At 54.8% G+C, this 68,167-nt stretch overlaps 3 protein-coding genes across 6 annotated transcripts; 1 reads left to right on the forward strand and 2 right to left on the reverse strand.

Annotated features, from left to right (window-relative positions):
* Positions 1–996: 996 nt before the first annotated feature.
* On the reverse strand, positions 997–17,907 carry HEATR6 (HEAT repeat containing 6). Its single transcript, XM_086475013.1, has 20 exons — positions 17,713–17,907; positions 16,643–16,750; positions 16,120–16,260; positions 15,036–15,151; positions 13,249–13,363; positions 12,863–12,964; positions 12,576–12,713; positions 11,157–11,449; positions 10,591–10,768; positions 10,074–10,280; positions 9,426–9,525; positions 8,822–9,180; positions 7,821–7,943; positions 7,159–7,245; positions 6,027–6,161; positions 4,742–4,864; positions 3,608–3,732; positions 2,834–2,930; positions 2,175–2,379; positions 997–1,714 (listed from the first exon to the last, which is right to left on the reverse strand). The coding sequence occupies exons 1-20, from the start codon at positions 17,905–17,907 to the stop codon at positions 1,164–1,166; spliced, it is 3,498 nt and encodes a 1,165-aa protein (XP_086331139.1). The 3' UTR covers positions 997–1,163.
* An 11,632-nt stretch (positions 17,908–29,539) lies between these two features.
* On the reverse strand, positions 29,540–36,732 carry DYNLL2 (dynein light chain LC8-type 2). Of its 3 annotated transcripts, none has more exons than XM_086475055.1 (3): positions 36,648–36,732; positions 33,117–33,255; positions 29,540–31,405 (listed from the first exon to the last, which is right to left on the reverse strand). In XM_086475055.1, the coding sequence occupies exons 2-3, from the start codon at positions 33,246–33,248 to the stop codon at positions 31,268–31,270; spliced, it is 270 nt and encodes an 89-aa protein (XP_086331181.1). In that variant the 5' UTR covers positions 33,249–33,255; positions 36,648–36,732; the 3' UTR covers positions 29,540–31,267. The 3 variants fall into 3 exon arrangements, with proteins under 3 accessions (XP_086331181.1, XP_086331182.1, XP_009956129.1); XM_086475056.1 differs by lacking the exon at positions 36,648–36,732 and adding an exon at positions 35,034–35,055; XM_009957827.2 differs by lacking the exon at positions 36,648–36,732 and having other exon boundaries at positions 33,117–33,269.
* Positions 36,733–55,178: 18,446 nt separating this feature from the next.
* Positions 55,179–58,858, forward strand: SRSF1 (serine and arginine rich splicing factor 1). Of its 2 annotated transcripts, XR_015183949.1 has the most exons (6): positions 55,179–55,453; positions 55,853–56,037; positions 56,291–56,463; positions 56,722–56,908; positions 57,318–57,437; positions 58,355–58,858. XR_015183949.1 is itself a non-coding variant. In XM_086475029.1 (5 exons), exons 1-5 carry the CDS (start codon positions 55,260–55,262, stop codon positions 57,338–57,340), a joined length of 762 nt encoding a protein of 253 aa, XP_086331155.1. In that variant the 5' UTR covers positions 55,179–55,259; the 3' UTR covers positions 57,341–58,858. The 2 variants fall into 2 exon arrangements, 1 of the variants encoding a protein (XP_086331155.1); XM_086475029.1 differs by having other exon boundaries at positions 57,318–58,858.
* Positions 58,859–68,167: the final 9,309 nt, after the last annotated feature.

Below are 68,167 nucleotides of genomic sequence, written 5' to 3' on the forward strand. Positions count from 1 at the left end.
GTAACGGGGCAGATTTCTTCCAGAGGCAGCCGCAGCTGTAAAACACAGACTTGTCTCAGGATGGGGGAAACTCGGAGGGATGCAGGTATCATTGGAGCAGCCAAAGAGAGAGAAAAGGAGCAAGTATCAGCTAAGTGCAGATCTGTAACTTGAAGCGCAGCCAGGGGTCCTCCTGAGGCAGGATAGGGCCCACCCAAAGGGCTTTTACGACAGGCAGGGCTTGCCCCGTGCCCTGTTCCAACATCCCCCCGAGGTCAGGAGCAGGCACTTCGCTCTAAGGGCCCCACAGACCGGCTCACTCCTTAGGGCGCCCATTTGTCCCCAGCAGCATCAGCGAGCTCCGTCCTGCCCAGCAAACAGAGCAAGTCCCACCCGGCTGAAGGAAGGGGCAGGGGACAGAACTCCAGAACCAGAAGCAAACCCAGGGGCGGTTTAGAGCCGCGCTGCCCTGCCCACAGAAGGGGGACAGGGCCCCAGGGCGGGGGCATCGCTTGACGAGGCAAAAGTCCAGCCTCGAAGGACCGGCGTGGGATTTTCTGGCTTACGCAGCACAGGACCATCCCCCTGGAGACAAGGAACGTCGAGTTTTTGGACTAGAGGATGCTGGAAGGCAGCAGCGAGGCAGAGGCCCGGTGGGAGACACCAGGAACGCAGACAGGCAAAGGCAAAGCGTGTTTGCTCCAAGCCAGCGCTCCAAGATTGGCATGTCGGGGTTTACTGCAGGAACACAAGAGTGACAACAGTTGCAGTGCCCAGAAAAACCAGAATTCTTCCAGACCCCTCCTTTGCAAAAACGATTTCAGCAGCAGTAGTAACAACGTGCTCTTGGATAGGCCGAGAGAACAGCCTGGCTGTGTAGAACACGCCAAGAAGGAAAAGCCATTTTGTTCCCCGAGTGGTATCACCGCCCCAGTTAAGCGCACAAACAAAACCAGGGGAGGACAACTTCAGAGTTCACTAAACACAAAAATAATAACAAAAAAAACGTTCTACATATTTTTCCCCCTCAGGCATGAATGACTTTAATAAGTTTAGAATAAATTGCTCGATACCAGCGCCAGGAAGCTTTTCTTCTGGGTGCCCTGTGCAAGGGGAAGCACCGCGTTCCTTCTCTGCGCCCGGGCAGAGGTTCAGTCCCTGGTCACCGAAAGAGGCGTTTCTTTCTAAGCCTCTGTCAACTGGGTGGCACTGGCATGGTCTGTCAAGATGCCTTCCAGGTAACCAGACACACTGCCCCTGGCTTTGCCCCCCAGCTGTTTCTCTACGCCCCCGAGATGGTCAATAGCTCCTTTCAAGGCTCTCTCCCTCTCGCGCCAGTCCGTGCGCAGCCCGGCTTCGCCCTCCTCGCTGCCAGACTTCAGGTACTGCAGGACGTAGGGTTTGAGGGCAGCCCCCGTTTCCCTGAGGGTTTCCCAAATGACTGGCAGGTCCGTGCTCTTGGCCAGGCCCAACAGATGCAGCAGAGCCTGGCAGATCTGCGTCCTGAGGCTGGCGCTGTACTTGAACTCCAGAAAGTCCTCGGTGTCTTCGCTCTTCTGCAGGGCCACCACCAAGGCGCTCCAGATCTGGCAGAACTGCTCAGTGGAGCCGTAGCACTCCCTCTTGCTAGGGATGGAGAGGGCCATGGCCGATTTGATGCGGACTTTAAAATTCTTGCAGGACTTCACTACTGAGGACAGGGCACTGTAGGCTTGCGTGGTCCAAGGAGCCTCTCCTGAAAAAGAAAAGAGCCCCAAACCCCCTTTTCAACCAGTCAACATGTACAAAACTGTAAATGCATCTCCTAAATACTTGATGGGTTTACTTTTACTGTATTTATTCTGGTCTGAATGAGAGCATCAGGAGTTATGAAATGAAAGACGAGTTAAAACCGGTTAATCTTCTGCAGTTTTCTAAGAGGAAAAGTGACGTTTCGCATCCGTTCACAGCTATAATCCCACCCTCACCCTCTTTTCTAACATGACAGATCCAGCTGAACACAGCACAGTAAAGCCCGTATCAGCATTCGCAGGGTCGGAGCCCATTTCACCGGCAAGAGTTTTGGGAAAGCTACGGCAGCAAGATTCAGCTCAGTTTGCTTTCTCCCTCTTCCCCAGCACGTTTGTAACAGAGACTTTATCATCGAAACCACAACCTGCTGTGCAAATCCAAAGCCAGGGGGACAAGTGACTCACCGAGTGGCAAGGCAGGGTTCTTAAACACATTCCCCAGCGCGTAACAAGCATTCCAGCGCACTTTCATAGTGGCCTCGCTCTGAACAGTAGAAATAAGGGCCTGAAGAGACTCCTCGATGGCTTCCCTAAACCTGGGGTTCGCTACGTGATACGGCTGGAGGAAGTGAAGCACATTCCCAAGGGTCCGGACCGCGTTACTCTTTACCTGGAACACACACAAAAACCCCACCAACTCTGGCTTTCAGCTTACAGGCAAAGCTTTCGTCAAGCCTGCTACGAAACCACGCTCAGAGCCAACATTTGGACCCATCTGGTGTCTTATCAGATGGCAACTTCCTAAATGCCACCAGCAAGACCATTCTGTGCCAGTGGTCCCCCTGAAAACAAAAAGCAGCCAACGAAAACACTCCTCCAGCGCTCTGGAAAAGCACGAGCAAACGCCCTGCAGGTCGAACGCCACGGGAAACCTCCAAACACCCGCCCCTCAAGAGAGGATGCTGAGCTGCAGCTCCCCATCCACTGGGGCAAAACACCCCCAACGGTAACTGGGGCCTTTTTCCCTTTTTTTTAAAGTAAAAATGCAAGAGGGTTTGTTTGTTTTGTTTTGTTTTTTAATAAAAACGCTGTGATAACTCCACCCTCCTTCCCCTCAGTCATACCTTGTCTCTGTCCTTGGACGCTTCAGTCGCAGCCTGTAACATTTTCAGCAGCAGCAGATCAGAAATTTCCTCCTGAAAACTTTGTCCCATCGTTTCCCTGGCGGAAGGATCGCACTGTGAACGGGCAGCTCGGCTGACCCATCCCCAAAGATGGGGCACAAGCCTTCACAAAGGCGTATGACCCACCTCCACTCTTGAGAGGGCTAATATGTAAGGCAGACCTTACTACATGTGACCGCTACGTTTATTAATTTAAAACCAAACTATCAATGCAAGAGAGCTGGTTAGCAAGGCATTAAGCCTGTAATAAAAAACAGAGGGCAACGAATTGCTCCGAGGCAATCCTGCAGCAGGGATATATGACAACTATTTCTCCTGTTAAAAGTGTAACAGTGGGTTAGACTTCCTTCTGTCTTGGGCTTGAGAAAGTGTTAAATATTTATTAATTTTACGTCTGTGACACGTTGAAAGTAAACCAGGGAACATGCAATTACACAAAGCAACACAGAAAAAATAGAAAAGTGAAAAGTAAACTTGGAATCTGCTCCAGACCTAATGATTAGAAAGGCCTAAACCCCAGCAGTGCAGCAGAACTCAGCCCCAGACGGATCCAGGACACTTCTAACACAGCGTCACACGCTGAAGAGCGGTTAAAAAGAAGCGTCCAAGCGACATTTGGGCTTTTTTGGTACCAAGCTGACCCAGTACCCGCTGTCTGACGCTACAGGAATCGGGGCAGAGGGGAGTTCTGCAGGCCAAGGCGTGCTTACGCACATGTTGATGATCAGAGTGTCTGTCAGGTTGCCCAGGGACCAAGCTGCTTTGGCACGGACGTTCGGAGACTTGTCACGCAGGGAATCCAGAATAGCGTTTGCCGTGTCTGCCACAAACATCACGTCCTGTAAGAGCAAAAACCGCCGCAAAGTTCGGAAGTTTTAAAACCCCAGGTGCTTTCCGTAGTAATTCCAGGTACATTCTGGCTTTTCTAAGGAAACCGATACCTGCACAGAGAGCAGCTCTGCTCACACACCCCTCTTTTTTAGGCGACAACTTTCAACGCGTCTGGGGTGCTCTCTGTACAGCTTTGTTTGAACTTTAATTAACAGCCTGAGCCTGCATGCTGACCAAGTTCACCACTCTTTTGGGTGGCTCCTGCTGAAAGGTTGCAATGTATTATTGCATTTCATTGGCGCTTTAATTACTTTGCATTTCAGCATAATTACCTGGACCGTCAGCCTTATACTCCACAAATCCCACTCTTAAGTAATTGCTTCTCCACCCTCCCTGTTGAGCTGCCTGGTCTGATCTTCCCTTCTGTGGCACATTACATTCCATTTTCGCTCCCTTGCCTATGGTAAAGGGTTTTCTTTCAAAATGTTTTGGAATCAAATCTCAATGTCAGCTACTGCATCTTTTTTTGTTTTGTTTTTTTTTGTTACAATCTCTCATTTAAGGCCACATTGCAAAACCCAGCATCTTCTGGCTCAGACAAGCCAAGTTCTGGGGTTCTTTTGTGGAAACAAACCTGCATTTTTCTCTAAATAAGGTTTAATTCTGAGTTTTAAGCAAAACTGAAGTCTTCACACCAAAAGCCTGTTAAACTCTACGGAGCGCTGTACAGTTGTTCCCACCTTCCCCGCTCTATCTCACCTCTTGCAGCTCCTTTGTGCCAACCTTCCCTCTCCCACTTCTGTCCCTGACAGCTCGGGGAAGATCCCGACCTCCCTCCTTTTGCTCTCACTTACAAGGCACTCCGGCTTCTGCTTCACCTCACCTAAAACTGCGCTGGTTCTGCTCACCACACAACCAAAAGCGAGAAGGAAGGCCAATTAATTCCAAAAGAACTCACGCCCCTTACGGCTCATCAAATTATAAAAATCACTCGAAATAAGACAGGCCAGTGCCGACCTGTCGAAGGCAAGAGAAGAGGATGTAGACTCCAAGCGCGCGGGCGGCAGCAGCTTTTACCAGGGGGTTCTCCCGGTGGTTCAGGCCAAGCAGCAGAGTGACGCACAGGATCTGCCGGTCATTCTGCAACGACAAGCAGCCACAGCCACCAGCTGAAGAGATCTCCGTCCCACCCAGCAAGACAGCTGACAGACACTCTGAAAGACCCCAATAGGTGGAAGCTACAGAAGCAACTGTTCAGAGCACACTCTTTTCTTTAGTTGACCGGCATTTCGGGATGCCACACAGGGAACGGGAATGCTCCCAGCAAATATGATCTTGCTGCTGTTAGAGAAGACCACCAAGGAAACCAAAATATTAACCATCACCCGAAGGCAGAAGGCACGGCCCATCAGAGGTAAACCACACTGGATGGGCTGCCTTTCCCTGTCCTGCTTCACTCTTTCCCCCTCATTAGCAAGGACAGCCAGGCAGGTTAAGTTCATCCTGCCCAGATTGTCAGTTTACCAGCCCATGACCAAAATCTTTGCTTCACCAGAGCGAAGGGTCAGAGCGGGCACCCACTTGACCCCACGTGGCCACGAGCGTACGGGATCAAAGTACAGGGTGATGAAGTACAGGCTGTACTTGGAGAAGCCAGACGGAGAATTCCAGAGATACTGCTGTACTAGCGATTCCCGGGCACATGAGATCTGGCAGAGCACTCCCCACCAAGAGGGGCACAGTGACACAGAAGGAGCTGCACAATGCAGCGGGGATACACTGCCAAGGCTTTCATGTCCACGAGCCTATTTCACGTTGCGAAAGGGGAGTAAGGCCAACCCATTTGTTTGCTTCTGCCAGGGCAATCAGTGGTTTAAAAGCCAGCCAAAAGAAAAAAAACCTGCATGCAAATCGGTGAACAACGTCAGTCCACGGCTGTTAGCTCAGCTGTCTGTTCAGAGACTTGACCAGCAAAATAACAACCCTTCACCCCTCCCTCCTGCAATGAAATTCTTGCCCTCCATCTCCTGTGCACCATTGCCAAGGCTGAGTATTCATGGCAGGGTCAAACAGCTTCTGTGACCCACAGTTTAATTGTTTTGACAGACTCATTACTCTCAACATTGCCTTCTCCAGCCTTCAATAGTCACAACTTGTTCAGAATGTTAAAAAAAAAGAAGTTCTGGAAGGTTTCTCTACCCTCTCCTTACAAGTTTTAAAAGGCTTTACACTACTGTAACCTGCAGACAAGACCAAAGCCTCAGCAGGTAAAAATGCCGCGCTTAAAGGAGTGTGCTCTCACCTGCAGGCTGCTGAAAGCTTCCGGCAAGATAGAGGACAGGGCATCGCAGGCGCTCGTCTGAAGAGTCGCGTGTGGCGAGCTCTGAAGAATGCCAGGTAAAGGGCCGTTTAACACCATCGTCCAAAAAGTGACAACCTGCAGGAGAAGCAGCCAGGTTTACACCCGAGTTCTACAACAGACTGCCTTTTCCTAGGACCATCTTTAACACACACTTACAGCAGGCAGCGTCATCATGCGTGAAAGCGATTACCACTGTTTGGAAGCCCAAAGTACTGAGCATTCAGAAACATTTTAAAGGTATTTTAGTGCCGCTATCAAGTACTTAGTCACTAAGTTCTGTTTGTTTCCTTCTCACGGCCACATACACTCAGATTAGATTGCACCAAGTAGAATTACGATTCCACTCTTGAATCCACACAGCTGGGTATTTTCATTTGCCTAAGAATTTACATTCATATCAAGTAACAGGAACTTGGTGCTGCTGGAGACGTTTCCCATCCTGCAGGGTCACTGGTGACCGGCTCGAAACTTAGCATATGCCAAAGACACTTTTAAACTCACCTTCTGTTCACAGAAGCAAAAAACTTAAACAGACCTACGTTACTGCTAGACTGCCAGTTGCTCAGCTTCTGCAAACTCATCCAACAGCCAGCCTCAAACCATGGGTTTTCCTGAAATCCCACGTATTATGGTTCTGGCCACTCTCTCTGCACTCGTGAGCAGCCAGAACAGGCAGGCTGGCTCTTGTAACCACACAAATTCATCAAAACTCTAAAAGCGTCTGTCTAGGTGTCATGCAGCGGTAATGACACGTGCAAAATCGGCGCTGCTCTTCCAGCTTTGGAAGCAGGCAGGAAGGGGAGGGGTGAGCAAAGGCAGAGAGGCAGGGTTAACAGCATGTAAGAGAAAACCAACGAAAAAAACCAACACACCTGCCTGCAGACAAAACCAAACACCAAAATAACGCAGGAAGTCCACAAAACCCGTACACATCAGCACCTACAAAGCTGCAGGGTACGGATTCCCTTTCTGCTTCCCTGCACTGGGTTTATCTGTATCCATGCCAGTGACTGCAGAGCTCAAGAAGAGCAGCTCAACGAAGAGGAATCTGCGAGGGAGCCCACACACTCACCACACTGACAGGTACCCTCTGATCAGGGGCAACAGCCGAGTCAGGTTTGTACTGCTGTAGCACTCCGGTGCCCAGCTCCTCCAGAAGCTGCAAGGAAACAAAAAGCAACTAGGGTCTTCACCAGGGATGACTCAAGTACCACGGAACTACAGCAACCTTTACCCAGGACTACACTTACTTACCCAGGGGACCAAAAATAAAAGATTCAGTATTGCCTTGGACTCTATTCCATCCCTGCTAGTGAAGAAATTAGAGGAAAAGCCTTTCTTACATGAAGTTTCCAGCTAGAACAGCATAACAAATTGCTGTGCAGAGAGGAAATCTTTCCTTTGGGTGCCAGGCTACAGTTCCTGCACCAGCTGATGCTGTCAGGGAAGGGACAGCGTTATCAGAGTCCTTGCATTTCCCAAGCTTCCCCGTGACTCAGCAGATCAACCAAATTCTGCTCAGAATTCAAGATTGGAAGCAGAAGGTGCCTTTCTCCAAGTGTCAGGGTACTGCCCTTCCCAAAGAGCTGCAGCAGGCACCAGCTCTTTACGGTGTGCTACACCACACGCACGCAGATGCTCTGACGCCCCTCAGGACTCATCTGTATTTGCAAAGCACACCGATAGATAAAATTGACTCGGTAAAACAACGCTGATGTTTCCTCATGCTCTTACTTTGGCTCCATGAAGCTGAACGGACGGATCCATTTCTTCCATGCACCTGCAAGCCACTTCTCCAAGTTCTAGGAAATAGCTCTGAGCCATGGAGAAATAGCCTTTTACAAGGAGAGCCAACACCTAAACACAAACAAAAGAAATCCCATTCAGTGTTTTGTTCTTCTATTAAACCAAAATACCCCAGATACACACACAGAGGATGTTAATGGGCCGATCAACACTGGGACCATATACTCAACTCTGAGGTAACAGATACACCTTGCAGCACAACTTCTAGAATACTAGAGCTAATTAAAAACCTCCCTGTTCCATTATCTTGTTCAAAGAAGGGCCACAAAAGCACTATCGGGTAGCAACAGAATGAATTATTTACTGTAAGTGAGGTCTCCTGTAGCTAAAAAACTAGGCAAGAGCGCCTGTAAGAGCAACACATTCTCCATCTCCTGTAACACTGCTGCTGCGCTCTGTGAAGCTGGATTTAACGAATATTTGTTGTTCCAGAAAAAGAGTGAGAGTCCTTGGGACGCAAGTTACAAAAACCTCACGATTTTCTGTGGTTACACGAAGAAAAACAAGGCCAAGTCTCACCACTCCCAGGTACTCCTTTAGTCACTCCGTAGTTCCTAGCAGACTGTTCTTTGACTGGTTTTTCCCCCACTGTTTTCTAGGAACACTTTAATTTACATTCTGTACGGAGGAGTTTGCGTGGGGAAGACTTAAAGCCTTCACCAGATGCCAGCACACACGACCAAAACCCACTTAAAACCAGCGAAGGGAACAAAAATCCCAGTCAGGTGAACTTGCTGCAGCAGGTTTACTATGGGACGGTTGGTTTTGCCGTGGCCACAGGCACGGAATCAAACGGTCACTGCTCTCCCAGTCACAGCAGCTCAGACACGCTGCGCTAGCAAAGGCTTTAGATCTCACGGAAAGGGCGAGGGGCGAAGGCAACCCACGACCGAGGCAACGTGACATTGTACCAAGCCGCTCGTCCCCACCTGCAGGGACTCCAGCCGCAGGGGACACGGTTCATACACGCTGGACAAGGACGGGAAGTTCGCGTCGCTGTCGGAACAGGAATCCTCTCTGGGCAGAACGATGATGGAAACGCAGAGACGGAGAAGCCAACACGGCTCTGAAGACGTCCATCCCGCCGGAGGATCTGGCGGCTGCCCTTCTGAGGGGAGGGCTTTCCTCCACTGCTCAGAGGAGTTCAAACGGTGAGGGCTTGCGCTACCACTGTTATTTAGCCCTGAAGAACTGGGCTGCTGCAAAAGTAACTGCACCTCTGGTAAAGGTGCTTGGACAGATACTATAGCCCCTAACAACGTGAGGCTAGACACTCGAACATTAACATCTGCAAGAAAGAAGAGGGCAGGGGAAGAAAAAGCCAGTCCGTTAGCATCTCGCTGACCCGCCAGCACCCTTCTTCAGCAGTTTTCAGACACGGCAGATCGTAACGTTTAATTTGACAGAAATACGTATGTTTATGTATTTAGGAAGCACAGGGCAGGGGGGGAAATCCACAACTATTTTGTAATAACCAATGTTGAATTAAGATACAACATAGACAAAGAGGCTCCAGCCAAACAGAGTGCAAACCTTTGTGACAAATGTATGGCTTGATCTGGTTCCAAACTCTTGTCAGCAACCCAGGTTTTAAACGGCTGTATGGTGCATTTGAAACCAAGTTTGCAAGGCACTGCAACACACAAGAGAACACACATGGAGCGGTGGTTACAGTGTCAGCCTGGCCTCCAACAGACTCGGTTTTACATTCCCAATTCAGGTCATTTAGACTGCTAATTACTCGAGGGCACCTGGAAACGACCGCCCCAATTATCTGCCGTTGGAAAACTGGTTACAAACTGCTCCCAAGAACAAGTATTTAACTACTGTGACCCACCATAAAGGAATTTCAATAGCCCATGGAAAGCTTTCTTTGCCAATTTGGATTCCAGTTTTAAAGCCAATGTGAATCTTCAGCATCATTTCATGGGTTTGTTCAGCTCCAAAAGGACTTCATGAATGAAATACAGGGACAAGAGAATTGTGCTGAAGAGAAAAGGAAACCTAGGGCTCTGCAGGAAGACTCAGTCAACGCAGCCTTGTGAGACAGCAACAGTCTATTTCCCACCACCACCCTAGTCCTCAACAGCTACAATAATTTCTGTGCAATCTGTCTTAGAGAGCTCGTCTAGAGACCAACACCATCTCTTGGGCAGCATCTGAAACATTTACAGCAGTTACCTTGACTATTTGTGTCAGTGTTTGAGAAGAGGACTCTGCCACCAGGGCCAGCAGCAGGCAGCGGTGCAGCTCCCGGATGCTAGAAGCAATAGTTACAGAGAAGGGGGTAAAAGCTCTCTTGTGATCAGTAGCGTCTTCAGCAACGGAAAGAAACTTCTTCGAACCTTCCAGGATGGCCGAGAGAACTTGAAGAGCACAGGTACGGGTCTGAAATGACAAAACGCTTCTCTTAGCCACTTTTAACATCTCCTTCGAGCTGATGGAGAATTTTAAAATTTAAGAAAGTCTCTTTCTCCAGCAAGGGAAAATTCAGCTCCAACTCGCTTTCCTCATAACTTTAAGCAGCACACAACCAATCCTTTGCTTCCTTAACCAGCCCATCCTCTTTCATTTCTCGTGGTACAGTGACCAAGCAAGGCAGGTGGCATAGCCAAAGTACTTACTGAAGGCCAGAGAAGACAACTCTTAGGATTAACATAGGAAAATACAATGTTTTTTCTACTCAGAACTGCCTCACCTTTGGAGACGGGTCCTTTAAAGCAATAGTCATCAAGGACACTGACTGGGGGCTGCCGATACCGGGTGCATCAGGAACAAACGCTGACCAGTAGCCATAAAGAACTCTCTTTTCTATCGATTTCACAGCAGAGAGGAAGCAGGCTAGAGCCCCTTGACGAACATTGGCTTGATAAGATCTTAAAGGCAAACAAAAAGATTAATGAAATAGCAGCACTGAAAAGTAATGGACTTAATCTCTTTCACGTACATTAGTGGCTAGCTGTGAGAAGGAATTTTTTAGGAGGACAGGAAGAGGAAGAACAAATTTACTCTCAAACCAACACCAATTACTGACTTCCAGTTTTCTTGTATCGCCACATCAAAAGGGAAAGTGATTTCCTCAACAGTTTTGATTAAGAACAAGGCACGAGGACCCTGTGGAAGCGTAAGAATCTGCACATGTGTAAAACTGGCGCTAGACCCACAGGAACGAAGGGCATGCTGCAGCACGACAGGCGAGCTGAAACGGTGCTGAACAACAGCACGCCTGCTGCCGCGCTTCGTGTTTACAGGAACAGCAATCACCTCACTTTGCTCTGTATTCCACCTTCAGCATCAGAATATTCCGACTCACTGCTGCTGATCCTTTTCCAGCCAGCACAAAGCGAAGACCAGGGATCCTTCCCGGCGGGCACGCGTGCAGCATCCGACCCTCGGGTCTGCGGGTCCGAACAAGGACTGGTCTGCACATCCCCCAGCTGTAATTTTGCCATCTCTGCCCCAAGGATCGATTCATTTCCTGCATCACCCAAATCTTCTCTTCCTTCTTCCCCAAACTCTGCCTTCCTTTGTTTCCCTTTGAACTTTTTTCTTCGGTTCTGTTTTAAGATAAAAAAAAATTTTTTTTAATCTTCTGAAATAGTCTCTAGAAAGATGAGCAAATATTTTATGGTTGCAAAGCTTTTACTAAGGGAAAAAGGTCTCATCTGAAAGCAAAACTAATTGCTAATCCACAATAAAAGCAGAGTTTAACATAACAAGCCATGCCCTCTGTACAGTGCATCAACATCAAATTATACACGTTTCCCAAGGAGATTTTAGTTGAGATTTCGTTTAACCAAGAGTTTCACAGCCTTCAGCATTAGTCTGAGGCAATGATACTGCACATAAGTGTGATTATTTGTACGTGCAATGCTGTACATATGGAAACAAGCACGCCTTTAGTGTCTGAGAGTTGGCAAATTCTGCTCATATGTAGCAACAGTGACACCAGTGCCATAATACCTTAGCGTAAGCAAGCAGTTTATATCTGAATAACCTCAAAAATTAAGCTTTGGCCTCTTCATTAGCAAGGCAAAAGGTTTCCAACAAAACATTAAAAATCATACTTCACACAACAGCAACTAAAGAACAGCAGTTCTTTTAGATTTACAGTAGGTATTTAACACCTAAAAAGAAACAAGTCAACATGACTACATCAATTTATTTTCTCTAATGTCTTTCAGATAATCGGTAACCCAAAATGTTTGCAGGGTTAAAAAATAACCTGTAGAAGGACTAAGCAGGACAGGCGGGCGAGGGGGGAGGAAATCAGACTGCGGATGGACTTGACTTCCCTAAGAAAGAGCCACAGTTGCGCAAGTGTTAGGAGAGAAAATGTAACCTACAAAATCAAACGCTTTGGCTAGTCTGCACACACCAGTCCCACGCCTGCCGGCCACGAATTCTTGGCTATAGAGGAGGAACGGATGCACGCAGCTTAGCTCAGAAAAACCCACCTCTGCAGAGCCGTTTGTTCTCCTCATCCCAGTTTACAAAGCAGTTTTACTCAGTGCAGAGATTTATACTCGATACCTTCAAAGCCAAGAAGGTGAAACGCACCACAGGCTGCGAGCACAAGCAGCCTGTCAGCCACTAACACCGCGCCAGGCGACGCACAACCGTGACAACCACGCACAGGATGAACCGCAGGCGCGCCGCAGGACCAGCACACCTTCAGCTTACCCCCGTCTGCTTCAGGGCGGCCGGTTCCGACGGCTCCTGTCGGACGGGCGAGCGTTCATCGTACTGCGGCAGCGGAGCCGGGTACAAGGCCGCGGGCATTTCTAGGCTCAGGCCTGGCAGTCCGTGAAACATACATTTCTACAACAGCAACGAACACGTGAGCATTCTGCCCCTTTCTGACGCACGAAGGTTTACGGTGTATTCACTCAGGTGTTCACCCATTTCCAGTCGGGCTTGTGACCTTCCAGGGTCTGCCTTTGTCTCCAGGGGGATTTTTAAGTACTTACCTTTAAGGCTGCAAGAAGAGATCCAATTTGGTCAGTCTGCATGAGTTTCATCTTCCCACCGTTGAGAAGCGACTGGATACCTTTCAGTGCATTTTGCAGTAGCTGAAAACCAAAACACAGAATTACTTACTTCTCCTGCCCAAACCACGGAAGGTTTACATCTTTCAAGTGATCTTCCAGGCAATTACGGTTTTGCTCAACAGAATTACTAGGACAGTTACTTAAGCGTGTTTATTTTAAAAAAAAAAAAATTGGACTAAAAAATTAGGCAAATTATATCACAAAAGTAGGCAAAATCTCTACTGACAATATTCCAAATTTCATATATTCCAGCAGCACAATCCCCTAATTAGTCCAGTATTCCACACAATTAGACTCCCACTGACCATGCAAAAAGTGATGTCGTCTACATCAGCGGTTTTTGAAGACTGCAGAACACTCAGGAAAGTTTGAAAACAGACACTTCGGTAGGACTCATCCAAGTACGGCTGCCCGGGCACGCTAAAATTGAAGCGGGAGACGACAAATGGCTGGTTTACAGACTGCCAATGGATCACACAAACTCAGATCCAAGCCCTCTGCCAGGCTGAGGAGCACAGCCCCAGCCGGGCAGGTGGCACTTCGAAAGGGATCAGCTCCACCACCGTGAAGACCCAAAGGAAACCTTCTGCACCAAGAGCTCCCGTCAGAGAGTGCCTTACACTTTCTGTGCCCACCTTCTCCATCACAATGACCCTCCAAGCACAGCTAAACAAGCTGTCACACTCATAAATGGTTTTTTTTAGGCAAAATTTGGCATTGAAAAGGGCCTAGAATGACTTTTGCCATTTCCCTAGTTTCGATGACGTCCGGGCAACCTTCATGTGCTGAAACATTTCAATATCCACTTGACTTAGCGCACAGAGAGAGGGCACTGCATCACCTCATCTCTGCTACCCTGAGTGCCATTTAGTAAGAGCTGGCCGTTGTTGCCGTGGATTTAGAGTCATTAAGCAAATTCTTTTGTAACGGATTCCCAAGCACCTGGTTCCAGCACATTTAATTACTTCAAGCCATCAACCCATGTTTGATAATACCCACAGGAAAACTAATAACGCAAGTGATTTTCCTAAAGTTAGAACTGGAGCACAGCCGAGGTTGGAAGGGACCTCTGGAGAGCATCTAGTCCAAGCCCTTGCCTGAAGGAGAGTCACCCAGAGCAGGCTGCCCATGACTCTGTCCTGTCAGGTTTTGACTGTCTCCAAGGACGGAGACTCCATGGCCTCTCTGGGCAACCAGTTCCAGTGTTTGACAATCCTTACTTTTTTCTTTTTTTTCTTATGTTTAATCAGAATTTCCTGTATTTCCGTTTGTGCCCATTGCCTCTTGTCCTTTCACTGGGCACCACTGGGACCCGTCTGGCTCTGTTTTTTTCATTCCCTGTCCTCATGTATTTATACACGGGAAGAGCCTCACTGAGCCTTCTCTTCTCCAGGCTAAACAATCCCAACTCTCCACACAGAAAAATCATCATGCCCCAAACTGCCAGGGGTTGAATTTATTTGCACTAATTAGTTCTTCAGACTTCATCTAGAAGTGCTGAAATTTCAAGCTTTTGTGTTTGTTTGGGTTTGTTTTGTTTGTTTGTTTTATAAAAAAAAAAAACAAGCCATCTGTTCAGGGGAACTACCAACCGAAAAAACTCTTTACAGCAAGTCCAAATATCTATTGCTTTTATCAAGTGCCTGCTTGCCCACAGTCTGGTTAGTCAAAATTCTTCCCACACAGCAGCTAATGAAGATTTGATGTTGCTGTGGCACCAGCATATTTACATGTGGAATGGAAAAATGGATGAACTGCAAAAGACTAACAGACAATCACTGTAAAGGCTTGTAGCTGACCATTTCTTACGCAAAATTAACCCAAAGAATGGCCACAGCCACCAGACAGCAAGCGCTCTTTCTGTTCTTCCCTAAACTAACCTCTGCAACGTTATTTCTGGAAGACTGAGAGTTTATGGTTTTATACAGATGATTCATCACCTTGGAGCACTAAAGTTTTACATTTCAAATTCACGCATGTACACCGTACTGGTCCCGAATTTGCTGTTCTAGCACAAACAGAGCAGAGCAGCGCTGTCAGATGTGCATCTTCTAAAGCATCCACTCCACCCTCCGGAAAGGCTCGTACGCACCCGAGACAGAGGTTTGCCATGCTGTGTACTGCTGCCCTCCTGAGTTCCACGTCTGGCTGAGAAGAATCACTGAACTGCACCAAGAGCCCAGTCTGGCCCAGCAAATCCGGGAGGTACTAAAACAAACCACCAAAAGGCATTAGGGGTCAGTGCTCGTCCCTCAGCTTCCTGGTTCTTCTGTTGGGCAGCTAAACGTTTCTATGCTACAAAAAGAGATTTGCCAGGTGCCACAGACAGATCACGTTTATAAAAAAATTACAGGAAAATCTTAATGTCCAAAGTTCTCTTATTTTGCATTAAAAAAGGTATCAATCATGAGCATAGTTCAGACTGGGTCCCAAGTCCATGCTTTCTTCCCAGACACAAAGTTAGCACCAAACTGCTGTGGTTACACAGGCTACAAACCCACGCAAGCTGGCAGCTCCCAAACCGTCAGCATCAGCACGCCGCGCTGCAGCCCGACAGCAGACCCTGCTCTGCAAGCTGCCAAGAGCTGGTGACAGCAGGAGAATCCAACGCACCAAACACCACCAGTCACGCTGCAGCAACGGGGAGCTTCGTGCAGACTTCAGGACTGGTACCTGAGAGCCTCCGCTTTGAAACGGCTTTGAGCCCACCGCACGCTCTAGATCTGGTTACAGGATAAATTCCAGGACCCTCAGCGGAGCCTGCTGAGTAACGTGCGATCTGAAGCTCCCCGTGTTCTTCCTGCCCGACACACGGACACACCAGGGCGGTCTGTCCGCAGACTGAGTCTGGTGCCCTTCTTTAATAGCGTGCCTTGGGCTCAAGCCAGGTAACGAGTGGTGCCTACAGCTACAGCCTGCAGGGAGAGAGGTGTTCGCCACGGCAAGAATCTGGTTTTCTCTTGATTATTAGTATAAGCACCTATGACACCTGAAATTCAGCTTTTCCATAACTATCAGTCACTACTTCAATGGGATCTAATCTTAGTGTGAAAGGTACGGCAATTTGAGAGTGTGATTCCCCCTCCCACCCCGAAAGAAAGAATAAAAAAGTAGTAGAAACAGCAAAAAGGGAACAAATATTTTTGTGTTTACTTTCTCTTCACTTGCAAACTCACCTTCTGGCATTTAGGCCCATTATTGTAAACAAGAGCTGCTAAGGCTTGCAGAATTTCAACGTGCGTCCACGAGTTGCACTGCTTAAGAGCAGAGATGCAGTAGGCGAGAAGGAAATCCAGGTTCTGCTCATCAACCGTCACCTGTTGTGACAGAAAAGGGCTGGGGTCAAGAAAACAGCACCATGTACCCCCAGACACAGCGGTTACAGACTCCGCTGTTGAAGTTGCACAGCACCAGCCACACTTAAGAACGGGATAAATCAACACCAGTGTCCCACAGCCAAGAGGGCTTCCAACGGTCTATCACTCCCAACCCAGAGCTGGTTTTACATGAGGAACTGTGCTAGAGCCACAGATCAGAACCTCAGCTAAGAACAGATAAGCAATACAGTGAAAATCCAAGAAGCTCTGCGTGAAGGTCGGCTCCATAGCCCCACAAAAAGACAGGAGGCCTCCCTGGCTTCGTGGGGGACCAGGGAGCCTGCACAGAGGGAAAGGAAGGACAAGGCCAAGCTTTTTGTACCTGAAATCTGTTAAGTAAGTGATGAATAAGCTGACAAACTTTGCTGACAAGATGTTCCTGATCAAGGTGAACCAGCTGACAGGCTTGGACAAGCAGAACACAAACATCCTGGAAAAGAAAGCCTCGGTTTATTATTTAGAGACTACAAAGCTAGGGTGGAAACCACATCGTCAGCTAAGACTTTGATGGCACAACCAGATCTGCATGTGGCTGCCACTAACATCAATACCCACGGATAACGTAACGAAACCAATGAAACTCCAGTGAGCTCCATCTCCCCACAGACCTTCACCCCGATGCAGGCATGTGCCAACACGGATTCAGACTGCAGGAGCGCTGCTCACACACCATTGAAACACTGGAGCAAAAGCAAAGCCAATTATAATGGCAAAAGAAAAATACAAAGGGAACAGAAGGGCAGGGGGGGAGCACTGTCCCAAAAAAATCAATTCATTCCAAAATGCAAAGTCTACTCTGGAAATAAAATGAAAAAAAATCGGTACTTCAGTGCTGTTTACAGCATGATAACAAAGTTTGGTGCGTTCCCAGCAAAGCAGTAGCAATGCCACATAACTACAGCGCTCAGCCATGAGGGGATTACTTTAAGACTTGAAAACTATTAATTGTTTGCACAGCAGACTACAAAAATTGCCGAGTCCCCCTGCCCGCTCGCTGCTGTCACCCACCACCTCCACCAGCACTCGCGGGCCACGCGTGCCGACCCCGGCGGGGTTGTGGCACAGGGCAGCAGAGCTCACCAGTCACCCAAAGCAGTGGGGAAGGGAGCCACGGGTGGGAGAAGGCAAGAGCGAACAGGGGTGCGGGGAGGAGAGGGGAAGACGTGCAGGAAAACCCTCGGCCTGCAGCGAGCCGGCCCGGGGGGGGCCGCAGGGTGGTCCCCACCGGGCGAGATGGCGGCGGGCCCTTCCATGCCAGCCTGCACCCACGCGTGGGTGTGCGCTCCTCGGGAAGGGCCTGCACACCCACCTTGAAGGCCACGCACACGCGTGTCCCCCACAGCAGCACTCACGCACGGGGGCGAGAGCCTCACGCCCCCCCCACCCCGGTACCTGCGGGCTGGGCCCGGCCGCCGGCGCCGGCCCGCAGCTCTCCGAGATGAGCTGGTCGAAGAGCAGGTGGAGCTCGGTGCGGCGGGCGCCGTCGGGCCGCTCCGCGCCGGGCTGAGGCCGCAGGGTGCCCAACCGCGCCAGGTAACGGCGGAAGGAGCCGCCCGGCTCCGGCTTCTCCGGTCCCGCCACCGCCATGGCCGCCATCTTCCGCCTTCCCGCCGGCGGCGCTATAGCAACGCGGAGCACTTCCGGGGCGGGGGGGGGCGGCTACGGAGGCCGGGCGGGGCCAGGGGACGCGGGACGCGGGCGGGGCTCGGGTAAAACCGGGCTGTGGGGGCGTGGGGCGAGCGGGGAGCCCCCGCCCCGCGGCCTCCAGCGCTCGGGCCTGCATTCGCCCCGCGGGCTCGTTCTTCACGGCGAAGGAGCCTGGGAGGGAGCGGCGGGGGAGCCCCGGGCCCGGCCCGCCCGCTGCAGCCAGGGCAGGGGCGCGGCCTGCCCCGGGGTGCGGGAAGCGGCGCTCCGCAGGGCCGCGGGGTGCGGGCGGGGGCGTGCGTCCGGCGGGCACGGGGCCGGCAGCGGGGACACCCTCACAGCTGTGTCGGTGTCGTACTCGCAGCCGTGTCACACTCAGAGCCATCACACGCTCACGGCCGTGTCGCGCTCACAGCCATGTCGTGCTCACCACCGTGTCACGCTCACAGCCTGTCACGCTCACAGCCATGTCATATAGCCGTGTCACACAGCCTGTCATGCTCAGAGCTGTCACGCTCACAACCATGTCACACAGCTGTTTCACACAGCCATGTCACGCTCACCACGTCACACTCACAGCCATGTCACACTCACAGCCATGTCACGCTCACCGCCGTGTCACGCTCACCGCCGTGTCACGCTCACCGCCGTGTCACGCTCACCGCCGTGTCATGCTCACAACCATGTCATGCTCACAGCCATGTCATGCTCACCATGTCACACTCACAGCCATGTCACGCTCACAGCCATGTCGTGCTCACCACCGTGTCACGCTCACGGCCGTGTCACGCTCACAATCATGTCACACTCACAGCCTGTCACGCTCACAGCCTTGTCATATAGCCATGTCACACAGCCTGTCATGCTCACAGCTATCATGCTCACAACCATGTCACACAGCTGTGTCACACAGCCATGTCATGCTCATCGCTGTGTCACACTCATCACCGTGTTGTGCCCATCACCGTGTCACGCTCACAGCCGTGTCACGCTCACAGCCATGTCACGCTCACAGCCGTGTCGTGCTCACCACCGTGTCAGGCTCACAGCCGTGTCACGCTCACCGCCGTGTCGTGCTCACTGCCATGTCACACTCACAGCCGTGACACACTCACAGCCGTGACGCTCCCGCACACTCACATCCCAGAAGGACACGGCCGTGCCCACAGGGCGGCGGGAGAAGCACGAACACCCGCCCCGCACAGTGACCGCTGCCCCGCGCAGCGACCACCGCCCCGGGTCCCGCCACCGCCCGCCCCGAGCCAGGCCCGGTGGGCCCGGTGGTGCTGAGCGCGGCCCGGGGCGGGAGCGGTGCCGGCGGCCGGGAGCACCGCGGTAGGTGGCACTGCCCGTCCGCGTTTGCGGCCACAGCGCCTGGAGCCATCCCGGCCGCTGGTCCCTGGCGGGGGCAGAGGCCTTACGGACGTTACTCCAGAGACCATCCGCACCTCACCCGGCATTAATGTCTTGCTGATGGGTAACAGCAAATGAACCGACGGCCTCCCGCCATTTCCTTGCGAATAGGATCCCGGGAGAGGGGCCAAGCACTGAAAGGCCCCACTTGACTGGGAAATCCGCTTGGAACGGGGACAGGCCGAGCGTTACTGCCCTGCTGCACAGGGACAGCTGCCAACGCGGGGACCGGCGTCGCCCAGGAAGGAGCGGGAGAGCCGCAGGGTCGGGGCGCGGTGTCCTCTCCTTCCGTGTCACAACCAGGCAAAGGAGCCAAGGCCTGGTACCTCACTCGAGACACTATCTCGCCTCCGGTTTGCCTCGCTTTACCTTCCTTTCATTTCCTTATCAGACTGAGCACCCCGAGTAAGACAAGTACGTGCTGTGCCACCGGCGCCATCGCCTTGGCTTTCTTCTTTGCCCCGGGCTGTCTGGTTGTGGCTAATTGCTCTGCTTCTTACCTTTATCGTTCCACTTATTCTTTATTATTTGTTCCCTAAAAGTCCCCAACAGGCTTCTGAGGCAGGCACAGTGAAACAAGTAGCACAGAGAGAGCCTCAAGCGTATTAATATCGCGCGAGGATGATTTTAGAGAGCTCTCTGCCACCCCAGCCCAGCCGCCGCTCTGGGGAGAGCAGCTGCTTGTTATCCTGCGAGTGCTCTGAGAGGAGGCGTAAAAAAGAGGAGCGTGTGGCCCCCTGCGCCACGGCAGAGCCTCTGTGTGAGGGTCTTCCTCACCGCCAGAAGGAACGCAGGCGTGGTTTTGGTGTGAAAGCTCATCAAGCGTAACGCAGCCACCACCCGGGGGCTGGTTGGGACCCTGCCACCACACCGGCCAGCTCCGGGGCCCGGGTTGGGATGGAGAGTGGGGAGACCCCCAGCACCCACCCTGCGGCAGCGCCTCCTGGCATATTGTGCCGTCCTGGAAAGCCTTTCCCGCACCCTCGGCGTCGGTGCGTTCGATGGGGTGGCCACATCGGAGCCGGGGTCTCGGCTGACCCCCGCTGCCGCCCTGCGACTCTGCAGCACCTGGGGAGCTGTGTTGGGTTTGAAATTCCAAAGCCAGGAATGTCCGTGTTGCCTTCCCAACTTCTCTGCTCGGCATAAATTTCTACGAAACCCCTACTCGAGGACCTTGTCTGGTTTTGTTCCTTTTGTCACCATTTTATTTTGTGATTTATTATTTTTAAAGCTTCTTAATACATATTTAAAGCTCTTCCTTTCTTCTTGTCCTCTGTTTTTAAAATGGTGCTGAAATGTGCGTTTTGACAGCAGCCCCCGCTTTTGTGAGGCCCTAATAAATCTGTGACTGAAAGCAGGCTGACGCTGCTGCAGGGGTTTATAAAGCAACAAAACCAGGCGAGAGCTGGGTAAAGATGCCGTGGGTTTAGGGAAGAATTCACTGAAGCCAGCAACATTACACTGAGACACATTTTACCAGCGCCTGGTAAAGCCTTCGCATTTACTCACCCCTCAGGACCCCCAAATGAGAGCAAACGTCGCAGTATCCAGCAGTGGCCATGAGGGTAAATAGCACAAGTCCTCGACTGTTAAAGGTTCTCTGCTACTATCATGCAAATACATCTGGTTCAGCAGCTCAGCAGCAGACTTCAAAGGACACAGAAGTCATTAGAATCGCAGTTCAAAGAAAAAAGTGAGCAGCTGGTTTAGGCCATCTGGTAGGGGACATAAAATGGTCTCTTTCTTCCCCGGACAGTCTATGAAATTTTCATCAATTGGAGGAACATCTTCCGACATTAACCAACATAATATTGTTAAAAATGTAAGTCTTAATAAACCATAAAAACTCATGTCTTAGGAAAACAAGGTAGCTACAGTCTGGTGGGTTTTTTCCTCCGCTGTAATACAGCGTGCCACCCTCACAATGTTAGGTTGGTGTTTTCAAAGCAAATTAGTGGGAACTGGATTCCTCAGCTCCTTTGAAGGTCCCAGGAAGAATGTGGACAAGATGGTTCCCCAGGCTGCACAGGAATCTTCTTCTCTGTTGATTTCAGGAGCCACAATGGGCTTAAAAACATGCGCAGAAAGTGTCCTCCCTGGGCTGCATCGCTTGGGCTCGTTTCTCCTGGGCTGCGTCCCACCAGACTCTTTACCAGGGAGCGTAGTGATAGGACGGGGGGGGTGACAGTTTCAAACTGGAAGAGGGGAGATTTAGATGAGATATTAGGAAGAAATCCTTCGCTGTGAGGCACTGGCACAGGCTGCCCAGAGAAGCTGTGGATGCCCCAACCCTGGAGGTGTTCACAGCCAAGTTGGATGGGGCTGGGAGCAACCTGCTCTACTGGGAGGTGTCCCTGCCCATGGCAGGGGGGCTGGAACTGGATGATCTTTAAGGTCCCTTGAAACCCAAACCATCCTGTGATTCTTTTCACAGTGTCAGCCGACCACTGCGCTGTGTCCCCGGACACGCCGTGGGGGAAACTGGCCCCCTCGCGGCTGCTTGCAGTGGGATCCGCGCTCCTCCGGGTGCCAGGGAGCGGGGCTGAGGCCAGGCAAACCCTGACAACATTTTGCCAACCCCGTTCAGTTACAGCTGAAACAAAACCCCACCTTCCTGCAGCCCCCCAGCAGACATCCTAGCCAAGAGGAATTCCAGCTCCAGCGGTGTGAGCACAGCTCAACAGAAACCCTGGATTTAGCTGCTCTGATCTCAAGGCCCCCAGGAGCTCCTGGAAATTGATATTCCTGTTGAATATATGGATGACTTCCTCGAAATTCAGGCAGGTGGTTTGATAATGCAGGGAGGGTGACAGCTGCCACGGGGAAGCCAAGCGAAAGAGGAGCCACGATAGGGAGCTCAAGGGCACGGCAGATACCTGCTGGTTTTGACAAAGTGATGACCTGGGAGCTGCTGATGGTTCTCCCTGCCTCCTCCTCGCCTTTCCGCTTTGTCAGCTGTGTCTCTTCCTGTAAAAGAAGAGTTCATCTGAATCTTACTGCTCTGGGAGCACAACTGGTCCAAAACACAGATGGGAATTTTGGGGGGAATTCAGTCCCAGGCTTTCCCGAATGCTGCTGTTTCTGTCAGTCCTGCCGTTGGTCCTCTTTCCTGGGACCGTCCAAATTTACCGACTTTTCGCTTCCTATCAGCAGCGTTTCAAAGCAGATGAGAACCACCTGAACGTCAAAAAAAATCCCCGCTCCTCTGACCTGCTCAAACCTCCGGGGAAGCCCACGTGGCTGCACCAGCTGCCTGCGTTTTGCCCGCACCGTGTGGAGCGTCGCGGTGCGTTACACACCGGTGTCACGAGCTGTGCTCTCCTCCCGAGCCACGCTGGTTCTCAGGCGACTCACTCAGCTTAGAGAGCAGGAGAGCAGCTGGGTCGAGGACAGCGGGACCAGAAAAGCTACTTGCCCCAGACCTGAGATCGGTGAAGGAGCAGGGGCTGTCCCAGGGAGCCCCCCCGGCCGCAGAGGGGTGCCTGCAAACATGCACCTGCGGGTGCTCCATCCCTGGGAGGGGGATTTAGCGAGTGCCCCTGCCTGCACCACGCTACACACCTACCATTCCCCAAAGGGACGTGCAAATTCACTTAGCATTATCTCCTGGAGCCAAAGGTGTCTCCCACTGCCTTCCCAGGGCTGTTTTCCCAAGCTTCAGGCCAGCTGGCGGGACAAACAGCGCTGGCTCCGGGTTTGTTTGCCACTGAACAACAGACACAAATACTTGAAATACTTTCCTAATCTCATTTTCTCATGCAAACGACTGCTGGATTGTCAGGGATGTTACCACAAGGCAGCAGCAGCAGCAACGGAGGATGGACGAGGGATGGGACAGGGCGTGTGGGATGGCACAAGGGAAGGACCTGGGCCGGCAGCACCCATGAGCCCCTCGAGCCTCCCCATGTGGTCCCATCACAGGAAGGGTGCCCGTGCCTGCACCCACCCCAGCCTGGACCCCCGAGCCCCACTCGCTCAGGCCCAGCCTGCTCCTTGCCCCTGCGATTTGGCTAATTAGGATAATTCCTCCCCTGCAATAAGGGCCATTAAACCTCCTTTCACGCGGGAACACCCATGGGCTGGGGTCACCAGCCCTCCTTGGAAAGGGGGCTCGGGATTCCCAAACTGGCTTTATTTAATGGTCTGTGTGCTGGGGCTGCCACCGAGCCTGGTGCGGGGATTTTGGAAGCGCTGCTCCTGCCTCCCCCCTGCGCTCCTCTCCCCGGGCTTCATCTCCCCAAGGCTGGCAGAGGCTGGGATGTTTGAACGTCTGCCTTCCCCAGGAGATGGTGGGGACCTGGGGGACAGCGGCAAAGCTGGCTGGTGGCAGCAGCAGAGCCACCAAACGCCTCCCCCTCCATACAAAATAGCGCAGACTCGCTTATTTAGTTTTATACCCAAATCTGTTTTCATCCGTGGCACGTTTTCAGAAGAGGTGCCATAAATTAACACAGAAAAACTACCTGCCCAGACCCGAAGGGGGTGAAGGAGCGGGGGCTGCCGTCGCCACCGCGGGCTGGATCCCCAAGAAGCTCTGCGAGCCCGCGGGAACGCGGGACCCGAAACTGCAGTGACCTGCTGGGAGTTGGAGAGCGCGCTGCTAGCTGCCGAACCGCCAGCAACCTGCCAGGGATGCGCACCAAACATGAGCTAATCCCAACAAAAATAGGAGTGAAATCATAATTCATATGCATAATTCATGTGCATAATTTTATCGTCGCTGTATATTCTCCAGGGATGTATTCTAGAAAATGCTTTCTTTCCCCTCCCCTCAACGCTCGCGTCCTTCTAAAAAGTGCTGTAGATGCGAATCATTGGAGGCAGCGAGAGGTAGTAGCTTTGCTGGGTTACTAAATAAATGCTAAATTTGTCTGAGTTTCTAGCCTACGTCTTGGCAAGTTATGCAGATTGGAGCCGTTGTATAGACACGCAGGCTTGTAATAATCACAGGATTTTAATTGCTTTCATTGTGAACCCCGGCTACTGATTGTATCTGCATGGAAAACTGTAACAGTTTGCACTTGCAAATGCTAAAAATGTTAAACAATAACGGCAATTAAGAGATAATTATAGTTATTCTGAAGCAAGGATTGGAATTAAGACTCCAGGAAGACATCCCAAACGACCGGGAAGCTGTGCCCTCTTTACTGCACAGACTTCAAGCTGCTTCTTCTATGATGTGAGATCCGCCAGATTTAATTGCTTAATGATTTTCTATAAAATATTTAAGTAACACGGTATCTTTAGCCAGCCCAGGCTCTGCCCGAATTGCACACGTCAGTCTTGCTGGAGGACAGTGACAGAGCCCTGGCCTGGCACCCAGTCCTTGCTGAGTCACCCGATGGTTTTCTCCTGCTGGTGACAATACAGAGAAGGTCCAAGGACCCCCTGCCAGCACCCACGGGTGGGGACCCTGCTGGAAGGGGGCCACACGGGTGCTGTCCCTCCGTCCCCCCACAAGCCACAGTCGCAGAGGGAGCGTTTGCGACGTGGGCCCAGGTTTACCCCACCCAAGCTGGCCGCGGAGGAGCAGATGCTTTTGGCCGGGTCATTTTGAACCCTGAAGAGAAAACAGGACTTTTTAAAACCGGATTTAGGAAGAGGTTTTGTCCTTGTCAAAGCGGTCTGGGCTTTCCTCAACAACAAAAAAGGCATTTATTTTATTTTCCAGAGCCATGTTCTGGGCTGGGCGCCAGCCGCCTGTGTGCAGGCTGCAGCGGAGGCACGTCCTGGCTCGGTGTCAGCCCTCCGTCCTTCCCTGCCGGCGCGGCCCCGGCAGGCAGCGGGCGAGCGGCACGGCCGGCCGGCAACCGCGCGAGATGGGTGCGAGATTAAACCCCAAACCTGTAATCGAACACTTAGTGGAAAAATATCTGTGTAAGAAGGGATTTCCGTTCCTCTGACTCAGCTTAAGCAGCACAGGGCTAAAGCTTGGGTCACACTGCTGTGTACCGGCAGGCGCTCAACCCTGCTGGTAAACCCCGGCGAAATCCTTCCGTCGCGCCCCCGGTGGCACCCAACGCTGCTCACCCCAGGCTGCCCACCCTGGCCGGGGTAAGACATGGGGAAAACCTTTTCCCGACGGCCTGGGTGCAGCGTGGCGCCCACGACGGGGCCGCGAAGGGCGACGTGCCGGTGGGAGCACCCGTCCAGCTCTGCAGATTCCAGCCCCGTCCCTGTGTGGGACTCGGTGGCCAGGGCTGCGGGAACAAAAGGCGGCTTTCACGGCGCTCACCCCGCGCAGGGACTGCTGCGGCGGATTCCTCGGATGCTTTTATGGGCTGCAACCCATGCACAGGGAGAGCGGGGCTCCCGGCAATCTCCTCCCCCTGAAAGCACTTCATTCACACCCAGGCTGGAAGGAGGGGAAAGAAAAGGCCACGCACGTGTTTAAATGCAGAGGGGGCCTTATTGCGCAGGGGGGGCTTGGATGTCCCCAAAAGCCTCCCTGCCCAGCAGGCTGGGGGGGAGGACACGCAGCCTGGCCAGGCTCTGGGCTGCGGTCAGGCTGCTCCGCAATGGCCATAAATCAACGGAGACGCGTAAGCAAGGGAGGGAACAAAGGACATGGAGGGATGCCACGGCTTCTGGCAGGGAAGGGCCACGGCGACCGCGCCGGAGGATGGCGTCTGAGGAAAGCCTCTGACCAAGCCTGCAAGGGTCCCGGCCCCACGTCCCGCAAGGGGATGAGCGCTGGCCCCGCTCCTCGCTGCCTCCCGCTCCTCCAGCCCAGCCCTCAAGAGAGAGCGAGCCCCGTGAGCAAGCGCTGCCACGTCGGGCAGCACGGGGCACACCGGGACAGGGGACGTGGTGGAACGTTACATCCCGCCTTGCCCACGGCCCCGGCAGGGCTCCCGGGGCGCCTCTGCGGCACGCTGTGCTGGCCCACCATTGATTTTTCCACCGGGCCACAGCAAGCTCTGGTGCATTCGCTCCGAGTGCCCAGCACTAGGACAGAAAGACGCGGCCTGCGAGGCCACTACAGCAGCCCGCTTCCACAGGCGGGGGGAAACCAGCTACACCCGGGCTGGATAAAACCGTTCCTCAAGCTTAACCCAGGGCCAAGCCCTGGGGAGCAGCCGAGCAGAGCCCGGGGTTGCCCCCCGCCGGGGTTGCCCCTGCTCAGGCTGCCAGCAGCAGCAGGGACAGGGACCGGAGCGGCGTCCAGCAGGGCAGCTCCCTCCTTAACCCCGGTGCTGGGTGCCGAGGCCACCGGCGCTCGGTGCAGAAGCACGGTGCCTGCATCGCTAACGGGAGGGCTGGGGAAGGCGCTGACCTGACGATGAGCAGTTATTTGTCTCGTTGGTAATGAGTTATTACTCAGCCTCAGCTAGACACCGCCTTAAGGGAGGAAACATCTGATCATCTTTTAATAAACACAGTTGGCTCCTGCGAGGCTCCTGCAGCTCCTGTATCTATAAAGCGCTCCGAGACGCACGGCTTATGCACAGATAGTGCCGCTATGAGTCACAGTCTGGGAAAGGGTGTCAGGATCGTTGCTCAATAAATAGAACAAAGCAGGGAAACCTCGGGTGGGCAGGGATGGCACAGCCCTGCTTCCTTCACTGTGTGGCACCGGCCTCCTCAGGATTTACCCATCGGAGACTGAGCGCGAGATAAAAATTATTTCCATGTTTTCTCGCTTCATCTCAAATCTCCCGCAAAAGCAGGGCGAGAAGGAACGTGTCCGTTGGGTACCGGCTTTCCCAGCGACAGGCTCGGCTTCCACGTGCCTGGGGTGGATTAACACTGCGGCGGCAGCGCCGCAGGCTGGCTTTGCTGGATGGGGGGGAAGGAGAGCCCTGACCTGCAGCCTGGGTGTTCCCCCCGGAGCAGGGTGCCCAGGGTGGGGAGGACGTTGCCGTCACTTTGGCCCTTCCTGGAGTCCCAGGTGGCCAGAGAGAAGTGGGGGGGGAAGAACCTTGTGCCGGGAACCAAGGCTAGCTCTCCCTGCTAATGGGGTCACGCACCTTCTCCTGCGGCTTTACCCCATGCTCCCTCCGCAGAAGAATGCATCCTACACGATGTCTAGTAGTCACACACGTGGAGCAGAGCTACCAAAACCCAGCCTGTCTGCTCTGCAGCACCGCAAAACTTTGCTTTGGTAAGGCCACATCTGGAAGAAATACTCGACACGAGGAGCTGAATAACTTGGCTTGTACAAGAGAAAATAATGCGGCGCTCTCCCCCACCACAAACCGCGCCGTTACCCGCAGCGGGTGCACACGCACATCTGCAGCCAGTCCTGCACCCAGACCTCCCCCCGCAAGCAGCAGCCAGCACCTCGGGCTCCCCTGCAGTCAGGCGGTTCCTGAACGCTTGTAAGGCGGGACAGTAACGTATATGGAGTTTACATTTAAATAGCATTTTTGCCCAAATGCATCTGGAAGCAGTTTCTTTCTCCAGATGTTTCCCCCCAGATACATACCTTCCACTCAGCGCCCCAGATCCAGATGTTTCCAAACAGCTTCATGCTCCCATTGAAACTCGGGACGCTGTTGGCCTCTCCAGGATGGAAACAGTTAATGCTTCGAGGCACCACGCAGGACACCTGCGCCTGGTGGAAACTGGAGACAAAGCCGAGCCCAGCAATGGAAAAAGTGGAAGCCAAGAGCTGTGCCAGACAGCTGCTGGGGAGCAGGAGGGGAAGGCAGCGGGGACAGAAAGCTCCGTGGTAAAACCTCTCCCTGCTCTCAGCCGTGCAGAGGGAAGCGCTGCTTAACTTCAGGCGGTTTGTACCTTCCAGAGCCGCGGCGCTACGCCAGAGATGGCTGGGGGGAAGGCTGAGGACGCACCGTACCGTGGTGGTGGCCATCGCAGGGGTTACGGGGAGCTGAGCAGGGCTCGGTTCCACTAATCGCTAAAGGAGTGAGCTGGAGCTCCTCTTCCTCAGCCTCAAGCAGGACTCCTGCTGCAGGGACACTTCTAAGGAAGCACCAAACCCGCTTTCTACTTGCGTGTGTCAGCTCCAGGGCACGCTGCCCCTCCAGCCCTGGCAGGGCCTCCACCTCCCACCAGGGACCGATTTACACCAGCGCCACAGCCACTGGACACGTGGCTGGAAGGGCTGCTTTCCCACAGATGGAACTGGGGCTGGAGGAGTTTTTCAGCTCAGGTTTGGATTAGCAGGCTCCTGTGCTGCAGCTGGCGTTCGGGAGGGCTTCTCCACCACTTGCTTTGACCAAGAGCCCTGTGCACCAAGGGGGCTCAAGGACCTCAACCCCACAAGGCTGCAAATGTTTTCTGGGAGCCGCAGCGTTAATCCAGGCCAGGAGTACAGAGCCACAGCACGGCTGGAGCTTAAATCCTGCAGCCAGGCTTCCAGTTAAAACGCTGGCTGCGGCTACTGAAGGAGGAGCATCGCTGCCAGCTCCCCCAAAGTAGAAACCACCTCTGCTTTTCAGCGCTGCTGGGGGTAGGTTATAGCAGATTGCCTGTGTGTAACAGCCACGCTGCTGCTTGCTTGGGAGTTTCAGGTTCAGCTCATTTCATAGCTGCTTAGCATGAGTCATGTTGTCTACAGCTCAGCTTCCCCTCCTTTCTCACGCTGGTGTTACTGTCCCACAGCATAGCTGTTACACTACTGTCGTGGGTAAGCGCTCACAGCTTTCCCAAAACATCAGGGAGGCCACAACTCCAAATTGAGGTCGCATCAGGAGCGAGATAGGAAGCTGAGGGGGGGTGTTGAAGGGCAAGCCCACAGCACCTGCAGCACAAGAGGCATTAAACACAGACCAGCTTCAGGCAACGGGCGAGAGACCTCCCCTTTCTGCTGAGCCCAGGGAGGAAGCCTGAAGGGAAAACCCACTTTCCTGCAAAGCAGGGAGACACCTTTGAGCACATACAGGAGCCAGGCCCCCAGCTGCCATCCCACCCCCAGTCTGCCTGAAGTCATGAAGAGGTGAGCCCCCTGCCCCAGAAGCATCCCAGCGGCGCTGCAGCAGGACACCCTCCCCTCGAGCCCTCCTTCTCTTGAGCCAGGCTGGAGGGCAGCACCAGCACAGACGGGCCACATCGGCTCTTCGGGTGGTTCCTCCCTCTGCAGACCTGCCTCCTCTGGGGCACCAGCATCTTCCAGGGCAGAGAACTCGCTGCTCACCCTCTCTGGACAAGCGCAGTTTTTGCTTGGGACAGCCGGCAATGAAGAAGAAACTAGAGGCTGTTTAAATGTGTCAATTCACCTTTAATGTTTGAAAAAAATAAATGGTATTTGAGCCATTGCAGTTATGAAGGGAACAGATCTTGCTCCACGAGAGACCGTGAACAGGTTCACATTAGACTCATGCTTGGAAAAAAACAAACCCAAAACATTCTCCTTTCAGACCCGGAGTTCTGAACAGACAAGACCACAAGAGTGCCCCGGACAGTCCAAGGCACATTACCCCAGTGCAGACATTTCCATCAACATGAAGTCATGACATCTACATTCTTTCTAGTTACAACATTGTTCTATCAATATTACAAAATTAGGCATACTTTGGATTTTGCACAGAGACAAGAAGGACTTTTACTTCAGGAAGTAGTCAACCTGGGTCTTCAAGTCATTTCACAATGAAGAGCTCCCTTCACTCTGCCCTTTCTCCCCCAGCAGGGACTTGCTACCAACACCAAATTCCCCTCAGCGACACAAGTTAGGCTCACCAGCCCAGGGGCATCAGTTAGCAAGCCAATAAATAGACCTTATGACAAGCACCAGGTATTTACTTGCCATCACACAGCATTTCTCCACACCCAGATAAAAAGAACTTCCTGCAGTGTAATCCAAGAGTCAGGACACACTAAGACAACATCACTGCTGAACCTACTGGAGACCAAGACATTTGTCTGCCTTTGAAGCAGATGTCACATGAGTTTCCTTCACACAAACATCACATGTAAATTTAACTTCTTGGTACTGTGCTTTAAGAACAAAAGCAGATATCAGAACATGGAGGACAGGCCTCCAGAAATAGCTTATCAGCTACATAAAATAAAATTAAAAAAAAAAAGAGAGACAGTGGCCACTTACAAGTCTTCCACATGACTAGCTTGCTTTAAGGAGAGCGTCAAGTTAAGGCAGTGTTGAGACAACTGGCTAAGAACATGCCAAATAGAGCTGTTGTCAGTAGTCACCAATTTGATATCCTACTCCATTTCAGGGACGGGCCACGTGGCTTTAGATCTCAGTATCAAGGTCTAAAGACTTCAGCCACAGGATGCTGCTTTCAGCAGCAAGCAGAGACTCAGAGGGATGTTTGTTGAAGTCTTCTAGACCAGGCTGAGCTGTTTACAAGTCTAGGTCAGTGTTTCAGCAGAGCCAAAAATACAGTGATGGGCACTGAAAGAGAACACCGAGGGTGCCAGCTGCAAGGCTGTTTTTCACAGTCCGAGGTGGAGTTCAACTTGTGTGTGAAAGCCACGTCACCAAGAGCCACCCCACCAGCTTTCAGGGAAGGTCTAAGTACCTGCACTGAGGGTACTGGGAGAGCCAGCTCTCTACAGTCTGCAGGGTGGGTACAGAGGCTCACACTGGCTTCGCTCCTCGTTACAAGATTAACAGTCTAATAAAACTCGGTAAGGAAGTCAGGGTCTTTTGGCCTGCCCAAAGAAGTTTTCCCAGCCTCAAAGAAGGAGTTACCACTGAGGGAGCTGTTGTGGAATAGTTTTATTTCTTCCCACGTAAAGGCCATTGTTTAAGCATTTACAGGTTTCCTAGTGCAATACAACCAAAAAAAGCAGTAACAAAAAAATGCCGCCTTCTTCCCAGGCAACTAAACAGAAGTAGATTTTTACTGCAACATATACACATTAAATATAGTATACAGTCCATGCAGCGGCATAGCCATGTTAAAGGGAGTCGTGGCTTCAGCCATCAGTGCATTACAGTCCAAATTTCACTTGCTCCTACTTCCTATCCAGACTTGAAGAGAAGAATTGCAACCTGACCCAAGTAAAAATAGATGAAGTGCTTTGTCTCATGTGTTACATAGCTGCCAAAGTTTCTGCCAACAATGCAGTGCCAAGTTGGGTTGTATTTCTTGTCAAATTCCTGAAGAAAGAGAAGAGAGGCATTAAGGCCAAGAAAGCCCACATGAAAATAGTTCTCAGCACAAATTCTTCATTGGTTCTGCTCACACACTATCGCCTCTCCTCCCACCTGCAACATCTTTAGATTCCCCACTGCAAGACACTATTATATTAAGCAAGGTAGTGACTAGACACAACCAGACCTCTGCGCTGGATTGTTTGAAGGATCCAACACAAGCAAGTCATCTCCTGAAACTCAGAGCACCCATCAGCCCTGGGCAGAAAGAGCACATGCAAGAGCTCTCCTCGGTATGCAAGCCCTGCATGTAGGCTAGCTCAGGGGAATATTTCTCCTCTCCCATTCCAAACCCACTCACAAAAAAAAAATAAAAGAAGATTTTGGCATGTCTGCTCCAGCAAGGCATTTGAGCTTAAAGGTCACCTAAAAAAAGGAAGGAGAAGGTTGGCTTCTGCTGTTTGGGGCTCTTCCTCACATAAAGGGGAAAAATTGACATTGGAAACGAGCAGGCAAGCTCACAGGCCAAACGGCACACGGAGACCTAAGAGGTCGGGGCGAGCGAGCCGAATGCTGGCTTAATAGCGAGTCTTCTCCTACTTAGCAGGTAAGAGGGTTAAAGACCATTTTCCTCCCTCTAATTAATACACAACTCCCAAGAACACCCTTCCCTCCCCTGAGACAGAGCCAGAAGAACAGACTCAACGTTCAAGATTAAAGCAAGTGTTAGTCCTCAGACAGCGGCAAGACAGTTTGAGCTCTTTGCAGGTAACCTTTGAAGTAAGGAAAAGGCTTTCCTGCCAGGGCATGAAGGGGCATCAAATTGCTTCCCTCCTCCCAATACACTCTCAGGAAATAAAGGCCAAACCTCTATTTGGATGTCTTCTGTTGCACTCGCTCACTTTACAGGCTGCGTTGCCCCGAGCACTTTGAGATAAGCTTTGCCTCAAAAGTGATCTGAGAAGTCAGGAGCCACCTTCGAACCCTTCACATTCAAGCTTAGATCACAAGCAAGGCCCAAAAGCTAGCCCAGGTGCCAGGAACACACTGCCTGCAAAGTCACCCTTTCCTCCTTCAAAAGCACTGCCTGACCATTCGGAGAAGCAGCTCCAGAGGGAACTGACAGCTCCTCAGGTGCCATCAAGCACAAGACTTCAGTTAAGGGGCTGCTCCTGCAAAAGGGGAGACACCTCTTCACAAGTCAGGGCAGCTGCTTGCCCTGGTTTTAAAGCAGCCCATTTCACAACCCTCCCGCCAGCACAAGGCCCCCAGCCTCCTCCCCACCACCTGCCCCAGAGCCGGGAACAGGGCAGGCACAACAGCTCATGCACAGCTGCCCACTTCGAGTGAAGGGTCAGAGTAATCCCACCAGGCACCGGTGCTGCAAGTCAAGCAGCAGCATCTGTGGAGCAAGTCCTAAGCAGAGACTGCAGCCAGCTCTTTCTATGCTGGCAAATCCAGAGGGACAGCACTCACTCTTGTTTGCTCAGAGCTTGCCAGAGCAACAGACCAGGCCCTGCTCTGCCACAGCCATCCTCTGACCTTGGAGAAGTCACTCCATCCTCTTGGGAACAGCAGTAAAGAAGCCAAGAAGAAAGCATCTTCTCCCTCCAAACGCGCAAGTACGAAGGCTCAGACACTCAGGCTCACGACAGGCACACATACTTAAGAGCTTCAGGAAGTCTCAGCCAGAGCAGCCCCCTCATCCCGTAGTTACCTTCTTTATATACGCTGCAATGTCCTTTTCTATGTTGTACTTCTCCATTGCCTGTGTAGCACAGTCTACAGCATCCTGCTGCATGTCCTCAGACATGTCCGCATTCTTGATCACAGCCTTTCTGTCAGACATCGTGAACCTAAGGCAGAACATAGATTCCTTTAATCCCTTCCCAAGAAAAGCAAAGCCTCCTGTGCATCAGAGGTTGTCCTTTCTACGGCAGGCTGCGGCACTACAAACCCCCTGTTACAGCCCGGGGGAGTTTATCAGGGCAACCCACAGCAGTCCCAGGGTGAGGCACCCCTTATGGCTGGAGCACTGGCACTGCCCGGAGGGTAGACATCACCACCTGCATTAACCACAGGCAGAAGGAGCTCGCTGCGTGGGAGGAGACGGGATCTGCAGAGAGCCACAGCCCTCCTCCACATCCATAGGCTACAGCCAAGTTTGCCTTCCAGGTGCCCCAGTGGTTCAGAGCATCATCTTGTCAGGGCCTTGCCAACAATGGATCCCAGGCTGCCCTTCTCCGGCAGGGAGGCTTGGGAAGCACCTTAACAGCAGCAGTGTTTTTATTCCACTCCACACCAGGAGTTAAAGTTACTGCTGCTAGTTTAGCCTGGAAGGAGCATTGTTCCACATTCAGCCTATCATCATCCCCTCACCTCACTGCTGCTCTGCCACTGAAACCCAGACTTCAGCTGTTCCCACGGGACAAAGCCGGTCTGACAAGCTAGAAACAGGTTAACACCGTGCTGCAGCCTAGAAACAGGGGCAAGCAAGCCCCACCACAGAGCTAGGGCCTGCCAAAGCAGCCTCCTTTTCCTCCCGCTGCCTGTGAACCACAACACAGATGCTAGAAACCAGCATGCTAGTGTTGCCCGTGACCTTTGAGAAACTAGAAAGCAGTATACTGGAGCTGACTGTGTAGCCCTCTTCAAGTTAGCTCAGAACCAGTCACCGAAGCCATTTACACACCGGTCTGCTGTGGCCTTTCCAGGCATTCAGCATCGGGAAGTTTCCAGCACAGTTTGTGTCATCCCAAAAGACAGGGATTTGACAACCCCAGCCCTGCAGCCTTTTGTCAAGCACGTGCCCTGGGGAAGGAGCCCCACGCAGTCCTGCTGCTGGCTGGCACACCCCAACACCCCTCCGGGCACCAGACCCCTCGCTCCCAAGCCACACGTGAGGCCCATCAGGAGGCACATGTTATCCAGGGGACTGGTCCAGCCAGGGTCTGTGCCGAGACAGGCCATAACTGCTCACCTTTGCAGCAGCTCTTCCCACAGCATATTAAAACTTTGTGGGAATAAGCTTCTTAATGGCAAGGAGTGCCTCCAATTAAGCCTGCAGAGCACCATTAAGTTTCCCAAATCCTTTTACAGCGCTGTAAGTCTTGAGCGATACTACCAAGCATGTTTTGAAATAGTGAAACTACACGTTTTTAGCTCTACTGGGGACTGAAGAAAATCTGCTGCAATGATCGCTTCCTGGAACAGTCCCAGAAAACTGAAGGAGTAGCTTTGTTACAGCAATTAAAGGAGCCTGCTACACAGAGAGAAAGAGAATCCAGTTACATAATTGCAGCCCTATGATTACAATACTTCAATTCTTCACTCTGCCTGCAGTTGAAGACTTCTATTGCAACCCTAATTTACACGTTTTGGATACAAGGTTTAATAGAGCACTGCTATTAACATACACTAATAGCATCAGGAGGAATGACAGGAACTGAGCTCCAACGCCAACAGAGAGCACACGCCCCTGCCACAGCTCTGGAAGAGCCACTTCCAGGCTGTTTGCTGCCCTCCGTGCTGCAGTTTAAGCCAGAGGGTGTGAGCCTGTGGCCCAGAGACCCCCTGCAAGACAAGACGTGGTGCAGACCAGCCCAACAATCGCCTTCAAATTTGGATTCACTACCCAGGAATCTGGCAAGCCCTTGAGAAAGTCTTCTGGGGGGTCCAGCCCAGAGGAAAAGGGAAGTAGCAGAAATTCACTTGTGGGTCATTCTTCCAGGAAAGCCTCTTTGGGGAGAGCGGGCAAGCAAGCCTTCGCACACACCAGGCCTTCGCACACCTCCACCGCACACCAAGTTCAGAGGGCATTTGCTGTTACACAACCAGCCACGGAGTGACCTGCAAAAAGCATCTTCCTTCCTCATTGTTGAGGCAAGGAGCATCTCAGTGCAGGCCCATGCTGCCGAGGGCCAACAGCGTCATTGACAAAAAAAAAAAGCAACCCAACAATTATCCTTCAGTAGAGCTGCAAGCGCTGGCCAGCCTGCCCTCCTCAGCACCGCACCGCTCCAGGGCACAGCATCCTTCACGGGCCAACCATGACAGGAGCTGGCAGCCGGCTGTGCTGCCAGAGGGAGGGTCCCCTGCACCCTCCACAGGGCAGGGAGCAGCTCTTAGCATCACCCCATCCACCCACCCGAACAGCACAGAGTGGGACCCCAGTCTCAGCTCACTCCCCCATGGGGTTAGAGGCATCCTCCCTACAAGGCAGCCCACCAGCACCACATAAACATCTTATCCCTAAACCACAAGATCACAGCTGGCCCTCGGGGTTTTGCTACCCAAATCTGGCCCTCTCTGAGGAGAGCCACAAAGCCCCAGCACCCAGCCCAGGGTAGGACAGGCCTGGCAAGGGGTAACAGTACAGCTCCAGCAGCCACCCCTTCCCCAGCTCAGGAGGGGGTCTTGAGGGAGCAAGAAAAGACCACAGCCCTAGCAGCCACTCCAGGGCAGGATGAGGCCTTAGGAGGGGGATTAGGCCCAAGCCAGCACACAACCCTTCCCTCAGCAGGGCAGAATGAGGTCTTGGAAGGAGTATGAGGCCCAAGCCCAGCACTCAACCACTCCCCTGGCAGGACAGGATGGGGCTTTGGGAGGGGGATGAGACCCAAGCCCCCACACCCACTTTTTCCCTCCCAGGGCAGGATGGAGCCCTAAGAGTGAGACGAGGCCCAAACCCAGCACCCGCACCTTCCCCCCGCCAGAACAGCATGGAGCCTGAGGACAGGGATGAGGCCCAAGCCCAGCACCCAGCCCTGCCTCACCAGCACAGCATGGAGACCGAGGAGGGCGATGAGGGTCAAGCCCAGCACCCACCCCCTCCCCCACCACGGCCGGAGAAGGCCCTGGGAACGGGGTGCGGCACAGCCCCTTCCCCACTAGGGCAGAAAGCGGCCCGGGGAGACGCTCCCAGGAGCCAGGCGCATGTGCAGGCCGGAGCCCTGCGTGACCTTCACGGCGGGGGGGGGGGGAGCCCCGGGGGCACCCGAAGCAGCGATGACCTTGCCCGGAGCGGGGCTGGCAACGCACCGGTGGCAGGCCACCGGGGCGGGGCGAGCTCCGAGCGCCGCCGAGAGCCACCCACAGGCCGGAGCCGCCCGTCAGCCCGCCGGCTGGTCAGGGCTGCGACCCCCTTCTGTCCCCCCGGGGCGGCCCCGCCGCCACCTCACACACGGAGCGACCGGTGGCCAGGCGAGGCGCGGAGCTTCCCGCCGCCCCGGCCGAGGGCGTCGCTCACCTTCACAGTGACAGGGCCACCCCGGGAGGGCGAGGCACGGCACCGAGGAGGAGGAGGAGGTGGGAGGAGGCCCGGACCCGCTCGCCTCAGCCCGCTCCGCTCCGTTCCCTGCGCCGCGCCGAGCGCTCTGCGCCTCGCCGCCGCGCCGCGCTCAAATACCGCCCCGCCCGCTGCGGCGCGCGGCCCGTCGCTCCCCCATTGGCCGCGCCGCCCGGCACGCAGCGTTCCCATTGGCCGTTCCGCGGCGCGGCCCGCCGCCCCGGCCCGTCCGCCCGCGCTGTTCTGCCTACATCCTGTTTCATCCCAGAATGCCGCGGGGCGAGCGCGGGGCGGGGCGGGGCGGCGCGGGGCGGGGCGGTGCCTCGCGGGGGCGGGGGACTAACGCGGGGCAGTGAGGGGCTGCGGCCTGGTCACGGCGTGAGGGGGGGGGTGTCCCCCTCTGCCTTGGGGACCCCGATGCCTGGGGGTCCCCCAGAACCCCTGGGAGGGACCCACTGCCTTGGGGAGACCTGATCCCCTTGGGGGTAACCGCCTTGGGAGGGCCCGATCCCTTGAGGGGGGGCCTTGCTGCTGCAATGGCCCTGACCGCCATGGGCCCGGCTCTGCCCTCACACCGGCCGCGACGGGGACGTGTCTCTGGTGACAGACCCCGGAGCCAGGGCGGCACCATAAGGGCGCGTTTTGTCCCTGCTGCCTTCCCCAGGCGCTGCCCCAGGGCATCTCTGGGGTGGGATTTGCCGCGATGTCGCTGGGCACCGAGTGCCGTGGCCGTGTTTCGGCAGCGCTGTGCGCACGTAAAACCAGGTCTCGCGTGTGGCTCCCTGCCAACGGATTCCTGGCATCCCATGAGACTTCCCTGTGTCCACAGAGCTGCTTGCAGGCCAAGGACTGCCATGTGCAAAGTGTTTTTGGAAAGATGGCTCAACCTACGAGTAAAAAACCAGGGCTGTCAGCGGTGATTCGTTGTAGCTTCGCATCTTGGTGGCATCTTCCACCTGAGATCTCCAACGCATGGCAGTCGTTGATTACTTGAGCCTTGTGAGACCCTCCCCAAGCTGGCAGGCATTGCTGCAGCTTCTCGTATTCACGGCTGAGGAAACTAAGGCAGCAGCAGGAAAGAGTGAGCTGTGAAAGGTCCCTGAGGCCGTTAGGGGCTCCATTAGGAATGGATCCGGGTCTCCTGGAGCTTGATGTAACCTCCTCCACCATCCCCCAAGTTTTCAGGCCGCTGCAGGCAGGTGCTCAGTTTCCCCCGCAGGACTTGGCACCTCTCCTTGCCCTGCAAAGCCAGACAGCTTTCTCCCTCCTGAACACGCCAAGAGGGCTCCCTCATTTCTTGGTGTTTTCCCGCTTTTATACTGGCAGCCGAGCTTGGGGAATGCCCAGCAAAGATGGGAAGATCTTTCCCTAGACCACCAGCCCCCTGTCCTGCGGGAGCCGCTGTTTTTCCCTGTGTGTGTCTCAGTGGGTCCTGCCAGGTCCCTTTCCTGCCAGACCCAGCCTTGCTTTGTGTGGGAAAGCTGATAAAATCCCAACCCCGCATACCACGCTGCCGAGAATTGGCCCTGCACTGCACCAGCGCTCGGGGGTGACACACGGCCGCTTGACCAGCTTCGTCCTACGTTCACCATGAGAAGGTGAGATGTTCCACGTACAGCTGAAAGCCAAGGTAAGGACAAAGGGGAGAATAAAAACCCTCTGTTCACCCCAAAGACCAGGGAGAGGCCTGGCGCAGCGCTGTTTGCACTGCTGCTCTCCCTGGAGTAAAGCCGTGGTAAAGCTCAGCTTTAGTAACTCCTCAGGCACCGGTGCTGTCAGGGCGGCTCGAAGGGCTGATCCGGTGCTGCGCTGCCTTGGCGGGGAACCTGCTGAGCCCCACCGCCGGCAGCCCTGCAGCGGGGTCCCCGCAGCTGGTGGGGGGCTGGCAGTCCAGCCCCGCGCTGCCCGTGGTGTGCAGACCTCAGGGGGGGAACCAGCGGAGGAGACTCACGCTTGGAACCCGCCTGCTGCCCACCCACCCGCCCCTGAGGTTTCAGGGGGCGCTGGGGCCGGCAGCGAGGGAGCAGCGGGGCCAGCAGGGTCCTGGCACGTAGGTGTGACACCGGCGCTTTGGCCACTTGGCTTTCCTGCCGCGGGGCTCCTGCCCTTGATAAACACGCTCTGGGCATCCACCTGCCCCCGCGGGCCCGTCTGGCAGGCTGGCCACCAGCCAGCTCCCGTTTCGGTTGCTCCATTTCGCTTGAGCAGAGGTGCCAAGAAGCTCTTTGCAGAAGCCACCTGAAGAAACGCCCAGCAAAACAAAGAAGTCCCCCCCCCGTTCCCATGCCATCCCCGTTCCCACGCTGCAGTCTCCGCTCCGGCGTGAACAGCACAAGACAGAGACAGCAGTGCCCGGTCTGAGGGCTCTTAATGAGACCAGTTTTAATTGCACGTGTGGCCTTGAGAACCAGGGAGACCACTCCGGGTACTGAAATCCGTCTAATTTGATTGCTCAGGGAAGACAAGCCTACGGCTGATAGCAGCACTCGGGGGACAGGCTGGAGTTCACTCCACGGCTGCGCTTTCGCCTCGCGAGCAGGCAGCCCAGGAACGGGCTGAGCCTTTTTGCTAACGAAGTGGGTAGTTCCTGGTGGGACCTTTGCAGCTTCTGAGATACTGGTCAAAACTCCCAGCAGCAAATAAAATATTTGCTGTTCCCAAATGGGTCCAGATCTGATCTTCAGCCTAAAGACAGCAGGAGCCAGAGAACAGCAGAAAAAGCAAGTGAGGACTGGTGCTGCAGGGCATGGCATTAAGTTTGTAAGCCCACTGCTGGTGGCATGGGACCTGACCTCCAGCCTTCAGATGGATAATTTGAGGGCATCAGCATCCCCTCTGAGCTCCAGTGCTCAAAGCCTGGCTGCATTGGCCAGGGAATGGCCTGGCACTGCACACATGGGAGCTGCAGACATCCCGGGGCTGCACCAAGAGCTGCTCTGCACTCAGGCTTCAGCCTGATTAATGTCAAGATCCCCCTGAATTGCTCTGGGAAATAACTGGTGGCCTCTTTGCACCCCTGGAGCGGTGTTTTTCTGGCTTTCTCCTGCAGGTTGGCTTTTCTTGCTTCCTCTGTGAGAAGGGGGCGTTAGGCAGTGCCTGTCTTGCTCATCTTGCCAGGACACAGGCAATGCCCTGCACCCACTGACACGCCCCGGGTCACCACAGGCCACCCCCCGCCAGGACCCTGCCTTTGTCTGTTTTGGACACCAGCGCTAATGCAGTAACAGGCTTAGCTACAGCCCTTTATGAGCTTCCATCTCAGTGGCAGCAGGAGTAAATATTGTTATGGTGGTCTTTCCAGAGGCTCTGCACGGCCAGAGCGGGCTGGAGGTGCAGATCTCGGGGCTGAGGAGCAGGGAAAGACAGATGATGGGCAGCTGCCAGAGCAGGACCTGCTTGGGAAAGGCAGGAGGTCAGAGTCCCGTGGGGTGCCCGGGATGTGGGAGCTCACGGGGGTAGGGATGGGGCAGACCCACATCCCTGTAGGCTGCAGCATGCTCTAGGCTTGCCTGGCTGGAGCGAGGCTGGTTGTCCCCAGGAGGCTCCCGGGAGCGCCTGGCCATGAGGGCAGCCAGCTCTGCTCAGGTTCGCTGCGTGACACTTGGCTGCGTTATTTATAGCTCTGCCGAGTCTCTGGTGAGGCAACAGATCTCTGACTCTTGTGGATCTTTTTTCTGAGCATCCCAAAGCGGGAGGCACAGAGCCTCGGCTCTCCCCTTGCCGGGCCAGAACGGAGCCGTGGTTTGCATCAGGGCAGCAGCACCGCGGGCACAGAGCCCAGCTACGGCTGCAAACCAGCCCGGCGGCGCTGGAGGAGGCAGCTCCCTCCCTCCCTGCCACTGAGCTGCAGGGCAAACCCTTTGCTTTTCTCCTCCGAGGAGCTCCGGTGTGTGGCAAACACCAAACCAGTCTCGCAGCACCGCTGCCATGGGTGAACCAGGCCCGCAGGTTGGGATGCCGCCGCCCTCGGCAGAGCCAGGTTGCCCAGCCTGCTTCGTTAGCGAGGGCCAGGTTGCCCAGCCTGCTTCGTTAGTGAGGGCCAGGTTGCCCAGCCTGCTTTGTTAGCGAGGGCCAGGTTGCCCAGCCTGCTTTGTTAGCGAGGGCAAGGTTGCCCAGCCTGCTTCGTTAGTGAGGGCCAGGTTGCCCAGCCTGCTTCGTTAGCGAGGCCAGGTTGCCCAGCCTGCTTTGTTAGCGAGGGCCAGGTTGCCCAGCCTGCTTTGTTAGCGAGGGCAAGGTTGCCCAGCCTGCTTCGTTAGCGAGGCCAGGTTGCCCAGCCTGCTTCGTTAGCGAGGCCAGGTTGCCCAGCCTGCTTTGTTAGCGAGGCCAGGTTGCCCAGCTTGCTTTGTTAGCGAGGGCCAGGTTGCCCAGCCTGCTTTGTTAGCGAGGGCCAGGTTGCCCAGCTTGCTTTGTCAGTGAGGAGGGATCTGAGCCGTTGTCAGCCACTTCTCCGTTCCTGCTGCCGCGAGTTTCTGCCTAAACCTCGTGTGTGACAGTGACAACCGCAAAGTCTGGGTTTACTGCAGCATTAATCCTGAGCCGAGGCTGGAGCAGATGACGGGGGCTCAGCAGGCTTTCAGGCCAGAGGCAGCTGCTGAGCGACGCTCGTCCTGTCTGTCCTGCACAACCCGAGCCCCAGGCTTTCCCACCAGTGCTCCCGCGCTCCACACCTCCTGGTATTTTCCCAGTGCAAGCGGGTGCAAGAAGCAGCACTCGCCTCCCTCCTGCCCTGCCTGTCCTGGGGACACCCGTGGGTGCCTTCTGCTCGGGGCAGGAGGGAGCCACCCTGGGGACCCAGCTGCAAAGGGACAAGGTATAAAATAGTGGCCTTGAACCCAAATGGTGACAGTCAGCGGTCCACAGAGCTGGCTCTGGGTGGCTGCTTTTATAATCCCAGTGTAACCCCATCCCAGTAGCGTCCTGCCTCCTTCCCCGAAGCAGTCAGCAGCAAGAGGAGGCGGAGGAGCCCCCCTCCTGCCCGGCACAGCCCTGGCCGTGGCCGCCGCCGGGCGCTGCAGGCTCGGCGCTGCTCTTTGCGTGTGAAGGAGCACGGCCTTGATGGAAGAAAGTGCTTCAAATGCCACGGAGGGAGATGCGTGCCTGAATCGTGACAAAAAGCATTTATTTATAAATTCCTCCGAGTGCACTATATAAGGCACTTCACGGGGATGAACAGGAAAAGGGCCTGGCGGCGAGGAGCACTTTGCCATCTAAGGCTGTGCTCCTCCTGCCCCACGGCCACACGCTTCCCCACGGGACGCATTGCCAATTCCAGGCGATTTTAAGTCAAAACCCGCAGACATCTCCCATAAGAAACGCAGAGGTCTGGGAACCGAAAGCTGGGCTGACGCTGCGGCTGCAGCAGCACACCGGCTCCGCTACCACGCTGCACCTCCGCAGCAACATCCCCTGTAGGAGATTTTTCTTGTTATTTAAGCTAAACCCACTTTGCTACAACTTAGCCCATTACTGCTGCCCCTGCTGCGCCATGGCCGTGGCACACTGACATATTTTGTAGCACGTGTCCGTAGCAGACGACTGTAGAAATGTCGCCTTTGTCTCCTCTCCCTGCAGGAATTCCTTCCCTCTGTCCTCCTCTGACGTGTCTCCTGCAGCTCTGCTCACCTCCTTGCTCTTTGCCAGGCTCCACCATCAGTCGCTCTCTTTTGCCAATAATCAATCGAAACAGCAGCAGCAGTAAAGCATCTTCTTTTATTAATTCGCCTCCTTGCTCTCCCCGCGTGTCCCGGGGGGGGGTGTGGGCACAGCCGTGACACCCCGGCACCCCCGGAGCAGGGCTGCTGCTCCACACAAAGGGCGATTTGGCCACTTCATCGTGTCAACACACACAGAGCCCCACACCCCCGTCAGGTCCTGCCTGCTGCAGCTGGAGCACGAGCATCACAGCCGGGACGGCTGCGGGTCCTCTTCCTCGTCTGGTGACACCGCAATCACCGATCATCGTCCTCCCGTGGCTGAGGCATCACGCGAAGAGCCGGCAGCTCCCGACCTCCTTGCAGAGCCGCGCTGCAAAGCAGCTGCACCGAAGCGAGATGAGAGGGAGGCACTGCCGGCAGCTCAGCCCCGCGTTCGGCTTCAGCCGGGGGCAAAGCCCCACCGAGTCTGACCCCTTGCATTGTTCTCCCCAGCAAGAGACACCCACGGGTGGCAGGCGCTGCCCGGAGGGACGGGTCCGCACCCCAATGACCTGCCACCCCAGCACCTGCATCGGCCCTGGGGCAGGATGTGGCCGGTGGCTCCTCCTGGGCGCTCACGCCTCAATACCGAAGCCTGGCACTTGTTTCGGGCGAAGGGCAGCCGGATCTGGCCCCTGCTCATCGCTGCAGTCCCCAGCCGCCAGCTTGCTGGAGCCGGGTCCCTCGCCGGCCGCAGCCCCCCCCCCCCCCCAGCTGCCCAATGAGTTATTTTTTACCCGGAGTCAATTGTTTTGGCAAGTGTTTTGCAAACTGCATTACAGAGGGTTTGCTATCGGTCCTGGGCTGCTTTGATCAATCTTGTTTGCGAAGCAGTTTTCAGCACCCTGGTTAATGTACGTTATTATCTCCCTGAATCCCTGCTATAGAACCTGAATAAATCCTGTGGAAAAAGAAAATGCCCTATAAAAGGAAATGCTCTATAAAACTCCAGCGGGGAGCTGCCACCGCTGATGCTGAGGGTTTGATCACCGTAACCAGTCCGTTAACATCAATATCAGACCCCAAGTCCCCCAGTTTATTGTTCACAAATTTGGGATGATAAAGCATTTTCGCTACCTGCCATCCTCTTCACTGCACAGATCCACGCTGGGCACATTTCTGGCTCGCATGGGTTACTCTCACATCTCCCGGAGAATGGGAACCAGGTGCTGTGCCTGGTGCTCTGAGCACCTCATTCATCCCCACGCCTGGTCTGCAAAGGCTTTTGGTCCAGAGTGAGACCAGAGTGCACGAATACCAGACCTGGGACCGTCCCCCAGGTCCCCCAGCCGGGAAGGGGGTCACTGCCTGTTATGGCTGCCGGGAGCAGCGGGGCAGCAGGCGCAGGGGGTCGAGGTGTTCCTGCCCAGGGAGAAATGCTCCTTCATCGGAAGAACCACGCAGGACTGCGTCGAACGCTTCCCATCAGCATCGCGCACCGGGGCTCTGAAACTCCCCAACACATCCTCGGGCCGAGCAATGCCCCGTCCCCAAAGCCAGCCCGGCCCTTTCATGGCTCCGGCGTGCACGGAGCTGGAGCTCTCGCTGCTTGTCTGTCCCAGGTCTGTCCCAGAGCAGAGGCAGCTGCAGCGTGGCACCACGGCAGGGCGGCCTGGGCTCGTCTCCAAGGCCAACGGGCTTAAAAATGTGACAAGCTATAGACGGCTTTTTGTCTAGATGTTGCTTTCCACGAGGGAGTGAGTTCCTTGCCATCCCACAAGCGCGATAGAAAAAACTAATACTAAACGACTTGTGAGCCTTATTAATATGTATTCAGGTCATCCGCTCCCTGCAAGTTTTTGCAAGTGACTCGCGGTGTGCAGTTCATGCAGGATCCATAAATAAAAACATCTCTCTGGAACCTCGCCGGGGTCGTGTTAGCACAGGAACATCACAACTGCCTTTGTGCGTGCGGAGGGACGAGGGGTGACGCAGCCCAAGCGGGCTGAGCCGCCCAGCCCGCAGCTCCCAGCACCCCAGCCCAGGCTCCCAGCCCGACGGGATGCGCTGAGGGCTGGGAACTCCCTTGAACCTGATCTCTCCCAAAGGGCAAGACGGGTTTAGAGAGAGCACGAGCGCCAAAGGAAAAGGCACGTCAAAGCCACACGCGGTGTGACCGTGTGCCTTGCGGCTTCGCTCCCGCAGCAGGCTCTGCAGGGGTCCGGGTCTGACCGTGAGGCAGAGGGGGTTTGGGACTCGGTGTGCTTGCACGGCCAAGCCAAGGACAAGTGTTAATTTTACTTCTTCCCTTGAGTTTCTCCGTTCCTTTCTTTTCTGTCCTCCCTCTCGCTTGGGCTGGGTGCTCCAGCACAAGGCCTGAACCCGACGTGGTTTATCTGCAAGGGGCCCTGCCTGCGCATCAAAGGCTTCCGAACTTTTTAAGGCTGGAAGGGCTGTTGTGATCATGTGCTCCACCCTCCTGTGAGCCGCAGCACTCACCAGGCCTGGTTTTTTGTGGTCAAACCGGGCACAGCGCCGCCCTCAGACGAGCTCGGGGGTGCCAAGGCATGCCAGGTTGCTTCAGGCTGGCTGCAGCGTGGCGGTTTCCTCCTGCACCGCTGAGCGCATCCACAGCAGCCGCGTCTCCGTGCCACCCTCTGCGTTTCCTCCACCCTGCCACGCTCCTTCCTTCCCGGCTGCGGGTCAGCTACGGGCCACAGTCCCCAGGGGTGTCTCCGCTCTGGGAACACGCTGGGCGCTCACGGGGGAACCAGCTGGGACATCACGTGTAACTCCCTCGGCGCTCATGCATGAAATAATTGAGCAGTCATGCACACGCTCACGGGGCATTCACATGCAAAGCAGCTGGGTGCTCATGCGTGAACTACCTGCGCGCTCATGCGTGCACTGATGGGGGGGCTGATGTACACAGCAGTTAGGCATTCATGCATGCACTAACTGGGCATTCATGCATGGACTAATCCTGCATTCGTGGGTGAACTAATTGCGAAGCTGAGTGCAGGGTCACTGCCTGCTCATGCAGGACCTTTGGGGTCGCTCATGCGTGCGCCGGTCGGGCACTCATGCACCTCCCGGGCACTCATGCATGAACTAATTGGGTGCTCATGCATGAACTCGATGGGTGCTCAAATGCAAATTCACCGGGCGCTCGCGCATTCACCGATTAGACACGCCTGTGTTAATTAGGCACTCACGCGTGACCCGACTGGCTGCTCCCGTGGGGACCAGCAGAGCCCGGCAGCCCCGCACAGGGCAGGGAAACCCGCCAGTGCCAAGCATGGGACAGTGCAGCACCAAAAATACCCGCTGGTTCCCCCCCCGGCACGCGTGAGCTGCTGGTTTCCTCTCCCCAGCAGCCTTGCTGCCACACGCGAGCTGATCTCACACCTTCCCCCGAGCTCCCTGGGGCGTAGGAAGCAGCTACTGCCACACAGACAACTTCAACTCTGTTCTGGCACAGCACAAATACGAGAAGCTCCAAAAGCAGGAGACAAGGTCTGCACTGTGTGAAATGATTTAGGTCAGTCTCACTTCTGCAGTGATTTATTTAAGCTCTAGGAGTTCCTGGCCTGAGTGAGGGAAAAAATGAGGAAAAAAATAGAATCCCCCGTATTTACACTATTTTTCTGTAATGTTTACGTTGTGGAAGTTACAGCATCATCTGCCAGCGCTGGTTTAATCCAGGCCTGCAGACATTTCCACTACACACTCACATTTCTTGAGGTTGTTCTTCAAGGTGGAGCAACCTGCTAAGCACAAAATCTCAGCCTGCAAAAGCGTTTTGAGTGGCTGTTTCTCACTGGAAAGCACGTCTCGTCCTTCGATCGCTCCCGAGGCTTTGCCAGAAATGACCTTGCATTCCTGCAACTCCAAACACAGCCGTTGCAAGCAGACACAGGAGCAAAGCAGCCAGAAACAGCCCACTGGGGGTGCGACACCGCGAACCCACAGCCCGCGAACGGGCGGTGCAGCCCGTGCCAGAGCCAGCCTCAGCCCGGCAAAGCCGGACCAGAAACGAGAGGCTCCCCAGGACGGGCGCTGGGGGCGATGCCCAGCGAGGTGGCTGCCTGTAGAAATGGATGCGTGTCTCTATACCACGCCGATACACCGGGGCTCGCCGTGACACGGGTGCCTGGGCCAGGAGCCCCGCGGGCTGGCATCAGTGAAAGCACCGGCCAAGTCCCCCTCCCCTGCCCTCCTCGCCAGCCTGGTCAGTCGTCTGTTAATGTTCTCGCTGGACTCTGTGGAAGGAGCTGCAACAGTTGACCCGATCAATAAATATACATTTTATACATCCTTTAAGTCCGTAATATCTCTCTGTATATAAGAGGCCACGAGGGATTTTGTTTTAATTAGAGGAATGCTTGAGGCTACCTTTGCCTGCTGCTTCATCTGCCCTGGAAATACAGCGGGGGAAAGGGTGTCCCCACACAGAGCTCTGCTCACAGCCCAGCTTCGCGCCAGCAGCAACCCAAAGGCTGAGCCACAGCAGGAGGGCAGGACCAGGGAGACACAGCGGGTCACAGCCCAGACCCACCTCCCTCTGGCACCTCGTGCCAGGAAAGCAAGCGGTGCTAAACCCGAGTGGCTCTGACCCCGCCACCCTTTGGACTCAGCTCATCTCCTGCCACCAGCCTGCTGGTATGAAAGTGGCAGAGCCTTCTCTAGGCACAAGGGATTTATTTATAAACAGTCGGCTGAAACCCTGCTTGCATCTCCAGCCAAAGTGCAAAGCAATTCGTCTGTTGGGACGTGGGGAATGATCCCATTTTCCTGCCAGTGATGCGGCTCTTCCTCCTGGCAGCGATGCCCTGAACAGGAAGGGTCGAGGATCTGAACGTCGCCCACTGCAATAGATCCACGCTGGGGAGATGCCCTTAAACTGCCACAGCACCTACCCAAAAAACGCAGAGCTCCAGCGCTGGCTGCGTCTTGTGCAGAGGCAGGAAGAAAACTCAGCTTTTGGTATTTTACTAGTTAGGAAATCTCATGGTGTCCTTCCAGCACACAACCCGGACCCCTGGGGAAGGCCCTCGCAGCAGGACAGCTTCCCCAAGGAGCCTGGTAATTCCTGGGCAGGGTCCAGCCACATCCCCAGTCTGAGGGGTGGTGGTTATTCACGGCGATACGGGGAGGAGGTGTCAGGGATGCAGCTCATGGCGAGGAAAGAGCAGAGGTTTCTTGCGAATAAAACACACGTTGCCAACGTTTGCAAAGCTGGTGGTTTTTTTCAGGGGATGTAACAGCTGCTTAGGTCCCATGGCAAGGAAACAGCCGTGCGAGGAGAGCAAACCTCGGCACAGACAGCACGCGTCCTCGGAAACAGCCCTCGGTGGCCTCAGACGGCTCTGCCTCCGTGCTGGGCTCTGCACGAGCCCCTGCGTCAGCCACCATCCAACACGTCCGTCTTTGCCGTGGAGCACCAAGAAGCCAGTGGGTTTCCCCGGGCTCTTGTGCTGCTGCCAGAGCTGCACCCAAACCCGTGTAAACCACCAATGTGGGTGTCTGGAAGGTGTATTCCCAGTTCAGCCCAGTCCCACCAGTGCTCAGGGGGGCACCTCAGCCCCAATCCATCACAGCGCTCAGCTCATGTTTAACTCCAAACAGGGAAGCCGTCGCCTAGGGAGCAAAGCTGCCCTCTGCCCAGGAGGATGAGGAGGAATAAAAAGGGGAATAATAAACAAACAAAAAAAAGCCCTAGAGGAAAAAAAATACTCACGGACGTCCTTGATGCTCTGGGAGCAAACAAAAGTAGACGGAGGCACTGCTTTGTGTTCGCCCCTAGGACGGGCAGCGCACATTTATTGTTCTTTCTTCCTCTGCTATTAACAGCAACAAAGCCTCGCAGGGGACGGCCCTGGGCAGAGCGAGCTGCGGCTGCACTGGCCGTACTGGAAACCGGAGGGAGCTTGAGGCAGCGCGTGCGTGCGCCCAGCCCGGCCGTCATCGCCGCCGCCTCACACGAAAGCAGGTTCCAGCTGCAGCCCCGGCACCGGGGCCGAGGGGAGGTGGTGCTGGGAGACCCCCGCCGGCGCCTCGTGTGTGGGATCCCGTCGGTGGGAACACCCGTGCCGGGGGGTGGCAGCCCCGGGGGCGGGCAAAGCCCTCCCGAAGGTAACGTCAACACGTGCCGGGCTTGAAACTGGCCTGCCACGGTGAGGAGAAAGGAGGGCTGGCGCGGGAGGGAGCTCAGCACAGGGTGTTTTACTGGTTTGCTCTGGAAGGGCTTCGCCCCGTTGGGTCCCACCTCCCCACCGGCTTCTTTCTCAGTTCACGGCAGCGCTGCAGAGGATAAACTCAGCAAATCCAGTTCCCGTTGCAAAACACCCACCGTGTCTCTCTAAACAGCAAGTGGTGCACGCCTAACAAAGCCCTCTGCTATGGCAAAGCACATGAAGGAAGCAGTAAAGTCCTCAGCATTACCCAAAGCGTTGAGTTTACGATTAACTGGTTCCCATGGAGGAAACGTGGCTTTTACTGGTGCTGCGACTCCCCACCCTCGCCAGCCCGGCTCTCCCAGACCTCCTCGTCCCATGAAGCTCGCTGCTCCTTTGATCTTTTCTTTCTCACGTGTGGTATTTCAAAGCATAAAAATGTTAATGTGCTTCCTGGGAAACTATCAAAATAATACCTGACGTTCATGCTTGGGTGCTGCCTCTGAATTACAAGGATCTGCTCTTCCTATTTACTACCCTCGAGCAACCGCACCCAGAAGGTGTATTAGGAAAAAGAAAAAATTTACGATTCTTCTATGTATTTGCCATTTTAGTTGGGCCATCCCAGTACTAGTAAATCCAACACAAGAAATGAAAATGGTCTTGGTTTTGCTTTGCCCCGCACAGCAGAGCGAAGGACAACAACCGCTGCAGCGGAAGACAGCCAGGGTGTTCCCACCCCTAATTTCTGACAGCGTATTTCAACTCGCTAATTCAAAAGCAGCTGATTTTGCACCTTTCGCCTTCTTTAAGAGCGACCGAGATATGAAACGTGAGGTTTCCTCATCGAGGAATGTCTGGGTGATAAAGAGCAGGATGTCCAGCGGGAACGGAACACGCCTTTCAGCAGCACCTTTCAGCCGGGGCGCTGGGCTCGGCAAACCGCTCGGGAACTTGGCAACTGCTCCCACCCTGGGCCTTTTGTAAATGTCTAGTTTATTTTTCCCCGTTTGTTTGCTTTTCATTGAGCTCAGACAGTAAAAATACACAGCTCGGTGTCACTCCTACCTTGGTCTGCGTGACTTTGTGTGCAAGCAGTGATCGCAATCCCTCGCCTTTCTCAAATGTTTACAGAAAGTTACGCACGTCAACGGAACAGTTCCTAAAACTTTATTTGTATTGAAAAATAGTCTGCTTGAAACAGATTTTGATGCTCTCCTCACCCATTCTAGTTCCTTGTGTTAAAAAAAAAATCAGCAAACCCACATTGACGCCACAGGGGCCACATCCCGTCGTCCCTTTTCAGAGGGAGCGGGGACGGCGGCAGCGCTGCCAGCGGCTCTCTGCCGGGGAGCTAATGGAAACCCTCCTTTTAAAACCCACTGAGGCCTAGCAAATGGGGGCTATTTTTGGAGAACAAAAAGATTCAGCTCTACCCACGCTCCCGAGGCTCGGCGGCACGGCCACCACGACGTCTAAGCGCGGAGCTCTCGCTGCCCGCGGCAGGGCAGCTGACGGCTGTGCCGCGGCACCGCGGGTTCCTGGCGGGGAAGGCGCCACCAAATCAGCAGCTATCGATGCCTCTATCGGAGAAATACAGAATATCGCCTGTTTGATGAGCCCCGCAGCCCGGGGCTCTTGCTGCAAGGGCTGGCTCGCTTGGCGTTCCCTCCCCGGTGTTTTGTCACCGCTGTTCCAGTTCCCCGTGTCAGGACGGCACCGTCCGCTCCCGGTCAAAGCCCAAGCGGTGGGACTGGAGGTGCCGAGCGGGGTCGGGGAGCTCCCGGCGCTGGTGCGGTGCCACCGGTGCGCGCTACAGCAGCGGCTCCTCGGGGGGTCCCGGCACAGGGAGCTCAGCCGGTCGCCTGCCGCACGCCTGGGGCGTGGGGAGGCAGCGAGGGGAAAGGAGGCAACTCCGGGAAATGCACAGAGAAGTCAAAATAGCCAAAGAAAAAGGAGCGAAGGAGCGGTGGCAGGGGAAACCCTCGCCGGCCAGTCTCCACCCAACCACAAGGATCTTTCGGAAATACCCCCCAAAGGGATATTTTGTGTCTTTGTTCCTTAGCAGGAATAAACCTCGGCGGGTTTATTCTCATTGACGGTCGTCATTCATTTCCCTCCGTCCACCTCAGGCTTTGGAGGATGCCGCCAGGCAGGGAGAGGGAAGAGCAACGAAACTGGCTGCCGCAATAGCCAGGGACAGCGGGAGGCAGGGAGCAGCGGAGAGGGGGCAGGAGCAGAGCCCTGTATGTTTTCCCAGGGAAAAAAAAAAAATTCCATTACAACAGGTTTTGGGGGGCTTGTTTAAACTTTTCAGTCTGTGCTAACTGCTGCCTCTTCCCCTCCCTGCCCCCAGACGTGGTGCGCTGGCAGGTGGGAACCCAAGGTGAAACGAGGCGCTGAAAATCAGAGTACCATAAAAACAAGACAGCAGAAATCACATCGACCCCCTGATTTTCATTTTTTTATTATTATTTTGTTTAAAAATTAACCTGTAGTTACTACTAGGCAAGACAACCAACCCCATGTGATTTAACGAGGTGCCTCCATGCGCCCCTTCGGCCAGCCCGGCAGGGTGCTGGGGACCAGCCCGGGGTGACGAGGCGGCTCGTGGTCCTGCGCCGCCGTGGATCCGGCGTCCCATGAAGAGCTCAGCAGCCTGCTCCGGGGTCCTCACCATCGCGATCTGCCGAGGCCGTCGCGCTCAGCAGCTGGCACGGTGTGGCTGTCGTAACGAAGGGAAAAGAGCAACGTGTCCGGATTGCCAAAAATGAGCCTTTTCCCCACGCCTTCCGGGCGTGACTGGAATTCCAGTGGTGTTATCTGTGGGAAATGCCTGTTGGTGCAGCCTGCTCTTCCGGGGGGGCTTTTCTCCTCTAAATCCGTACCTGGGTGTGCCCCTTCGGGCTGGCTTTCAGGAAAAACTCACGCTGCCAAAGCGCGCTGTGGTTTCCGTCCGCCCCAAGACAAGCTGCAGCATGTGCACGTGGAATTGTTTGGCTTCCACAGAAATCTACATCAATAAAACGAGCTCTGCCGCCACCCGCTTTTAGGGGAGATATTTCCAGGCTTACACACACTTCCCTTGTCTTATCCCTGTGCTCAGAGTCCCTCTGAAAAAAATCCCAGACTGCGTTTTCGCATCATTTTTCTACATGCAAATGAGTAACTTTGATACCATCGAGGCACTATTTGGAATCAAAGGTCCCCTAAACATTGGTTTTATCTTTCGAGCGCCGAAGACACAGTCTGTGCAGTTTCGTGTCGCTGTTGAAAAAGCAACCGCTCAAGCAGCACGTTCAGAACGACTGTCACGGGAGGGAAACAAGAAGTTTGGACAATTCAAAGCTCAGTTCTCCAAAAAAAACCGCTACAACTTAAGACGCCTTTTTAAAAATGACCCTTTTCTCCCAAACAACCTGAGCTTTGACGAACTGTTATTTTGCAACAAAGTAAGATTAGTCAAGACTAATCCCAGCTGGCTCGTACCGTCCCAAGGATTAGGAAAACCAGGTTTTCGTTAACAGAGGACGCAGAACTGCAGCCCAGCTCAGGCGCGGGCTGCGGTCCCTGCTCTGCCCCTACCCCACCCAGCCCATCCTGGGAAAACCTCTCGCTTCCAACCCCTCGGTTTCGTCCTAAATAAAAATGAGCCGTGACCCCATTATCAAGCGTTCGAGTATCTTTGCACACAGCAAGACCCGCCGGCGGCATCGGGACGGTTATTTGTGGAGAGCGAAGCGGGAAGCGGCCTGGGAAGGGAAGGGAGAGGAAGGCGCTTGTCATTTTTTACCCCCAGTAGCTGGGGTTTGTTTTTTTAGCAGGATTATTTGCCATTTCCTTCCCAGTAATTTATTTTCTACTTAATTAATGTTTAATGATTCTCCACATGTACGTTTTGCCAGAAAGCCGAAAGCGACTCCGACAAAGCAAACAAACGTTCTGCAGCTTATCCATTGGAAGCGCTCTGCTGATAGCACCGAGCTAAACCAGGTAACGAGGAAGAAAACATTCACTATTTCTATAAGGAGATGCTTCATTAAGGTAATTAAGGCGACGATTTAAAGCAGTTATGAAGATTATTAACACACAAGAGAAATTACGCAATAGGGTTTTCACAAACCAGGCGGACTTACCATTATTTTACGATGCCTTTAAGAACAACTTTCAGCACTTTAATAAGCTTTTGAAAATAAAGGCTCATTTCTTGGCAAAGGACGGAGCCTACACCTGGGAAGAGCCTGTTTGGGGTCTTTGAGATTTGGGGGTTTTTTGCGGAGAGGGGAATTGTTCTTTTTTTTTTTTTTTAATACGCAACAAGTACTTCTGGGCTGGCAAATAACTGAATGAGGTTGTTAAACTGTGCTGGTATTTACCCCAAAGCACCCACGGAAGTCACGCAGCCCAGCGCCGGAACCACAGGGGCTCTGCCGTCGCCATCTCGCCAGTTCCTATTCCGCTACAGACGCAGTTGCGAAACCATAACCCTCCTTTAAAGACGCCGAAAATCCCCAGACAGTCGGTACTTTGTGCTTCGCAAACCACCGCTTCTGAGGACGGGCTCTCTCCTCACATCTCTCGGTGATCAACAGCAGCCTTTACTCAAACCGCTGGCCATCCAGCACAGGTATTGCCAATGTTAAAAATCACCAGAGCAGAGCACGTTACCGCGCTTTACCGCACACGAGAGAAAAATGAACGGCGTCCGTAACAGTCAGGCACGTTACGATGTTATACTGAAAATATTGTTCTAACTGTAAGTCGGCAGGATTGCTGTTTTTTCTAGAGGAATACGCGTTTTTAATTAAGACATGAAAAATGAGGTACGCATGACAGACTCTACTTAAGAGGCATGACACATTTTTCAAAATCCCTTAATTAACTTAGGAGCCTAAAGGGTTTTTCTACACACTCAGATACTACTTTAACCCCATCACGGTGGTTACAGTGACTCAACCTCTCCGGCACCACGTGGACTCGCCTGTGCTGATACCAAAGATACCAAGGGATAAACGAGAGACGTCCAGATTGCAAAAGTACAATTATTTCAATCATTTTTAGAAGTATCCCTTCCACAACTGTCCTATCGTGCGGGTCATACAAAAAACCCTCCCTTCGAAAGCAAATCTGCGACCTGAACTCCAGGCAGCGAAGCGTGAGCAGAGGAACGCGTCGTGTGGGGTTGGGGCGAGGCGGGACACACCAGGGAAGAGCTGTGCTGCCGCGCTCAGGGGGTTGGGGCACGCGGTTTGTCAATCCAAAGCTACATTTACTGCCTTAACTTACCTTTTAGGGCTTTGTGACAAACCAGACTACCACGCTGCTGGTTTAAAATGATTTTATTTAAATTATAATCTCATCAACATAACACAGTTGTGCATTATTTTCATGCTTCTTCCCCAGAAAACACTTTTCTGCCGTTTTGTGCACATTCTCACGTTAGCTCTACATTAAGCCTCCGAAGACGCACCGCGCGCTTCTGCAGGAGCACAAAGCCCTCAGGAGACGATGTTTTTATAAACGCGTCCACTTGAGATGTGACTTTGCCTCAATCTCAAATGCTTTTCTTGTTCCTCCACTTCAATTAACTTATGTAGACACAAAGTCAAGTACATTCTCAAGGTTTGTTCTGTCCAAAGTCACTGTGCTCAGCCCGCGAAGTGGATTGGAGCGTCCTTCCAGAGCAAATCACGAGATTAGGCTGATGTAAGAGCCCCTGAGAACAACGATACCGGGGTCAAAACCGGGAGAGCACTGGGCGAGGGAAAACGAACAAACAACGAACCCCAAGTGACCTAAAACTTTAACGCTCTGCTGAAGGGGACACGTAAGCAGGATGCTCGCATGGCTGAGCAGCGGACCCCAGGCCTGGATGCAGCTCCCTGTGCCCTCAGGGCAGCCATTTTACCTCAGCGTGGCCGAGCCGGTCCCAGCTCGCCTCCGTCCTACCCTGGGCCCTCCCTCCCGCCCGCCTGGGGAGCGGGCACAGCCCTTCTCCCCACGCCCCTGGGACACGCCACAACGGGACAGAGCCGCGGCTAAAGCGCCGGTGCGGCCGCAGCCCCTCTGCTCGCAGCGGACACCGACCGCCCGCCGGCCCCGCCGCCATCCCGCCCGCCTCCCCTCAGCCGCTGCACACGGCCCAACCGCCCCCCCCCCCCCCCCTCCACCCCCGCGGTGCATTGTGGGACACGCCCCAGCGCCTTGGCGCCAAGCGCCCCCCGCCGCCGCGATGCATTGTGGGATACACCCTCCCCTGCCCCGGCCGGGTCTTCTTGGCGCGGACGCCGCACCGGATGTGACGCCATACGGCCTGCCGCCGTTAAAAACCGCCGCCGGGGATTGCGTTCTTCCCCCACCGCGGGCAGCGAGAGGTTTCCGAGGGAGAACCGAGCTCGCTGCACCCTCGCGCTCAGGAGCTGCAGCGCCGGTGCGGGTTCGGCTTCTTGGGTAGAGCTGGTGAGGGGCAAGAAGGGAGGAACTACTTTCCTCCGAAGCCGCGCATGCGTAGGACGGCGGAGTGAGGGCGCGGCGGAAGACGCGGGCACCGCCTCGTTCGCCGCCAGCGCGGGAGGTGCTGCGTCCCGGGGTGAAATCGCTGCGCGCAGTAGGACCGCGAGGGGAGCCGCCGTCGCCATTTTGAAGCGGTTGTTGGGGGAGGCGGCGTGTGCGCTCCCGTGTGCCCGGCCCGGCCCCGCCGCCTGCTCGCCCGCCCGCTCTCCGCGCTCCGGCCCTCCACCGCCGCAGCCATTGCTGACCTTGCCATGTCCGGAGGGGGCGTGATCCGCGGCCCAGCCGGCAACAACGACTGCCGCATCTACGTGGGGAACCTGCCCCCCGACATCCGCACCAAGGACATCGAGGACGTCTTCTACAAGTACGGGGCCATCCGCGACATCGACCTCAAGAACCGCCGCGGGGGCCCGCCCTTCGCTTTCGTCGAGTTTGAGGACCCCAGGTGAGACCCCAACCACCCTCGGGCCCTCCCCTGGGAGGGGGTGGGGGGTGGGGGCTTGGGCCCCGCCGCGGCCTGGCTTGTGTCTGTCCCCGTCCGCACCCCCCCTCCCCCCCCATCCCGGGCCTGAGGCGGGGGCGGCCGCCCGGGAGGTGCCTCTCGCCGCCCGTGCAGCATCGGCCCCCTCCCTCCTTCCCGCCGCGCCGGGCCTCGGGCCGCGCTAACGGGCCCCCGCGCCGTTGCGGGTGGCGGCCCCGCTGCCGGGGGCCCGGGGAGAGGGGCGGCGGGCGGCGCGGGGTGGGGCCGGCGGGAAGCGGGAACAAAGGCGGGGGGGCGGTGCGTGGGCAGGGCGCGGCGCGGGGGGACGGGCGGCCACGCTCACCGCCCCGTCCCGTCCCGCAGGGACGCGGAGGACGCCGTCTACGGGCGGGACGGCTACGATTACGATGGCTATCGCCTCCGCGTGGAGTTCCCTCGGAGCGGCCGGGGCACCGGCAGAGGCGGCGGCGGTGGCGGAGGGGGTGGAGCCCCCCGGGGCAGGTACGGCCCCCCGTCCCGGCGCTCGGAGTACAGAGTGATCGTCTCGGGTGAGTCATTCCTCTCTCTCTCTGTTAGCCCAAGTCCTCCCCCGGGGTCCTCCAGGCAAGCTTCCCAGCGAGGGGTGATGCAGCTCCAAGTTGTTGCTTCAAAAGCATCACCTGGCGTAGCCTGGGAGGAGCGGCATGGCCGTAGGGTGCGAACAGCTCCTCGAGGCAGCGCGGCCGCCTCCTACATAGTGTCTTTTTGATTGTTGTAACTACAGGAGGTGAGAATACGATGTCTTGCTTTTTTTTTATCTAGGGCTGCCTCCAAGTGGAAGTTGGCAGGATTTAAAGGATCACATGCGTGAAGCAGGTGATGTATGTTATGCTGATGTTTTCCGAGATGGCACTGGTGTCGTGGAGTTTGTACGGAAGGAAGATATGACCTACGCTGTGCGAAAACTGGATAACACTAAATTTAGATCCCACGAGGTAGGTTTCATACTTACTTTCTTTGGCCAGAATTGGATACAAGGGGCTTAACAGTAGGATGTGAAGGTAAGGAACGTGTGGTGTTCGTCGTGTACAAGGCAGCGAAATAAGTCTGTGGTCAGTTGGTCAGGAGGTAGATTTAAAGCGTTGGTGTCTATTTCTGTGCTGTAGTAAACGATATCTTCAGTCTGTCAGCATGCCTAAAAAGATGGCCCTAAAGCCTAGACTTTTCAATCGAAAGTTCTGTCTATTCAATAGGGAGAAACTGCCTACATCCGTGTTAAAGTTGATGGCCCAAGAAGCCCAAGCTATGGAAGATCTCGGTCACGCAGCCGTAGTCGTAGCAGAAGCCGTAGTCGAAGCAACAGCAGAAGCCGCAGTTATTCCCCAAGAAGAAGCAGAGGATCTCCACGCTACTCTCCCCGCCACAGCAGATCCCGATCTCGTACATAAACGATCACTAGCTCTGATCTTTTTGTAGAACCCCATGTTGTACACAGTTTTCCTTTACTTAGTACAGTCTTTCATTTTTTTTTAATTCAAACTGTTTTATTCAAATTGGCTGAAGTGTTGAATTGCATTCTTGTGTAAAATCCCTAGTGAGTATTTGCTCCTTAACATCAACATTCCCCTCATGTCTTTGGTAAATTGTATTTTAATTGATGTCAGTCAGGCTTGTTTCGCTTTAGTTCTAGTTAACTACCAACATTCTTCGGACCGTGGTATTGCTGTGTAAATGTCTCAGTGTTCAGCTATGGTTTATACGAGCTGGGGATGTTGGGATGTTTGTGGCTAACTTGTCTCTTCTGGGGGATCTTATATTTTATCTTGCCTTTTCGTGTGTCTTTCTGTAGACATATCTGAAGAGATGGATTAAGAATGCTTTGGATTAAAGGATTGTGGAGCACATGTCAATCATTTTAGGATTGTCAAAAGGAGGATTGAGGAGGATCAGATCAATAATGGAGGCAATGGTATGACTCCAAGTGCTATTGTCACAGATGAACTTGGCAGTATTGACCTTATACTGAGAGACAGGTTAATTGAGTGCGTGCACCGACGTGTCCCTTCAGGCATGGTCTAGTTCCCGCCGACTGCAATTGCCCTTTTCTTTAAAACCCCTTTTGGGGGGCAATTGTGGCAAACTACTTGCTTTTGTAACTCTCTATTCCATTCTAGTTTTTTAAAGGAATAAACCGGGACGGGGGTGGGAGCATTGGTTTACTTCGTCACGCAGCATTTGGTGACAAGTGTGAATGTCCTGTAGTCTTTGTGCACTTGTAGTAGATCAAGGGTATCTTCCGATCAGAGTATAATATCAATACTGCTAAAATCTGCATGTCCTCTGTGTGACTGATACAGCGTTGCTATTTCATTTTTATAAGTATCAGAATGAGAGCAAAAAATAGAAAACCTAGTTGGGAATAATTTCGTAAGTCTCAGCCCTGCCCCCTCAGAGTAATTCGCAATGACTCACCGCTGTGTTTGACAACTCCGGGGCGTTAATCCTGTTCCCTTCCAGCTGGGAGTGCTAGCTGTAGCTTAGACATCCAGTAGGTGATAGCTTTACCAGTAAGCTTTTCCAGTTTCATAAACATTTTTTGCAACCACAAAACCTGTAGCGCACCACCGTACGAGCAATGAGTATGTTGGCATTTTCCGTTGGCGTATTGTAAATATTGCGATGTTTCCTCCAAATAGTAATTAACATTTCTGAAAAAAAGTTATCTGAGCATCACCATTCGAAAGTTTGCTTTGGGGAATTGATAGTTATTAATGTACATCTGTATTAATTGATGGCAAACATAACTGATCATTCCCCAGAATCCTATTTTTTCATTACAGTATCTAACTTTTTGCCTCCTCTTTTTTGGTTTTGCTGGTTATAAAGGTTTGGATTGGAGAGGGCTCACTGGATCCCAATCCTTGGAGCTGGATCATTGGATTCAAATCATAATGTGGATAGGATAGGGAGGCTGAATTGCAAGGATTCATGGAGCGGGATCAAATTACCAGGAACATAGGAGTGGATTCCTGCCCCAACCAAACCGCATTCGTGTGGATTTTTTTATTCAACTCAATTGGCTATTCCAAAGATTTCTTTTTTCCTATTTTTGACGATTGGAGCCCTTAAGATGCACGATGGAGTTTTTCATGTTTTTTGGTAAAAGGAGCAAAGCGAGGACCTGGAGAGGTACGCTGGAGCAATCTCCTTGGAAGGATTCAGCACGAGTAGATGGTAAACGATAAAGGGGAAAAAGGGGGGTTTGTTTAAAAAAAAAAGTAAATAAGTCATTTCTCTAAATTTAAAGATGAAAATTGGAGTTAAAGATTGAGTAGGTTTTCAATTGGCTATCGCCTTGTTTCTTTGACAAATAAAATTTTTAAAAAAACCCGTGCACGGTTGTCCTCCTTTGTTGCCGAGAGCCTGGGTCTCTGCTCGCCGCTGCGGCCTTGTGAAATCGCGGGTTTTCGGACAAAAGGCTTTTGTGTTCCACAGAGATGCAGTGTTTCACAGGAAGCGTTGATGTTTGAGCTGCTCCTGAAGAAAGGATCAGTTCCCTGGGAAATGGGTGGAATTTGTTGTACGAGGGGGGGAAAGGAAGGAATTCTCACTGCTTAAACGAGGGCGCTTTAATATTAATGGCGCTGCTCCTGGTGCTCTCTTTAAGGGCACCCCAAAGGGAAAATGTGAGATTAGGGGGGCTCGGCGCTGCCCCGGTAAGGAGTAAATAGGGGTCGGGCCGGTGTGTGTGGTGGTGGAGGCGGCAGCAGGCGAGGGGTGACGGCAGGTCACCGCGGTGGCGGGGGAATCACCCCCGCGGCCGGGCTGGGACCGCGGCACCTTCCCTGGGTGGAGTGTCCGGGTACGTGAGGGTTCCTTGGGGCGTCTGGCGGGATGAGGCTGCTCGGGGCTGGATGGCTTTGATGGAGGAGTGCGGTGGCGTGTGGAGCGGGAAGGGGTTGCTGCACCCTGTGGGCGGCAGCTTGGCCTGTCCCGGGGTCCCTCAGGTCCGTGTTGAGGTGCGCTGGGTTGGCGGGGTGAGGGTTTGGTAGTGGGGGGCTGCAAGGGGCCGGGGGGTTGCTGTGAGAAGCTGCTGGAAGCTTCCGCTGTGTCCAACAAAGCCAATTCCAGGTGGCTCCAGGATGGACGTGCCGCTGGTCAAGGCTGAGCCCCTGGGTGATGGTGGTGGTGGTGCCTCTGACCACCGCAGCTGGAGCGAGGGAAAGCGAAACAGCCCCGCAGGCACCCAGGGTGGTGGAGCAGCGGGAGGAGGCGCCCGGGCACCGGGGTAGAGGTTCCCCTGCAGCCCCTGGTGAAGACCACGGTGAGGCAGGCTGACCCTGCAGCCCCGCGGCGGAGCAGGCACCCACCTGCCGCCCCCGGGGGACCTGCCTGGGAGCAGGGGGATGCCCAGAGGGGGCTGTGATGCTGGGGAGAGCCTGCGCTGCAGCCCTCCCTTCCCGAGGGAAGGGACCCACGGTGGAGCAGTTTGGGAAGAGCTGCAGCCTGTGGGAAGGGCCCGTGTGGGAGAAGTTGGTGGAGGAGTGTCTGCTGGGGGGGGGGGACACCCCACGGTGGAGCAGGAGAAGGGTGGGAGGTGTGTTCTGGTGTGATGAACTGACCCCAACCCCCCTTCCCCATCCCTCTGCGCTGCTGGGGGGAGGAGGGAGAGAAATCGGGAGGGAAGTTAGGCCTGGGAAGAAGGGAGGGGGGAAGGTGCTTTTAAGATTTCGGGTTATTTCTCATTACCCTTCTGTGATGTCATTGGTAGTGAATTCAATTAACTTTCCCCCAGCTGAGGCCGTTTTGCCCGTGACGTTGATCTCCCGTCGTTTTGGTTCCTCTCCCCTGCCCGGCGGAGGGGGGCAGCGACAGAGCGGCTTTGGTGGGCGCCTTGCGTCCCACCGCGGCGGGTGCCGGCGTCAGCACCGTGCGCTTTGCCCCCCGGAGATGGTGCCTGGGGTTGCTTCTGCGTGGCGGGGAAACGGAGCGTCCCATGGGGAGCAGGGCAGGAAGATCGGTTGGTAAGACAGGGTTTGTGTTTGGGGCAGGATTAGCAGGTTTGGGGTTTAAGCGTGGCACGTGTAGAACCCTGCAGGAGGCTGCGTGTGGCGACGGAGGCGGTGGTGTGTTACAGAACCCTCTTTCCCTGCAGAACACCGTGTCGCCGAAGACGAGTGCATGAGAGAGACTTTTGTCCAAAACTGGTGAAATCCTGATCGCAAAGCGCTGCGTTTAGCGGGGGCAGGTACAAGCTCGGTTATGCGCAGAACAGACTTGGATGCTCGAGTGGCCATGGGATGATGCCGGGTGGGAAGACAAGGAGAAGAACCGTGGGGATGAGCCGGGGGGGTGAGTTGGGGGAGCGTGACGGTGGGGTGGCGCTTGCCGGAGAAGTTTGTTTGTCAGGGTGTGGGAAACCAGGGAGTAGAGCAGGCGCCACGTGCTTGACACGTCGGTCTATGGTGGTGAAGCGAGGGGAAGTTTGGCCCAAAAAACCCCGAAGCCTTCGGGGCCTCGATCTGTTCATCGCCTGTGTTGAAGGAAAGTGGAACGGGAGCAGTTCTAAAGCAAAGGTTACGAGTGTGCTCAGGGAAGCGAAGCGTTTCACAAAAGGAAACCTGAAGAGTTTGGTTTGACTGAGCTGAAGTGGTATTTGGAGAGGATTGCTCTCTGGCCGCGTGGTGCTTGGAAAGAAAGTGAACTTTGCGGGGGGAGGAAGAGCGAAGGAGGCCGGGACCCCAGTAGACAAAGGGGTCACAGCCCCTTCTTTGAAGTACAAGAGTCTGGCTTCTGACCCAGGGAGTCCAGGCACAGCCATGGCTCTAAGCAAGTTCGTAAGGAGCTAATTAACGTGCCGGAGCACTAATTTACGGGGTGGTTCAGCTGCCTCGAAGACACACAAGTACCTGTGCAAGCTGCAAGGTGCAGGAAGGCTTTAAAACTGCCGAGCTCGGTGCTGGCGCGGGAGAGCCGGAGGTGAGCGCAGAGAGGGCGGATGCGCCGGCTCTCGGCTCTGTTGCGCGCAGCTGAACGAGGCGAGTGGGAAATACTTGACGACTGTTTGCCTCGGAGATTATCTCGGAGTGGTTGGCAGTAAACACCACCCCGCGGAAAGGCCGTTCCTCCCCGGGGGGAGCACGGGAGGGCGCTGAGCTCTGCCGAGGAGGGGGTGGTCGCTCCAGCGTTCCCCTGCACTGGGATTCGTGAACCACATCACCTTCATGCGAAGCTCCCGACACCGAGACCCCTGCGAGCGGGCTGTGACCCTCCCCGGCACGTGGAAACGCTGCGTTTTCGTTTCACTGGGAAAACGGGAGGGAACGGCGCGGCCCTGAAGTTCCTTCTCTCATTTTGGCTTTCCACACCAGGGGCAGAGAGAGGGCGGGTCGCTACGGCAGGCGACCTGCCGGCCCCGCGCTCCTGCTGCTGCGCGTCCGCCCCGGCATCGCCACCAGCCCCTTCCCGCCGGCCCTCGGTGGGCTCCTCACGACGCCGTTCAGTAAAGCGCTTCGAGATCCTGTAACAAAACTCTTCACTTTGCGGAGCTCTGGTGCGTTTTGTGCCTCTCAACCTTTTTTTTTTTTTTTTCCCCCTCCTGTAAAACCTTTCGTGGGGTCGCACGGTTACCAGCCGGCCGTGCGGCCGATGGAGCAGCGCAGCCCCCCTGACCGGGCGAACCGAGGCTTTCCCCGAGCGCCTTGTTTTGAATTTCTGGTTCTGGCCCGCAGCAGCCAGCCCGGCTCCCCCCCCCAGGGGGTATCGTGTTCTCTGACGGACAGAACGGACTTTACAAATGGAGGAATTAAACGATTACCTCAGAAACGTGCTGAAAACCAGTGTCAGTAGCGCTAGGAAAAGTGCAGGAGTCCGTGCCTGCTCTGTTTCTAATTACAGCGTGTCTCTCTGAGTTCGTTAACTGGGTGGATGAGGTGGGTAGGAGTCAGCTGGGCGGTGGGAGCCATCACTCCTGCCAGGCACAGCCCGGGGAGCCCTGCGCCATCTCCTCCCCGCTTTGGCTTCTCAGGCTGAGGGTGAAAATGAACCTGAGTCAGCGCCGGCTTCACTTCCCTCGCGGGAACGCTGGCTTCCAGGCGCGGGCCGTGCGAGCCACCCGCTCGCCAGCTGTGGCTCTTGGGTGAAACTTCCACTTCTTTGAATGTCTGGCGTACATGAGTGGAAACAGGTTCTGCTGGGAGGCGAGCGGGCGGGCAGACCACGTTAGCTGTTCTGCCAGCGCTTGTTCCGGGAACGGATTTTCTAGGATTTTAACCGATCAAAACCAAGGCACAAGTGTCTTTTTTTTTTTTTTTTTTTTTTTTTTTTAATGAATGTATTATTCCCAAAACTCGGTGTTTTTGAGAGTCTGTTGGCTCCAAAGAAGGCGGAAAGGGGTGGTAACTGGAAGGTGGAAATGCCTTTATTCAAGCAGAGGGGCCAACCAAACTGAACCCCCTTTCCTAAATCATATTGTTTCCCATCCCAAGGACAGATGCGGGTGAGTTTCTCACCCAGTTGCGCATCCCCGCTGGAAGCCGGCCGGTAGCCACCCTCGGCTGCCGCGGCGTTACCCCCTCGATGCCACCGTGCTTTTACCCCGGAGCAGCTCCCTGCCAGCCGCGCACGGGGGCTCTGCCTGTTCAGATGGTCCTGAGCTTCCGATAGTGCCGCTTTGTTGGTACAACTGAGGGCAATTGTCCGCCCCGGGGCTGTGTGGCCCCTCTGTCCTGCCCTCGGCCGGCGCAGCTGCCCGTCGGCAGCGGAGCGTGATACTGCCTTCATTGTGCAAACAGTTTGGGAAGGGCAGCGGGGAGGGAGGGAATCTGTCCTTCTTAATTGCCCATCATACCGATAGCGGAGTGCTTAACAAACCTAACGTTAGTGCTGAGATAGAAATGGTTAGAAAACTTGTGGTTTCTTCTTGAAACCACAGTTTGGGTTTGTTTTTTTTTTTTTTGCTGTTTGTTTTGGGGGTTTTTTTGAACAGAAACTTCTGCTTTAGAACAGCAGACTCATTCATCGATCTGTTCGTGTTAATGGTGGCTCGAGATTTCTTACTCCTGATAACGACAGATAGTTTTTAGCTGTACAGCAAAATTATAGTAATTTCTAGATTGGCTAAAAATAGCTACAGCTTTGGTAAGAGTCTGCTATGCCCAGTGCAAAGTAATCCTCACTGCACCTGCACGGCCAAGAGCAGTTTATCTGGAATCGCCGTTGAAGCTATTTCAAATAGAAAGCCGAATGTTTAGGAAAAAAAAAATAATCAAGATTCCAGGAAGTTCCTTGTGTAACAAACGTTCCCTAAAATCCCTCTCCTGCACGCCTGAAGAAGGCGAGTGAGTCAGACCGCAGAGCCTGCCGTGCCCACCCGTCCGGCCGTGCCCACCCGTGCTGCCGTGCCCACCCGTGCTCTGTGCTCCTCACGGCGCTTCACCTCACCCCGGCAGAGCCGCGGGACGGGCTGCAGCCTCGCCTGGCCCTGGCTCACCCCGGTCCCGGGTGGTGAGAGGGCCCTGGCTCGTCCCGCTGCCCGTCCCCTCCCAACCGCAGGGCTGCGTGTATATGCAACGGTGGTAGGGCTATTAACATAATTTTATGCACTAATTTGTGTAATCATTAAAGAGTTCAGAAGGGCATCGTTCGCATGAGTAATTACCTCTGTATTCTAATAGCTCTAATTCATCCCTTAAGTGAGTTTCACATTTCTGTGAGTCAGCTAACGATTCACGCTTCAGGTATGATATTTTGTTAAAAAATACCCGTTTTTCTCGCATGACTTGGTTGCGCTCCGCGTAGCTGATGACGTGACGGAACCTGACGGGCTTAGACCACGCTGATCCCTACCTGGGAAGATTTGCCAGCGTGGACCCACAGCTCCGGCTCCCGCAGCAGGGACGGTGCAGGGTGTTTTACCGAGAAACTGCAGCAAGCAGCTGCCTCCAGCCCGCCAGCATAGATTTAAAAATGGAAAAACTTGGCAGTTTGCTGAACTCTGCGTATTTCCCGCCTGACAAAGGGCAGGTCTGTATTTTTCTAGCGATTTTTAAAAACTCTTTTAGATTTAAGAAAAAACTTCCTCTCCGTAGCCCTGGGTTGGATTTGATTCTGCCTCCTTTGGCCACGTTACTCCTCCATCCCCGTCGAATAGCTGCAGAGCGGAGGGAAGGCACAGGCAGCAGCAGCCCCTGCCTGACTTGTGGGGTGACGTGGGACATTTTCCCGGTGGCACCGGAATTCCTTTGAGCCGGAGCTGCCCGGGTCTCGCCAAAGATTTTGTTCACCCTTTGGAAATATGGTGCTGGGTTGGTTCCTTGACTGGTGGGAGGCTTCGGGCAGAGCGTCCCCGCTCCGGCGAGGCGGTGAGAAAGCGGGCGGCCGCCCGCTTTCTCACCGCCTCGCCGGAGCGGGGACGCTCTGCCCGAGGCTCCCACCAGTGCCGGTTGCTCATCCCCACGGGATCAGCTGAGCGATGCGGCCGAATGCACAAATATCGATTATTTTGGAGGCAATCCATAGCTGCCAAGCGAGACGAAACAACACCCGGATCCCGGGGAAAAAAAAAAAAAAAAAAAAAAAAGTAAACAGCAAAGAATAAAGAAAATGGGGCACGGTGTTGGCAGGGGCACGGGTAGGTCCCAGGGGACCGGGGCCATCTAGCTGGGGTATTAATCCCCGCCGTTCCCTTCCCCGAAGGATTTCCAAGCTCTTTGCTGCTATTAATCGCAGGGAAGGTAATGCAGCATTATCCCTGTTTTCCAGCTGTGGCTGGGGAGGAGGGAAGCAGCCGGCTCGCTCGAGCTTTGCCGTGTGTCAGTGAAAGATCAGGGATTAGCGCTAGGATTTCCTCGCCGGCTTGGCTGCTCTAATTCAGTGGCCGTGTTTTTCCCTTAAATGCACTGACCTTACGTGCCTGCTGCTGTCCATCCCGTGCCCGGGAAGAGCCGGGGCAGATGGTGGGAAGAGGAGCAAGGCAGGAGCGGATGTTTCCCTGCAGTCCTTGGCCCCCGCAGGAATTATTGCTAAAAACAGTCACTGGTGATTAACCGGAGGAGCGCCACTAAGTCATTGGTACGCGCGCGGCCTCGTGAAGTTTTCAGATCAAACCGCGGATGTTTTACTGGAGGGCACGGGTTGCCCAAAAGCAAGATGCTGAGGGCAGCACGGGGCAGGCGTCGGGGAGCACCCGCCAGCAGGTCTCCGAAATGTTCTTGAACGGAAAAGAAAACGCTGTGTGTCTGCATGTCTCTGTGTAAATCACGTATCACAGGATCACAGAACGCCAGGGGTCGGAAGGGACCTCTGGAGATCACCCAGTCCAACCCCCCTGCCAGGGCAGGACCACCCAGAGCAGGTCACACAGGAACGCGTCCAGGCGGGTTTTGAATGTCTCCAGAGAAGGAGACCCCACCGCCCCCCTGGGCAGCCTGTCCCAGGGCTCTGCCACCCTCACAGGGAAAAAGTTTATCCTTATGCTAACGTGGAAGGTAGATATCAATCCTATATACGCGGAGGAATCGACATCGAGCGTGGGCACCCCGCGCTGCGTGGCATCGGTGCCCCGGCACTGCGCCCCCCTTCCGCGTGCCGGGTGCCCCGCAGGCGTGCCCCTGCAGCAGCACAGACAGGCAGCCCCGCTTTTGGGGCGCGGGCAGTACTTTCGCACGTGCCGGAGTACGGTGGCAAAGCCAGCAGCCTGCTGCCTGTCCCCGGGGGCCAGCGTGGCGAGCGGCAGGGCGGGCAGCTCCTCCGCTCTTCCGCAGCTGCTTTGTGGGGAAAAAAAGTTGTGACGGAGATAACCGAAATAACACCAAAAGGACACTGGGTGCTCGTGGCGCGGGGCTGCTCCGTCGCTCAAGGTGCCAAGCGGAGATTAGCCCCGGCGCAGCTGAGGACAAGGAGGTGGGAAGAGATAACGCCACTTTCCCGGCGCGCTGCCCGCCGGCGGCAGGGCTAAACATAGCCGCGCTCGCTCCTCCTCGGCCGGGGCTCGCTGGCCGCCGTCCCGCGGGCCGCACCGGCCGGAAGCACCGAGCATCTCCCGCGCGGCCGCGGCATGTGCTGGGCGGCGAGGCAAGCGGCCGAGCCACGGAGGAGCCAGCCCTCGGCGGTGCTGCGTGCCGGGGGAAGGCAAAGCCGAGGGCATCGCGCTGGCTTTTCCAGTTTCCCTCTCTGCCTCCTTAGACGTGGCTGCTGCAGCGGCGCACCGCGACGTTGGGTGCTAAAAACCTGAGAGCAGAGTCGGGCGGCGTTCGGCCGTCCCCGCCGAGCCCTGCTAACGAGGCTCCTTCCCTCTGAGCAGCTTCTTGCTGCTTCTCCGTCGCCTGCCGTAGTGCCTTTCTGCGGTGATTCAGCCAAGCGGGCTGGTAATTTCCTGCATCCTATTTTCCTCTTTTGAAAAGTGGAGCGAGTTTTCCGATGTGCTAATGACGAGAAGGCGACGACGCTCTCCCCAGCAGCAGCAGCAGCAGCAGCAGCAGCAGCAGCAGCAGCGGTGCTCCCCCAAGCCCCGGGGCAGGCGTGCGTGGTGGTGGCCCTGGCACGGTGCGGGCAGGGCATCGCTGCCACCGCTGCCCGAGGGATGGAGGGAGGGATGGGTGGCAGTGGGCTCCGTGGGAGCGGAGAGGATGACTGCGGGCAGCCGTCTGGCAAGAGCTTTCCCTTCCCTCAGCCTAGGGAACAGCTCTGCCCCCACAGCACCTTCCACCCATGTGTTGCTGCAGGTCAGGGATGCGCTTGTCCGGCGGGTGCTGGGCAGAGGGATGCGGTGGGCAGAGGGATGCGGTGGGCAGGGGGATGCGGTGGGAGGCTCTTCAGGGGCACGGAATCACCCCACGGCGTGAGCCGGCACGGGGTGGCCGTGCTGCCGGAGAGGCTGTCCCGCCGGCGGCTGAGCCTTCGCAGCAGGCACACGCTCTGCTTCAACGCGTGCTTCCCCCTGACGTACTTCACCGTCTCTTTCGCGCTTCCCTGACCAGTTTGAGAGGGAAGTCGAGGCTGCAAAGAGGGAAATCGGAGAAGACACGAGGCTGGGAAGCAGCTGATGGGAAACTGCCTGCGGGGAGCACATTCTCAGCACCGTTGTGGCAGTTTATTTACACACTCGAGGGCTCTCCAAGCCCCACGGAGCTGTGAAATTCAAAGCCCGCCGCGTCGCTCGGGGAGCAGAGCACGCACAGAAAAGGGGCTCCTCTAAAGCTGAAATATTTGACAACATTTTCTATTCTTAGCGATGCAAGCACATGCTCGCCGAGCGAAATCAGAGCACGGCGCGTCAGCAGGCAGGCAGGGGCTGGGGGAAAGCGCTTTGAAGGTCCCGGGCGAGGAGGGCGCAGGGGTGCGCAGCCTGAGGAGGGTGCAGGGGTGCGCAGCCTGCAGCGGGGCAGCCTCTCGCCCGGCCCAACTCGTCCGCTCTCTAACCATGGGAGATGCGCAGGCGGCAGAAAAGCGAATTATGATTTTATCGCTGGCGTCCCACCACGAGTCCTAACGCACAGGGGGCTTCTGCAGGGATAATGGGATAAAATGGGCAGAGTTTAGACCGTCCTCCTGGGGCTCCTGGGTTCTCGGAGGGGAGCTGCATCCCCCTGCCCTGCCTGGCTTCCCCGAGCAGGACAGCTAATGGCGCCTGTGCAAATAGGCCCTTTATTAACTGTTTCGTGGCTGAGCGTGATGGATGGAACCGCTCCTCTCCGTGCG

The sequence above is a fragment of the Leptosomus discolor genome, chromosome 18 (genome assembly GCF_034619465.1).
Source record: "Leptosomus discolor isolate bLepDis1 chromosome 18, bLepDis1.hap2, whole genome shotgun sequence".
Lineage (NCBI taxonomy): Eukaryota > Metazoa > Chordata > Aves > Leptosomiformes > Leptosomidae > Leptosomus > Leptosomus discolor.

Coding starts and splice junctions, on each gene's coding strand:
- HEATR6 (XM_086475013.1), bottom strand. CDS start 17,907: ATGGCGGTGGCGGGACCGGAGAAGCCGGAGCCGGGCGGCTCCTTCCGC. Junction 6,162..7,158: donor AGAGGGTACCTGTCAGTGTG/GTGAGTGTGTGG, acceptor CTTCTCCTGCAG/GTTGTCACTTTTTGGACGAT. Junction 3,733..4,741: donor TCTTCTCTTGCCTTCGACAG/GTCGGCACTGGC, acceptor TTGCTCTTACAG/GACGTGATGTTTGTGGCAGA.
- DYNLL2 (XM_009957827.2), bottom strand. CDS start 33,269: ATGTTCTGCCTTAGGTTCACGATGTCTGACAGAAAGGCTGTGATCAAG. Junction 31,406..33,116: donor TTGCAGCGTATATAAAGAAG/GTAACTACGGGA, acceptor CTCTTTCTTCAG/GAATTTGACAAGAAATACAA.
- SRSF1 (XM_086475029.1), top strand. CDS start 55,260: ATGTCCGGAGGGGGCGTGATCCGCGGCCCAGCCGGCAACAACGACTGC. Junction 55,454..55,852: donor GTCGAGTTTGAGGACCCCAG/GTGAGACCCCAA, acceptor CCCGTCCCGCAG/GGACGCGGAGGACGCCGTCT. Junction 56,909..57,317: donor CCACAGCAGATCCCGATCTC/GTACATAAACGA, acceptor GTCTTTCTGTAG/ACATATCTGAAGAGATGGAT.